At 37.5% G+C, this 72089-nt stretch overlaps 2 protein-coding genes and 1 pseudogene across 6 annotated transcripts; 1 reads left to right on the top strand and 2 right to left on the bottom strand.

Annotated features, from left to right (window-relative positions):
* Nucleotides 1-12644, bottom strand: part of LOC126603040 (uncharacterized) — a 16043-nt pseudogene extending 3399 nt beyond the window's left edge.
* Nucleotides 12645-17894: 5250 nt separating this feature from the next.
* Nucleotides 17895-40701, top strand: LOC126601284 (protein SABRE-like). 3 transcript variants are annotated; one of them, XM_050267970.1, is made up of 23 exons: nucleotides 17896-18246; nucleotides 18860-18959; nucleotides 19702-19971; nucleotides 21080-21345; nucleotides 21566-21788; nucleotides 22920-23090; nucleotides 23197-23274; nucleotides 23791-24045; nucleotides 26182-28275; nucleotides 29808-31761; nucleotides 32015-32115; nucleotides 32483-32839; nucleotides 33083-33201; nucleotides 33663-33912; nucleotides 35149-35373; nucleotides 37091-37230; nucleotides 37940-38012; nucleotides 38112-38213; nucleotides 38329-38505; nucleotides 38795-39109; nucleotides 39188-39355; nucleotides 39565-39937; nucleotides 40164-40701. In XM_050267970.1, exons 1-23 carry the CDS (start codon nucleotides 18176-18178, stop codon nucleotides 40301-40303), a joined length of 8022 nt encoding a protein of 2673 aa, XP_050123927.1. In that variant the 5' UTR covers nucleotides 17896-18175; the 3' UTR covers nucleotides 40304-40701. The 3 variants fall into 3 exon arrangements, with proteins under 3 accessions (XP_050123928.1, XP_050123927.1, XP_050123929.1); XM_050267971.1 differs by lacking the exon at nucleotides 38112-38213 and having other exon boundaries at nucleotides 17895-18246; XM_050267972.1 differs by lacking the exons at nucleotides 17896-18246; nucleotides 18860-18959; nucleotides 19702-19971 and having other exon boundaries at nucleotides 21201-21345; nucleotides 21571-21788.
* Nucleotides 40702-43484: 2783 nt separating this feature from the next.
* Nucleotides 43485-47910, bottom strand: LOC126601287 (uncharacterized). 3 transcript variants are annotated; one of them, XM_050267977.1, is made up of 8 exons: nucleotides 47773-47910; nucleotides 47410-47440; nucleotides 46089-46322; nucleotides 45440-45538; nucleotides 44742-44983; nucleotides 44573-44655; nucleotides 44378-44489; nucleotides 43485-43808 (listed from the first exon to the last, which is right to left on the bottom strand). In XM_050267977.1, exons 3-8 carry the CDS (start codon nucleotides 46099-46101, stop codon nucleotides 43695-43697), a joined length of 663 nt encoding a protein of 220 aa, XP_050123934.1. In that variant the 5' UTR covers nucleotides 46102-46322; nucleotides 47410-47440; nucleotides 47773-47910; the 3' UTR covers nucleotides 43485-43694. The 3 variants fall into 3 exon arrangements, with proteins under 3 accessions (XP_050123934.1, XP_050123935.1, XP_050123936.1); XM_050267979.1 differs by lacking the exon at nucleotides 43485-43808 and adding an exon at nucleotides 43969-44096 and having other exon boundaries at nucleotides 47773-47908; XM_050267978.1 differs by lacking the exons at nucleotides 47410-47440; nucleotides 47773-47910 and adding an exon at nucleotides 43888-43962 and having other exon boundaries at nucleotides 43678-43808.
* Nucleotides 47911-72089: the final 24179 nt, after the last annotated feature.

Here is a 72089-nt window from a genome sequence, read left to right as displayed (position 1 = left end):
ATATCTATACGATGCCATCCTGGTCATTCACCAATTTTAAATTTTTTTGTTTTAAATTATTTTATTTTGAAAATTTTCAAGTCAAGTTTGCACAACGTCGTTTTTCCTGTTCTAAACCCAAATGAAAAATAAAATAACTGAAGCATAAAAACACAAAAGCATGGCATCTCAAATGACGTAAAACATCGGTTTCAATTGATGATGAAGAATATGTCCCAAATGAAAAAGTAAAGGGACCATGAGTTGAGTTTATAGTTTAGTTTAGTTCAGTTACTCATTTGTTTTTAATAGATTGCCAAGTTGAGAATTATAGTTTTTCTTCAATTCAATCATGATCGTTCATTTTCTGTACTACTGAGTAAACTGAATTATCGTAGAAAAATCGGAATACAAACACGTGAAGTTACTATTCTTATAAGACTAACTTACATTCTCAAAAACCAATTTACATGACACTTAAACACTGCCACCACAACATCTTGTGTCGATAACGCAACAACGTTACAATGTTACCACCATATAACTTCTTCTCGTATTCCTTAGTCCTATACCCATAAAATTTTGTCCGTGCAATCCTACCCATAAATTAAAGGATGAAGTGGATGTAACCAAATGATTTTAGACTTTTTATATTACATTGTTAAGGAATTCCTAGAAATTTCAACACTGATTTATACCAAAAATTTAGCTGTACTTTCTAACGATACTACTTATTCAGAAATAAAATTGCTACCGTTTCTGCATAATATTAGTTGTAATAAATTTTTTTAATGAAATCCTCATTTTATTATTATTTTTGCTAGTTTTTCTCAACTAATTTGGGATGCTATCCTAGCAGTATGTTGATATCATGAAAGTCTTTTTGGTAATAACAAGAAGAGTGTCAATATCATTAAAGTATTTCTCATAATAATTGACTGCTATCTAGCACCATCCAAAAACACTCTTGCCCTCTAAAAACTCAAAAGAAAGTAAAGCCATGGTTGCCGATGGCAACCCCCTCACTTTTCTCCTACTACTCATTGTTTTCTTCCATTCTTCACTTTTCTTAGTTTTCCTCTGTACTTTTCTCATATTTTCTTAGGCTTGATCCCAATTTCCTTGAGCTTGTCTTAGATCTGGGTTTCATGTCCGTTCCTTGGCTTCCTTGGCATTTTTCGTTATTTTCCCCTTTTTCTCCCACCCGATTTTCTCTCCCATGCTTTCCCACATCCCACTTCTCACCCAGCCATAAGCTTGTTCTTGAAGTGCTTGACTTGATTGGTTCCATGGATCCACACCTCACAGCCCCTTGCCTTGCCGGCATGCCAAAATTTTTGGACAAAGTGTAGAACGGTTTGTGTCGTAACAAGAGTTTTGTTTTTTTGTTTATTTTAGGACAATTGTGTTTTTCCGGATTGTAATCTCTAATAAAAAATATAGCTCCATGAGCAAAAGCCCTTGTCATGATGAATCATGCGATGTATTGGTGATGAGTATATAATGCAACTTGAGTAGTAAAGTGTTTGTGCTATGAATGCATAAGTAGGTAAAAAGTACATGTGTTGAGCGACTCCATAGAAGTTCATTATGAATCTTTGGGTACCGATCATGAGATTTATGGGCACTATATAATAGTAAGAAGTATAAAAAAAGAAATTATTTGTATATACGTTCGAACCACAGTTGGTCATATTTCTCAAGATGAATATGTCAATTTATTTATATATTTATTGTATTTTATTAATTAATATATTTCTTAAAACATATACTTATAGACTCCCTATCCCTATTAAGTATATATATATATACTCACTTAGGTATACTTATACATGAATTATAAGATATCTTTATAACAATATAAGGATAAGGTTAAAATATAAAACAATAAATAACATGTACAAATATTAAATCAAGGTACCCATTCTATGATAACTCTCAACAGTCTCCCCTCCATTTTTGTGCCTTAATGGGCTTAGTATTTCTGGCAATTGGCTTCTTTATCTCTTTATGTTCAAAAAACAAGATTTTTTTAGATACAACAAGGACAAATCTTTTATATATATATATATATATATATATATATATATTACGACTTACTTGGATCATAACACGGAAATCTATTTAGTAAAATATGGCATAATATGTTGCTTCCTTCGAGCATAAGCTCTTATGTATGTATAAACATGATAAATGAATTATAACTATTTTCAAATAGATCGGGATTGGGGAGAATTTCTGAAATGTAAAGTCAATATATATATGTATTAGGAAATCATATGAAAGGGATGTTATTATTTTAGTTTGGATCTAAGAAATTCAATGAATTATCCCTAAAGGTTCACATCATAATAGTGTTGGTTGATAAGAGTTACTTCGAAAACAAAAAAAAGTAAAGAAAATAAATCATTTTTGTTATTCTCCCAATTCCAATAAAATGCAACTAGGTCTAGTTAGAGTATGAGTTGGTGATCAAAACGTATATGGGTAGAACTTATAGCGGGGTCTCGAAAAACAAGTAATTTCTATTGGGCCTTTATTCTTTTTTTTTTTAGGTTCATTAGGGTTTTTATTGGTTGGAACGTCTAGTTATTTTGATAGGAATTTTATATCTTTATTTCCTTCTCAGCAAATAATTTTTTTTTTCCACAAAGTATCGTGATGTCTTTCTATGGGATCACAGGTCCTTTTATTAGCTCCTATTTATGGTGCACAAATTCGTGGAATGTAGGTAGTGGTTATGATTGATTCGATATAAAAAAGGGCATAGTGTGTATTTTTCGTTGGGGATTTCCTGGAAAAAATCGTCGCATGTTCCTCTGATTCCTGATGAGAGACATTCAGTCCATCAGAATAGAAATTAAAGAGGGTATTTATGCTCGTCGTGTCCTTTATATGGAGATAGAAGGATGAGCCATTCCCTTGACTCTTACTGATGATAATTTTACTCCACGAGAGATTGAGCAAAAAGCTGCTGAATTGACCTATTTCTTGCGTGTACCAATTGAAGTATTTTGAAAAAAAGAACTGAAGAATGCATGAATGAGTCAAATGCTTCTTTTATTATTTTCCTTGGCGTAGCTAGGCCATCCTGGACTTGAACCAGAGACCTTACCCATGAAGTAAATCATCGCACCTACGGTCCAACCAATTGGGAGAGAATCAATAGGGAGCTTGATTGTAAGACCCACCTGTTAAGCAAGGACGAAAGTCGGGCTTAGTGATCCGATAGTGTCAAGTGGAAAAGTCATCGCTCAACGGATAAAAGTTACTCTAGGGATAACATGCTGATCTTCCCTAAGAGCTTTCACATCGACATGAAGGTTTGGCACCTTGATTAGCCAAGGCTTAGCTCAGGACCCCATTACTCGTCATATTTGGTTTGGTACTGCTACCGTACATGACTTCGAGAGTCATGATGATATTACTGAGGAATGTTTTTATCAAAATATTTTTGCTTCTCATTTTGGGCAATTGGCAATAATTTTTCTGTGGACTTCCGGAAATCTATTTCATGTAGCTTGGCAAGGAAGTTTTGAGGCATGGATACATGATCCTTTACATGTAATACCTATTGCTCATGCAATTTGGGATCCTCATTTTGGTCAATCGGCTATAGAAGCCTTTACTTGTGGGAGTGCTCTTGGCCCAGTGAATATCGCTTATTCTGGTGTTTATCAATGGTGATATACAATCAGTTTACGTACTACTAAGGATCTTTATACTGGAGCTTTTTTTCTATTATTTCTTAAGGATCTTTATACTTGAGCTTTTCTTCTATTATTTCTTTCTACCATATCCTTAATAGCGGGTTGATGTAGTTTTTTGTTTGCTTGTTGCCAAAGTGCCAAGGACATTTGCATTTTGATTTAATATTTGAAAATGATTTGTTTTGTTTGTAACTTTGTTTAGCCATTGAAGAAGACATATTGGAATACATGCATGCAAAAAAGCAAAAAACAAGTAAACTTTGACTACCATTTTAATTGGTATTCAAATGATTTAGTATTCGGAACTGTAAACTGGCATTAACCGAAGTATACAATTTTAATAACAAATTCAAGCGGAACTGCACCGAACCAAACTGTTAATATTTTCTAGTTCCGGTTTAAGGTGGAATTGGGTGTGCCAACCTGTCACATCCACATTCCGGGCTTTACTCCACCGTAGCACGATATTGTTTGCTTTGAGCCTCGACCACACCCTCACGGTTTTGTTTCTGGGAACTCACACGAGAACTTCTCAGTGGGTCACCCATCCTGGAATTGCCCTCACACAAACTCGCGCAAACTTCGGAGTTTTGATGAACTCCAAAGCCAGTGAGCTCCCAAAAAGCCTCGTGCTAGGTAGAGATGAGAATATACATATAAGGCTTATATGATCCACTTCTCTGGGCAATGTGGGATGTTACACAACCCCTAATGAAAGTTTCATCTCATAATAATGACTTTTATTATAGGACAATTGACAGAAATTACCAATTTTGTTATTTTGGACCAAAATAGGACAAATCGATCATGCATACTCCATGTACACCATGTACAAAGGTAAAATGATGAAAATACCCACATATAAATTGTAGAAATACACAGTTGATTGAGTCATTTGTTTGATTTCAAATAGAAGGATGTCGAAAGAGAGCTTTTAGTTGAGTTCAGATCTGTAAGCATATCTTATGCATGTCAGGGGCCTGTCGTGTACATCAATGGATATGGTGCTTATTTACAAATTCATCAAACAAACAAACCCATCAGTTTTTGCTAATTTTTGAATCGAAAACTAATAAAAAACTGAAAATTTTATTGAAATAGTCTAACCTAAACAAAAAACAGGACTTTTGAAAAAACAAATCAAAACCAATGGATGAGGAATTTTCCGTGTGCCAATTTCTAATCCAATATCTCCTCACAGAGCTTTAGATCTTGCTGTTCCAATTCCCAATCTAATCCAATCAACCTCTAATCTAATATCTCCATGATTTCATTCCTGACCTTGCTAGTCATGTTCACCTTCGTCTTCCTGTTGGTTCCCAGCGACTCCTCCGACAACTCACCCAAAGCCAACGATCTCAGCTCGATCATAAGACAGAGCATCGATAAGTGAGCGACGAGTCGCAGGTTTGGAAAGGAAATGGGGTCACACTAAAGTCTGGGAATAGAAGAAACGATGTTGAGGTCAATATTTGTGAAGCAAAGAGGAAATGAGGTTTGCGCAGGGCATAGGTTGTAGATCCGATCTTCTTCTTACTCTTGCACCGTTGGGGGTTAGGGTTTGTGGAACAGGGGTCCCAAGAGAGGTTTTCGGCCAAGGAAATGGAAAATGATGAATGGATCTTCACAATAACTCATTTATAACAGTGTTTTAAAAATTGGCATAGACACTAGACGGTGGTCAACCGTCGTGATTAACCTATAGTCGGGAGGAAAATCAGGGAAGGGATTAGGCGGGCGCCGAGACGGTCTAGGCGGTCTTGGCGTTTCACTGCCTTTTTATGTTGTCAAAATGAGGAAGGAGGAATGCAGAGCATAGCTACACAGTCTATTCTAGGTTTTGAATTCCAGCGAGGAAGACGAGAGGAAGAAGAAGAAGAGGAGAGAAAATTAAGTCTCTCTCTTCGATGCTCAACCACGTGACCGGTCTCCTTTCTTCATATTTAATATATTGTAAACTATTGTCCAACTAAAATGGGACACCTAGCATCCTAATTGCTTGAATTCATATATAAAGGAGGGTACAACTATAAAAAAATATAAAAAATTGAGGGTACAAGCTTACAGCTAGCACAATGGTGCCCCACCTCCCTCCCTTCTATGCATCTTGGTTTCCCACCCTCCATTTTTTATGTAATTATTTTAATTGTTGATTAAATACTTTCTTTTTTTGTCAAATACTTTGTTTTCATAGATTAAATGATTTCTAAACATATATTTGGCGCCTTTATTCTTCTTTAAATACACTACAAATTCATATCATCTTTGAAAAAATTTCAGATTTGTATCATTTGAACTTGTATCTTATTCCATCAAATTCAAGTACTAATGATATAATTTGTGTATTCTTCTACTTTTATTTTTGCATTTTATCATTCTTTTATTATCCATACAAGTATATTTTTTTAGGTGTAAATATGCACTTATTTACAAGATATATAATAAATTTACATAAATCCGCCTAGGCCGCCTAAGCGCTAGGCCCCTGCCCGTCGCCCGACTAGCGCCTAGCGATTTTTAGAATCTTGATTTATATAGAGGCAATTTGGTCATTTCAAGTTTTAGAAAAATCATATTTCTATCATATTGTTATGCATGACTTATGCATGGTCTGTGCATATCCCAAAAATTCTATTTTAGTCTTAACAATAAGAAAATAGGTCATTTCTCCCAATTTCACTTTATTATATGCCCAAGTCTTCAAAATTGCAAGTTTGATTTTAATAAATTTGAACATTGTAAATTTCTTAGACCATCTCCAATATTTGGGTTAAAATCTAAAATTTTTAACTCAGAAAATTTAGGGCCTGTTTGGTACTCTACTTCAATCCAACTTTTTAAACTCAAAAATAATTTTCAAGTTTTAGGCTTAAAAACTTGTTTGGTAGGACTATTTTCAAAAACTGAACTCAAGACTAACTTAAAAATATAGTCTATTCTCTAAAAACATAAAAAAAATGAGTTTTTAAACTTAAACTCACTCATTTCTTTTTTATCTCTCTTTGCCTCTTACTCCAAATCTCTCTCTCTCTCTTTTCTTCTTTCTTATCTCTTTTTTTTTTATGTTTTTTATTTTTTTATCTTTTTCGTTTCTGCTTCAATTTGCTATCTTGATTCTCTCGGTTATTTCTCTCACTCTTCTTCCTCTCTATCTCGTCTGATCCTTTCTCTTCTTTCTCTTTCCTTCAATCATCTCTGACCTTCTTTCTTCCTCTCTCTCTTTCTCTCTCGCCTGCGACCCCCTCTTTGTAGATCTCTGTCTGGTTTAAGTCGTAAGATTTAAAAATTTTAAATCGCAAACCAATCAAGTTTTTGAATCTTAAATAAAATAGTTTTCAAGAAATGTTCTTAATAAATGTTTTGAGAAATGATAAAAAAATTTCAAATGGGATACCAAACAGACCCTTAGGTTTTAACCTAGAAACAACATTTTTGCTCCAACCCTTTTGGGTTAAATTTTTAGCCCCAAAGTATTCAAGAATGAATTTAGGTTAATTTTAAAAAAAAAATATGTAGACTATCCTAAATTAATTTTATAAACATTTTAACCTAAAAATATTTAAATTCCGATAAATATTGAAAAATATCTAAACTGACACATGAAGCTCATGAAACACTATAGAAGAATACGAAACACATGTTAGAGATGTATAAACACAAAACACATGAAACATACAAAACACACAAGACACATATGAAACACATGAAACACATGAAACACATACAAAACACATGATATAGATATATAACACACCAAATACATGAAACACACGAAACACATACTAAAGGGGTGTGCTATCCACACACCCCTTTTTACTTATCACACACTCTTGTTAATTTCTGTTATTTGATCTTCTTCAATTCATTAGATTTGACGGCTGAAAATTAGAAGGCTGTGTGAAAATTAAAAAGGGGTGTGTAGATATCACACACCTATACTAAATACATATGAAACACATGAAACACAAACATAGACACATGAAACACAAACCTTAAATCATCATATATATAAGCATATGTTGAATATCTAACCATCACACAACATATTCACCAATCATCCAACTTTCATAGTGTTTTTGTTTTCTTAAAATCATCAATTTCTTTTCAATGGGTGATAGAAGAAGGCGTAGCTTGACAATGCAGATGGCACACCAAGCAAGCCTTGCAATTGGGGATGCAGAAATGAACAACGAAGAAGTTGAATTTACAAACTCACTTATGCAATATGAGCACCATACTACATCTAGCTATCATGGTTCTGTCACGGGGCATTTATTTGTGCAGTGTGATAGAGAAGAGTGTCATGACTGGATAATGAAAGACTATTTCATTGAACGTTCAAGATATCCTCCTTATGATTTTCAAAGGCGGTATTGGATGATGAGAGACCTTTTTGAAAGCATCTTGAGCGCAGTTGCTCATCATGACCACTACTTTGCAAGGAAGATAGACGTCATAGGCCGACAAAGTTTATCACTTCATTAGAAGCTCACATTTGCATTTCATATGCTAGCCAATAGGTGCCCTGCAAACTCAATTGACGAATATTATCGACTTACAGAGAGCACTGCTATTGAAAACCTCAAGCGTTTCTGTAAGACAATTGAAGCCATATATAGAGCCACTTAGCTCTGAAAGCCAAGTTGTGAAGACTTGATGATGCTTTTATGCAAGGCAAACAAAATAGGCTTCTCTGGTATGATATAAAGTCTCGATTGTATACATTAGGAGTAGAAGAATTGTCCTATTGCCTGGGCTGGCTAATTCAAGGGCTGTCACAACAAGCCAACCATCGTACTCGAGGCTGTGGTATCTTACGACTCTTGGATTTGGCATGCATTCTTCGACACTCCTAGATCAAACAACGATACCAACGTTCTTTGGTCTTCTTCTCTGTTCGATAATGTTGTAAATGAATGGCACCAGAATAAAGATACAAGTTAAATGGTAATAGACATGAGCTAGGTTACTGCTTAACTGATGGTATTTATCTTAGTTGGGCTACCTTTGTGAAAAAAATTTCTCATCCCGGTGGTGTGAAGAAGAAATTATTTTCGCAGAAACAAGTGTCTTGCAGGAAAGATGTGGTGAGAGCGTTCTAGATCCTACAAGCTCGAAGGGCCATTATTTGAGGGGCTGCACAATTATGGAATTTGGAAGACTTCCATTCAATCATGATGACGTGCATAATTTTGCACAACATGATTGTTGAAGAAAAGTACATAGAAATTGAGGAAGATTCTGATGAAGATGTGGATAGAGACCAACCAACATATGCGAGAGCTATGGTAAGAGATGGTGAATATCTTGCCGCAAACACATACAAAAGTCGACATGATAGTGTCACACTGGGTACATGAAACGTTTAAATAGAATTCAAGCTCTTCAAGGTCATGACACACTCCGAAAGAATTTGGTTGATCATATATGGCGTCAAGAAGGAGAACGGTAATGATGGATAGTTTTAAGTGTGCTAGTATGGTTGTTTTCTTCTCATAAATTTAAGTGTGACAATGTGGTTGTATTATGTAACAATTTTAAGTGCACTAGTATATTGGTATTTTTCTTGAATAAATTGAAATGTTTTCTTGTGGCAAGTCTTTTGTCTAATACGTGGGTAATAATTATTGAAAGCCCTTTGAATTATTAAAGTAATCTATTATACACCAATGTGTGCAACAATATGTACAATAATTATTGAAGGTGTTGATGCACAAAACCGGAGGGGTCTTGGAACAACGTAAATCCGACCGTGAATCTGCAAGAAAGTAAATAACACAAGATGTACCGTGGTTCACCCCAATGTTTGGGCTACGTCCACACTGATATTGTATTTATCTGAGAGGATTATGAGGGAGAAAGCCTTTGTAATGTGAGAGTAAGGCTTTGAGAGGGTGAAGGGCAGGCCTAAGAATTGGCCTACCCCAATGAGGAGAGTGATGAGTCCTTTTGTAGAATAAGGGCTCCTCACTTATTACATATTTGCCCATTCCTTTATTACATAATTACATTTGAGTCCCTCGAGTATTTATACGAGATCTAAATACGGATGCCCAAAGTATGGTACTAACAGTAGTCCCGCAAGTCTTTAGTCAAGAGAGTCTTTTGGCTGGAGACTTGAAATTCAGTCCATGTGTGGGCCGAAGTAACTAGATGTCGTCTTGAACTGATACTTGATATGAGGCGGTGCTCAAAGTGAAATGATGCTCAATTAAAAGTAGCACATGTTGCGAGGTTGCTTGACTTGTGGCTTATGTTGCCTTGGTTGGCTCGGCATGTGGCGTTGAAGGTGAGGTAATCCCTTTTTATAGAATAAGGGCTCGCTCTTCAATACATAAATAATGGGCTAGAGTTGATGCTCGCGGTGAGGCGGTTGCTCAGTAGGCGGCGATGATCTCTAATGATGGTGAGGGAGTCCCTTTTATAGAATAAGGGTTTGCTCCTCAATACATAAATGATGGGTTATGAGTGATGCCCGCGGCAATGAGGTTGCTCAGTTGGCGGCGATGCTCTCTAATGATGGTGAGAGAGTCCCTTTTATAGAATAAGGGCTCGCTCCTCAATACATAAGTGATTGGTTGCTCTCTAATGAAAGTAAGGGAGTCCCTTTTATAGAATAAAGGCTCGCTCCTCACTACATAAAGAATGAGTGTTCTCCAATGAAAGTGAGGGAATCCCTTTTATAGAATAAGGGCTCACTTCTCAGTATATAAATAATAGGCTAAATCCCCCAAGTATTTTTCATGAGGCCTAGTTGAAGCCCAATATATGGTACATAATGTAGTCCTCCAAGTCTTCGGTCAATAAAGCCTATTAGCTAGAGACTTCAAATTGAATCCATGTATGGGCCGAAGTGACGGTTGTTTGGAGGTGGTATTTGTATACCTTGCACTGAAGCTTTGTAGGTAAAGCTTTGCAAGTGAAGCTTTTGAAGCTAGAGCTTTGTAAATGAAGCTTTTAAAGCTGGAGCTCTCGAAGCTGGAGCTCTGTAAATGAAGCTTTCGAAGCTGATTGACATGAGTGATGCTCATGAATGTTTATGTTGATTGACATGAGTGATGCTCATGGATGTTGACATGAGTGATGCTTATGAATGTTGACATGAATGATGGTCATGAGTGATGCTTATGAATGTTTATGTATGATTGACATGAGTGATGCTCATGTATAATTTTGGAGTACTGGACGTACTTTTGATCACCTGGTTGGTGATAATAGCTGCAGGGTGCCGAATAATTTTAGAGTACTGGGCATACTTGTGATCACCTGGTTGGTGATAATAGCGACAGGCTGCCGAATAATTTTGGAGTATTGGGCGTACTTTTGATCACCTGGTTTGTGATAATAACGGCAGGGTGCCGAATAAATTTGGAGTACTGGGCGTACTTTTGATCACCTGGTTGGTGATAATAGCGGCAGGCTGCTGAATAATTTTGGAGTCGTAGGGCTTGGCTCTTTTGAGCATATGGGCCTTGGCCTTCCACACAACATTCCATCCCATTATTTTGGGCTTGCCGTTTTTTTATTTTTTATTACCCTCTGATAGGGTTATACAGATATCTACGAAAGATAAGAAAAATAAATTACATCATTAAAAAATAAATCCGACCCATTGCTCAATGGGTCACACCCATAATTCTCTTTTCTGCATGTCATTATCACCGCAATTATGTCTGCTTCTTTTTATCTTCTTTTGCTTTCTGTTTTTTTTCTGCTTTTCTACTTTTGTTTCCCACTCTTCCTCTTTCTTTTTTTCTGAAACATTCTCTCAACATCATGATTTTTTTTCTTTTCTTTTTCTTTTCCCTTTTGCAGATGGCAGACAATGAATGATTAATATAATTAATAATAAGAAAAGAATCTTATCTCTGCTTTTGCTTTTCCTGTGGTATTCTCAGGAGATGGGATATTTGTAACAAAAACTAACCAAAAGTAGCAGCACCATGACTTGTTGACGTACTGTTTTTGCTGAGGCAACTGCTCGAGAAGTCGCTTGAACTCGGTGGAGGATTCGGTTTCCAACAACCTCTCCAAAACACGTCTCGGTATGAGGTTGGATTCCTTGTTCTCGGTGACGGCCCGTTACACCACCAACCAATCGTTTTTCATTGTCTTCAGTATACAAAGAGAGAGTGAAATAGTACCCAAAGGAAGAATTTGATGATTCAGAAAGGAACAGAGAATCAAGAGGCTCAGAACTCCTCTGGTTCTGAAGCAAAACACTGAGGACGGACGGTTATGTGGGATCGAAGCTATGTCGCTGTTGACGAATGCAAAGCCTTCCACGTAGTTGAACAAGTCGCCGTCGTCATCCTGCCGAGTCACCAGCAACTCGGCGTCCCGAGTGAAGTCGTCAAACTCGAAGTACACCAGCCTTATCCATCTCACCATGTCCGAGGCGGGTTGCAGAAGAACCCTAGCTTTGGTGATGATATCGAACTGACCGAGTCCGCCAAGTGTGCCGAAAAACAGCTCCGAGTTTTCCTTTTTGGAGTAGTTAAAAATTTCTCCCTTCCCCGTAACGACTTCTAACTCTGTAACGTTTGACGTTTGTGGACCATAAGGAAAGCCTGATTGCTGATGCCCGTGTTGGATAACGTCCCGCCCACCGTCAAGCTCAAGTAATCAATCCACGACCACAGATCTACAGCTTGAAGTATCTTCTGAAGTTTTTTGGAGATAACGTAAATGTGCAACCTGAGTGATATCTTCGGCAATGTTGAGACCTTCAACGATGGTTTGCGGCTTCACACACACAACTTTGCACACCATAGATGAAGACCAACACTTGCCTTTTAGCCTCAAACCATTGATCTTGGTTATACTGGTGGACCTTAGGCCGGTAGTTGTGGTGGGGTAAGCCGGTCGGAACTGTATGGGAACAGTGAGCTCCGAGGGGTCGGAGAGGAATGATGATGTCAGCGGATTGGTCAGAAAAGCAGAAGAAGAACCCATCTTTCGTTGCTTTCGCTTGAGAGATTCTCTGCGTGAACGTCAACTTGTTGAGTGGTGTCGTACGGTCCGTGTGAGTAGAGAGCAAGGCTTGACTTCTCTTGCCCCTACATAAGAAGGCTGTCGAGTTCAACCCGTTGAGCACCGCACCGGTGGTTGCCGCCATCTCTTTCTCTCCCCTTCTCTCTCTAGGACTAAGCAAAAACAGAGACTCAAAGAGTTTTTCTGGTGGCAATGAGTGTTTGAGAGTTGTTTGGGTGGTGGTGTTTTATCACTGTGAGTTTTAGAGAGAGAGTTTATGGTGTTTTATTTGAAGAGGTGAAAGAGATCAGAAGCAATAGAGAGACAGAGAGTTTTGGTTGTCTCTTGGGTTTTGCAGATCCACGGTGGACAGTGGTGAGGTTGTGAAGGCTTCACGGTGGTCAGATGAAAAATTGAGAGAGAACCGACATAGCTTTTTGTGTCGATTCCCACAGACGGTGCCAAATGTTGATGCACAAAACCGGAGGAGTCTTGGAACAACGTAAATCCGACCGTGAATTTGCAAGAAAGTAAATAACACAAGATGTATCGTGGTTCACCCCAATGTTTGGGCTACGTCCACACTGATATTGTATTTCTCTGAGAGGATTATAAGGGAGAGAGCCTCTGTAATGTGATAGTGAGGCTTTGAGAGGGTGAGGGGCATGCCTAAGAATTGGCCTCCCCCAATGAAGAAAGTGAGGAGTCCTTTTATAGAATAAGGGCTCCTCACTTATTACATATTTGCCCATTCCTTTATTACATAATTACATTTGAGTCCTCCGAGTATTTATACGAGATCTAAATACGGAGGCCCTAAATATGGTACAAACAGAAGACCTTTTGAATTATTGAAGGCCCTTTAAATTATTAAAGACATCTTGAATAAGCCATAAAACAACAATTAATTATTGTTCTATTAACAAGCCATAATTATTGCGGTATTTTCGTGTATTAATCAAGGTTATAAAATGTCACATCCTGGGCTCGACTTCGCCGTAGCACGATATTGTCCACTTTGGGTCCTGACCACGCACTCACAGTTTTGTTTCTGGGAACTCACACGAGAACTTCCCTGTGGGTCACCCATCATGGAATTTCTCTTGCACGAACTCACTTAACCTCAGAGTTCCTATGGAACTCGAAGCCAGTGAGCTCCCAAAAAGCCTCGTGCTAGGTAGAGATGAGAATATACATATAAGGTTTACAGAATCCACTATCTTGGGCGATATGGGATGCTACAATCCACCCCTTAGACATTCTCGTTGGCACACTTCTGGCCAGGGATTGGGTTTGATACCAAATTGTCACATCCCGACCCGGGCCCCTACCACATCCCGGGCTCAACTCCACCGTAGCACGATATTGTCCGCTTTGGACCCAGACCACACCCTCATGGTTTTGTTTCTAGGAACTCACACGAGAACTTCCCAGTGGGTCACCCATCCTGGGATTGCTCTCGCGCGAACTCGCTTAACTTCGGAGTTCCGATGGAATCCGAAGCTAGTGAGCTTCCAAAAAGCCTCGTGCTAGGTAGAGATGAGAATATACATATAAGGCTTACAGGATCCACTTCCTTGGACGATGTGAGATGTTACAATCCACCCCCCTTAGGGGTCCAACGTCTTCGTCGGCACACTTCCAGCCAGAGATTGGCTTTGATACCAAATTGTCATATCCCGGCCCAGGCCCCCACCACATCCCGGGCTCGACTCCGTTGTAACACGATATTGTCCGCTTTAGGCCCCGACCACACCCTCACGATTTTGTTTCTGGGAACTCACACGAGTTCCTAATGGGTCACCCATCCTGGGATTGCTGTCGCGTGAACTCGCTTAAGTTTAGAGTTCATACGAAACCCGAAACCAGTGAGCTCCTAAAAGGCCTCGTGCTAGGTAGAGATAGGAATATACATATAAGGCTTACAAGATCCACTCCTCTGGACGATGTGGGATGTTACATAAAAGATGTTAGGCGCTAGCCGGACGGTTGGTTGAGGCCTAGTGACTAGGCATCTAGGCGGAGCCTAGGAGGATTTAATAGGAGGATTTAAGTAAATTTATTATATTATTAGAAAGTACTTATATAATATACAAATAAAAATTAAATAATATGTTACTTTTCAAAAAAAGAGTATGTATGTAAGATGAGAGTTATAGATTAATTCGCATGTGTGAGGTTAAAGTAAATATTTTAATACGATACATACTATGGTGTAGCTTTAAACTGAAAAAAAAAAAGAAGAAGAATTATAAAATATGGTGGGCCTTAAATACGTGGGCACAAATAAATAGTTAAAAATTTATAAAATAATAGCCAAAATCTGCAAAAGAGGAGGATGTGAAGAGAAAATATAAAAATAAAAAAAGCAAAAGGAGACGAAATGATAACAAAACAAGAAATGGTGGGTCCGGTTAGAGAGAGAAAAAGGCTAAACAATTGAAAAAGTGGTAAGAAGTTCCATCAAAACCTAAACAACACCGTGTAAGTATCAAACCGACTTCATCTTTTTTCGAGAATCTTCAGCGCCCTGCAACTTTTTTTTCTTTCTAGATTCCATTCTCCACACAAGCTAGTTACCTCCACCTAGCCCTGTCCAGCTCCGCCTAACTCTGCCTGGCCCTGCCTAATTCCGTTTAAATCCCCCCCCCAGAAGCCACCTAATAAGTTGTATGACTTTCCTTGATGATTTGGACTAAATCCAGGCGACACTCCACTGCCTAGGCCGATTTTTAGAACACTGATATTAATTATCTCCATAAATCGGATCATTAATAAATCATGATTAATATAAACAATAATTAATAAGCCATAAACTTAATACAAACGATAATTAATAAGCCATAAACTTAATATAAACAAAAAATGAATAAACTACATAAACTTAATACAACGATAATAATTAATAAACTACATAAACTTAATACAAACGATAATTATAATTAAACTTAATACAAATGATAATTAATAATAATATTCACCACCTTGACTTGGTGGTGGACTTGGGATATAGGCTTGAGATGAATTATCATCTTCAAATACACTCCTTGTGGCATGCTTTCGCATAATTTCCTCTTGCTTATCACGGAAGAACTTCTTCCTATTTGGAGTGTATTTATTGAGGTTCTCCCTCATCAAATCACATTCAAACCTTTCATGCTCCCTTTCCGCTTCCTTCACAAAGGCCAAGCGCAGTTGGGCCATTTTTTTCCTCCCGAGAGCTATGGCTTCCAGCCAATTTTGCAAATCCAATAGAAATTGTTGTACTAATCGGATCTTGCATTTCCCTTTTCTCTTTATTTCCTTTTGCTTATCTCTTCTCGAGGGCCTTGCAAAAGAAGAAGTTGGAGTCATTGAATCGACATATTCATTGACATCATTTATGCTTACGACTTCACTACCAAATAATTTTCCCTATTGTTGGTCCGTATCAGTTCCCCACCTCAGACAATCCTTGAGGATGTCCCAAGCATGATGCAACTTAAAAGCTTGATTGTTTGGCATAGTTCTTGTCTTGTAAATTGCCATTGCTTTGTTCCCTTATGCAAGGAATACATAAATACAATTAGTTGCAAAATAAGATTATGTACATGACAAATAAAATATCAACAGAGAAACTCACCACTTCTATGACACTCATTCCACTAGCAATGTTAATCACGACTCTCTCTAAGCTTCCATTTCATAAAGTGCACGCTTTATTGATAACCTTCCACCGATCGTAAATACTACCAACTTTAACTTCCTTTTGGTTGGCGTTAGAGTTTTCATTGAACTTATCAACGATTTTAGCCCACAAAACCTTTTATTTTGATTCGTGCCAATGGTACCATATTTGCTAATAGAAACTCATGCCAAACACAAAAGCAACATCTTCCTTAAAAGACCAATTACGACCTCTAATATGATCTTTTACCATCTTGAAAAATTTGGAAATAGGAAGAAATGGTTTGGAAGATGGTAAAAAAAAAAATTGGAAGAATTGTAGGAGAAAAGTGAGTTTTGTGTGGATGTTTGAACAAATACTTAGGTACTTATAGAGTTTATGAGTGAATTTTGAGTTAAATATTTTTTTATAATTATTTTAGCGGTTGAATTTACATGTGGGTTGTTAAATTTCTTTTACCGTTGAATTTGATTAAATTTGATCTCAACATTTGGATCAATAAATATATAAACATAAAAAAAAGAAAAAGAAAATTGAACCTGTACCATTGAATCAACCAATTGCCCATTTAAATTATGGCCATATGATCTAAAAAAAGCCGTTAGGCTTATTATTGCTTTTGGACAAGTGGGTGACAAGCCCACATGGGTGGGGTCGGGGCGCTTGCTGTGCTTGGCGAGTACCGAGCGTGCACGCGTCCTTGCCCGGCGTTTGGGCTTCAACTCTTTTTTCTTACTCTCACATGTGGGGCACACCACTAACCTTGGCCTAAATCTTGGCTGGAATTTACCCACTTTTTGAGTTTTAACACATAACCCTATTTTGGCACAAGGGTTGGAATGAAATTGGGGGGGGGGGGAGGGAATAGAAGGTAAATTTGAAGACTGGCTGTAATTTACCCACTTTTTGAGTTTTAACACATAACCCCATTTTGGCACAAGGGTTGGAATGAATTTTTTTTGAGTTTTAACACATAACCCCATTTTGGCACAAGGGTTGGAATGAAATTGGGGGGAGGGGGGAGGGAATAGAAGGTAAATTTGAAGACTTACTTCAAGGGTTGGAGTTGGTCTAAGAGAGTGTTTAAAATGCATTTTTTTGGAGCTAATGCATGAAGGAGTCAAATAATTTTTCTATTGTTTTTCTTGGCATAGTGGGCCATCCAGGACTGGAACAAGAGACGTCGCATCGCATGTGAAGTATATCATTGCACATACGGTCCAATCAATTGGGAGGCTCTGCTTTTGCATACAATTTGATCCCAAAAGGACACTATCCTCTCATGTGTAACGGGAGCTGCATGTTTAGTTTGTCACCGACGTTTGGTGGAGTCCTTCCTATATTTATTAAAAAAAAAAAAAGTTCAATACTTGAGGAAAAGTGCATCCGTAAGTTAAGGTTAAGCAACCCCCAATATTTTAGAGGGAAGTTCAAAGCATTCCGTCGCGGGTAATTCAATGACGTCAAAACTGTGCGTTGACTTGTTTCAACCGTCCCATACTCCCCCATACTCCAAAGGACACGTTCGTCATTTTCCCCTTAAAACAACAATACTCGCGCGCGCACCCGATCCCGCCCTTTCCCACGCTCTCTCTCCCCCACTGTCTGCCTCGCGGATCGGATCTGCTCTGCCTCTGATGTTTCTCTCCCGTACAAAAGTTACAAAGCGATCGCGACGGAAGGGAAGAAGGAAGACTGAGTCAGTCGCTGCGTTCCCCTTTAATTTTCCATTAGGGTTTTGATCACATGATCAAGTTATGAGCGCAGAATGCTTTCCCCCTTTCGATTCTCTGCAGCAGTTTCCTGAAATTCATTGCATCATCAATCTCGAAGGCGGTAGACGACAATGGCAGCTTCGCCTGTCAATTTCCTCTTCTCTTTCTTGGTTATTTGCATCACATTATGGCTCCTCTTCATGTACGTCCCTCGTTTTCCCATCTCCACAACCCTTTCATATAACATGTATATATGTATGTATGTATGGCATGTGAATGCATCGAACTCGGGTTTTTGTTTGTTTTTTTTTATATTAATTTTGTTGGGTGCAATTCAGTTTTGATGCCAATTGCACTGCCTGCAGAATTAGAAATGGGATAAATTTAAGAATTTTGGTAGTTTTGGAAACGAAATTTGTCATCCGGGCGTGCCTGAGATATCGAATTTGCAATATTGGGACAATTTTAGCAGCCTTGGAAACCAGTGAAGACAATGTGGGTGTGATTATGGTGGGTGTCTGCGTATATGTAGTGTAGGTGTATTAGTTGGAAGTTTTGAACGGTATACAGAAAGGCACCAATGTAGAACTTACTTGAAATTTGAAATAAAGAACAAAGGACTGACCGGGGCGATGATAATTGCATCAGTTATTAAATTGAGTTATTTTATGGGTTCAAATAGAAGGACTCTTTCATTATTACTAGTGCATGGGGATTGGATAAACTTTTTCATTCTTTCTCTGGGCTTGAAATGATTTAGTAGGCTTCTGTTGCCAAGCTTTTGCACTAAGCATCTTTTGCTGATTTGCTTCAAGGTTGCTGGCTTGGATTTTGAGCCACGTGGTGGGAGCATCTATCAGGTTCCGGTTTGGCGGATGGAAGTGTATAAGGGATCTCGTGGTGGAGTTCAAAAAGGTTTTCACTTTTTCTTCAGTGGCTCAGTTTATTTATCCTGACTTGGCTGAGTAAGGGGGTTTTTCTTGTTCCTTATTTTAAGTTGAAAATTAATGAAAGTACTGTGAGACCTATCATAGCGTGACTTCACAATAATTACTAATGAAAAAATGATTGCATGTTTTAATTAGTAATTCCATAAAAATAGATTGCCTGTTTTAATTAGTAGTTCCATATACTAAATACAACTTATCGTATTAAATCTAGTAATTCCATATAATCACAACTGTTCATGAGGCATGCGGTTCCTTGAGTGCTTCATACTTTATTCATTTCAAATGGAGTTTCTATGTCCAAATGGGAAGTTCTTTGTGATATTTTCTCTTATCAGGATGGTTTTGAGGTTTTTAAACAGAGCTAAGCAGCTGTTTACAAAGCAAGTGTGTGTGCGTGTGCTTGCGTGTGGTGTTTGTATATGTGTTTAATTGGGGTTTTGTGATATATCTGTCTGGCGTAGGTGCTCCGGATGGTAGATCTAGTCCTTAGTTAGGTATACAACTTTGATTACTACACTCATCTGGAGTGGATCATAGTCTACCTAAAAGAAAATGAAGGGATTACTCTTACCCTGCCTTGGCCCTCCATATACTATTTGGAATTTTGTGTGGATGATTGGGAAAGCTTAGGATTTTTTTGTTTGGTCGGCAGATTAGTCCTTTTAGATGTTGACATTCTTCTTTTTACGACTATGGTAATTTTGCAGGGCACTGTTGAATCTGTTTCTGTCGGTGAAATTAAACTCAGTTTACGTCAGTCCTTGGTCAAACTTTTTGGTTTTATTTCTAAAGACCCTAAGCTGCAAGTGTTAATATGTGACTTAGAAGTTGTGATGAGGCCTTCGAGTAGAAGTACAGCAAAGGCTAAACCTCGAAGACCTCGTACGACAAAGGCAAATTCAGGCCGGGGAAAGTGGATGGTTGTGGCTAATATTGCAAGATATTTGTCGGTTTCCATCACAGATTTGGTTTTGAAGGTATGCAGCATCGTACTAATATTTTTATCCCTTTTTATCTGTAAAATACCTTCTGTTTGCTTTACTAGTTCTTGGTGCATAGAAGTTTGTTCATGAAATAACTTTTTGAACGATATTTGTAGTTGCCATTTGAAGAATAAAACTGGTTCAAGGTTAACTCATCTGAAATAAGTGGAAAGAATATGCAACACCATTTCTTTTAAAATAAGAAAATATATTAAACTACATACCTCCCTCCCCCTCAAACTATAGTGTTGATTTCAAGTTGGTACAGGATCACAATCTGGTAAGTAAGAAAATATAGTCAACCAGTCCCTCAGTATGAATGTGGGTCTCATTTTTAATGATTATCTGGAGTGTGCCATGTGTATTTACTATTTACTATTTACTGATGTGATGTGGAAAAAAAAAGGTAGAAAACAAAACAAAAAATAAAAAGGAAGAACAAACCTCCCTCTCTTGAACACTTTCTGCCCTTGCTTTCTCCCTCTCACCACCTGCAGCTGTTAGAGAGAGAGATGGTAGAGAGGGAGGGGGAGAGAATTTTAAAGAGGAGGTTTAGTTCTTCTTTCTAGATTTTTGATTTTTTATGTTATTTTTTAATTTAATTTTCATCTTTTGCTTTTCAAATTTTTTTACCATTTTTCTTTTGTTTTGTGTTTCATGTGCCATTTTATATGCATGGCACACTATCGGAGTCCGATTAATATAGAACATAGGACAGGTTTGCTACATAAGAATTTAACGGACCCACTTGGTCTGACGGACTTGTTGATGGAGGGTTCACTATATATGTGCTATTAAGTTTGTTTACCAGTTTGTCCTCTGGAGATCAGGTACCAACTTGAAATAGGCCCTATAGTTGTGAGATTTTGTGTAGGCGATCCAGAGTTTATTCCAATAAGTTGGACAACCTTTATTTTGTGTCATTGACAAGAAAAAAGGGTGAATCTGATAGTGTATAAATGTTAGGTTGGAAAATAATCAAGTTCAAGAGGCTGTACTTTTTAAATTTTTCGTTAACTAGTAATATTTTCATTTCATTTTTCAATTGTGTCTTTTGTGCAATGGACTTTATCTTTTCGTTACATTTTTTGAAATGTTACAGATGCCCAAAGCATCCATAGAAGTGAAGGAACTGAAAGTGGACATATCTAAAGATGGTGCATCCAAGCAAAATCTTATTGTTAAGCTACAGATATCGCCTATTGTTGTTCTGGGGAGTGACCCACGGGTTAGTTATGACCAGTTATCCAATTTTTCCACTGGAGGGTCCATTTCTGCAAGCCAATCATCATCTTCCATGATGGAAAGGGCATCTGCTCTTTTTATTTGTGAAGATTTCATCCTCTCTTGTGAATTTGGTCATGATAGGTATTTGCTTTGGAGAAATATGATTTTCTGTAGATGCAAAAGCATAGTTAATTGCTTTTAAATGTGGCTTCAATTTGATTTCTTTAGAATGAGACTTTCATTATTATATAACTTTTTGTTGTCTCTTCTATCATTAGATTTTTTTATTTATTTTTTATTTTCCAATGATAAGGCAAAGTAAACCAACTAATATCTTTTTATTCACTTGATTTGGACGTAGGGAAGTTGGTGTAATGATAAAGAGTGTGGACATTGCCTGTGGAGAGATTACTGTGAACCTAAATGAGGAGATGCTTTCAAAAAGCAAAAGTTCATCACAAACTTCTTCTCAACCTGATAACGTTCTAGGGTCCACTACTGACTCTGTTGCTTCTAAAAAGCCACACAAAAAACAACAAATGATTGTTGCACTCTCAAAGTACACCTCTCTATTTCCAGAAAAGGTTTGTCGATTAATATGGCTTTCAACATGATCTCCCCAACACCCCCCTTTCTCAGTTTGTCATACTTTTACCATGCCATTTTCTTTTTGTTGAGCATCAAGCTGTCTTATCAGATTTTCGAAGAATTAGTTGTTGGACTATCTTTAAATTGGTGCCAAAAGTTTGAGGATATCCTTCCCTGTCCAGAAGAATCATAAGGGTAGAGGAGTCATGAATTTTTAATGCGTATTTTGAAGTAGATTGAGTGGGGTATAGATTATTTGAAAACTCTGACGAACCTATATTTTATGTGCTGTTTTGCTGGGCACTTGATTCTATGGTGCCATTGATTTTCATATGGTTTCTATCTGACAGCTTCTCTTGCATCTTTCTACCCTATATCTATTATTCAGGGTTGTTGTACTGAATGTGATGATATTAGCAGTTCATTTTCCGAGTCAACCTCTTAAATCATATTAAGTATCATGCAATTGTTTACGATTGACATGTTGTAATGCATCTGATGTAGGACAGAGTAGGTTAGCGGAATATGGATTGTTTAGCTGAAGTGAAATCATAGAAAACTTAAAAAAAAAAAAAAAAATTAGCAGAGAAAACTTAAATTAAAACAAGAAGAAAGGATAACTGAAATCACTACAGGGGCATCACACCCGTTGTTGGCCTCTCACCAAGAATTTTGGCATCTCACCAAAATATTCCCATTGCAGGACTAGAATTTCAATCTCTGGAAGACACAGATTTTCTGTTCATCAACTCTTCATTGTTTGTTAAACTGAATTACAAGGGATATTTATAAAGTCTTAAACCTAAAGGAAATAGAAAAGTAAACTTGTTCTAGGAAAGAAATCCTAATTCAGAATAGAATAAGAAAGTAATTCTAATCAAACTGGAAATAATCCCAATCCTTATAAAAGTAGGAAATCAGAAGACTAAAACCCTTGATATTAGAGTAATAAACCCTAGAGACTAAAAGACTAAAACACCCTTTGATTTAGGGCAGCGTCGCATTAGCATTTTTCCTTGTTCTTGTTTATGTGCTTTCTTCATGCAACGTCTGATATCCACTTGGGTAACTTCTCTTTTATTAAAATTTATGTTCCTTGTAAGATTAATGTTTTACTTCTTTGCTAGGTTTCCTTCAGTTTACCAAAACTTGACATGAGATTTGTGCATCGGGAATATGATTTTTCTATTGAGAATAACATCATGGGCATCCAATTAAAAAGCATCAAATCACAATCTAGTGAAGATGTGGGGGAGACTACACGCCTTGATGTTCAATTGGATTTCAGTGAGATTCATGTATGAATTTAACTTCGACGCTGTTAAAATGATTTTAATGTTTTACTTTTCACATTCGTTGTCTATTGGCCTCTTCTCGATGATGATTTTCAACACTATGTTTCAGTTGCTTAGAGAAGCTGGCACTTCTGTTTTGGAGATACTGAAAGTTGATGTTGTATCATTCTTTTACATTCCAGTACAGGTGATTTTTTTTTCAGTTTAAGTAGTTGTGCAACCTTTTTACTTAAAAGTTAATACTCTTCCTTCTGCATATGTTTTATACTTCTTGCATGCATTGGATAAATATTGTCCAATTAAACATATAATCATGTATATGTAATTTTGATACTGAATATATTGATGGATCATTGATTTAGCACTATACAAGGATTATTTGACCCTGGTTTTTCACTGAAGGTTTGCGGTTTATATGTACTAGTAATCCTTTGTATGTTTAACATGGAATGTATTTATATGATGAAAATAAGGAAAGAAACTGAGATTATAGTCTCTAAATAAAAAAAAACAATGTTTTACAAAGCAAGACATGATAAGATCCATGGGTCACTGCTACAGTCCATTCCAACAAATCTGGAATTTCCCATGCAATAATTTTTTTTGAAAAGAAACAAATCTGAAATTTCCCAGGTAATATTTCATTAGAAACAGGCACTGCATTTTTGATCATTTTATTGACTTGGAACTCTTTACTTTTCAGCTGACCTCGCCTGTTAGAGCTGAAGTGGATGTAAAGCTAGGAGGTACACAATGCAATGTTATAACAAATAGATTAAAGCCATGGTTGCGCCTCCACTTCTCAAAAAAGAAACGAATGGTGCTTCGGGAGGAAACTTCCACTGTTGACAAGCCACCACCAACCGATGTTAACAATGCCATCATGTGGACATGTACTGTTTCAGCCCCTGAGATGACTATTGTGGTTTATAGTATCAGTGGGTTGCCATTGTATCATGTAAGTGATATGACCATCTATTAGCACTATCATATTGTTTTAGGTTACACTGAACAAACTGATCGTTTTATGTGTTTTTTTTATTACCCATATATGCAAGCCATATAGAGAACGAAATCAGTGATTATAAAAATCAGGAAAAGTATAAAGAGTAAGATATTCTGTTCTGTGCATCTAAGAAACTTTGTACACGTGAAATTTTCTTGTGCTATATCAGTTTTTTTCTCTGTTACATCATTATCTAATGTGAAATTTATAGAGCCAACTGGGAACAACGAACTCTGAAAAGCATTTATGTTTGCCAAATTGAGTTATTTAGATTATCAAGCATTTTATGCAAATTTTACCATAAGAAAGACAATATAAAAGGGGGAATGTATCAAACCATAAGAAAGTTCAGGGTAGCAAATTAGCAATCCTGGTACACTTTCCCACATCTCCATTCCTCATAGGTTCATATTATGTGATTAGGGTATGTGTGTGATGCGCAATGGTTTCTTTCCCAGTTATGATGACTGCGTAAGGATTTGGTGGGAGAGATGCTTAAACAGCACTCCCATAAGTATGAGTGATTTTATTAGACATTTTGCGGAAAATCTGTGGGGCACCAAACAGATGATTAAGGTGACAGTGAATTCATGTAAGTGCATTCTAGATTTTACCTTTCCTAAATTATCATTTACGATAAAGTCTATTAATATTTCCCTATTTGTTCACATACCTCTCAGTTATTAGTTTCCACTCTGTAAAAGGATCATGGAGGGGTGTTTAAATAACTGTTAATCCATTAAATCACACACCCTCTATGTTTTCCAACATAAATCATAGCAGGAAAAGGCCAAAAAAAAAACCATCAAGCAATGGAAAGTATGAAAATAGTTACAGAAATAACAAAAGAGCTTAGATTTAAGTTCATCCTAGATCTTCTCTGAAGATGAAATTCAAAAAGGTGCTTCCAAAAGCTTAGATGTGTGGTTATGTGGAAGTGGGTGAGCAGGTCTCATGACACTATGGGTTAGCCGCTTCAAGTCCAATGACCATGTAGACCTTAGCAGCAGTTGCTTTCATGTTTTCATAGTAAAGAGTTTTGAGAGTTATGAGGGATATAATGAGTAAAAAGTATAAATAGGTTGGTTTAGTGAGTAAAAGGGTGTTGTAGCTATTTGTGTGACAAGAATCCAAATGTTTTTATTGAAGAGGCAAAGGAGAAATACAAAATAAGATGAAAAGACTTATGGAAACAAATGCTTAAGAAGCAGTGGTTTTTCGAACATCCTAAAACACCACACCGGACTTGGAGAAAATGACCCACTTAGACTAAAATGTCAGACCAATACGCATGGATCAAACTAAAAGAAACATCCCTTACGTGCTTTGACAAGGAAGCACAAAGGGAAGCCAGAAATTTAGCCCTAGGGGCATGATCTAATCCAAAAGGATCAGTTATTTTATTTCCTTTAAATTGGGGGCAGTTGGGATTAGGTTGGTATATCGAGCAAATCTTTAATTTATTAAAGGAGATGAGAGGTGTAAGTAAGCAAATGGGGTATTAATAGGATTTCCTGATATTTGCAGAGTTTTTAAGGCTCTTCTTGTCCTTGCTTGAATATCATTTTCTGCACATGGCAAACTCATAGGTGGAAGGATATGAAACTATCCATTTGCCATTGGAAAAATCCAGTGTAGTTTTTGTTCTAGTTCTTTTAAAATGAGTAAAAGTGAGGTGTATATTAAAACTCCTCAGCAGGTCATACATAGTAGGATCTTTTGTTTGATTAAGAAAAAATTGTATTAAGATCAAAGAAAACAACATTGTAGCACCATTCTCTCCCAAATGCACTGCTAAGTTCTTAAGCAGATCATATTTAGTCATATATCACACTGCAAAACATTTGTGCGCGCACACACACACACACACACACACAAATATATATATATAGGTGATAGAGCTCTGTTTTTGATGATTGACAATCTAATTTTCACTTTCCGGTGAAGTAGTCATTGTCTCTCTTGCTCTTCTCTAGCTTCAGCTTCTTTATCTGTCATTAATCATGTATTCCTATTCTCGTTAATCTTTTTTTAGTTCAAAAATAAAATTATGAATTGCAAGTCATAAAGTTTGAATTTCTGGTGTAGGGTTGCTCTCAATCATCGCACGTATTCGCGAATAACATATCAAATACAGGAACCACTGTACATATGGAACTTGGCGAGCTAAATTTGCACATGGCAGATGAATACCAAGAATGTTTGAAAGACAACCGTTTTGGCGTAGAATCAAATTCGGGTTCTATGATTAATGTTGCAAAGGTTAGTCTGGACTGGGGCAAGAAGGACATGGAACCATCTGAAGATGGTCCCAAATATAAATTGGTTTTATCTGTTGATGTGACTGGTATGGGTGTGTTTTTTACATTCAAGCGTGTCGAGTCGCTTATATCAACTGCAATGTCTTTTCAATCACTTTTGAAAACTTTGTCTTCTTCTGAAAGAAGAGCATCACATAGCCGAGGGCGTCCGTCCAAATCATCAGGGAAAGGGACTCGGCTATTGAAGTTAAATCTTGAAAGATGTTCTGTGAAATTTTGTGGTGAGGCAGGCTTAGAAAATACTGTTGTTGCAGATCCTAAGCGTGTAAACTATGGATCACAAGGTGGTCGAGTTGTAATAAGTACTTCAGATGATGGCACACCCCGGGTTGCAGACGTAATGTCCACAACATCTGATGAACGCAAGAAATTGAGGTATTCCATTTCTCTTGACATCTTCCATTTAAGTTTGTGCGTGAATAAGGACAAACAATCCACACAGATTGAACTTGAAAGAGCCAGATCTATATATCAGGACCACTTGGAGGAAGATAAGCCGAAAACGAAAGTGGCTTTGTTTGACATCCAAAATGCCAAATTTGTACGGCGTTCTGGTGGTCTGAAAGAGGTTGCTGTGTGCTCTCTTTTCAGTGCTACTGATATTACAGTTAGGTGGGAACCTGATGTACAAATTTCACTAGTTGAACTTGGACTACAGTTGAAGTTACTTGTACATAATCAGAAGCTTCAGGGACATGTTAATGAAGATTCCCCTGGCATGAGAGGTTCTGAACAGAAAAAAGAAGTCATTCCAGAACCAGTGAATTTAGACAAGCCCAAGACGAGGGAATCTATTTTTGCTGTCGATGTGGAAATGCTGTCCATATTTGCTGAGGCTGGTGATGGGGTTGATGCAATGGTTCAGGTACAATCAATTTTTTCTGAGAATGCACGTATAGGTGTACTTCTTGAAGGGCTTATGCTTAGTTTTAATGGGTCCAGAGTATTAAAAAGTAGCCGGATGCAAATTTCACATATTCCTAGTGCTTCAAGCCCTTCTGACGCAAAAACACCTGTAGCTACAACATGGGATTGGGTAATTCAAGGCCTTGATGTTCATATTAGCTTGCCATATAGGTTACAATTGCGTGCCATTGATGATTCTATTGAAGAAATGTTGCGCGCTTTGAAGCTTGTAAGTGCTGCTAGAACTAGTCTCATCTTTCCCATGAAGAAAGATACCTCAAAACCTAAGAAGCCTAGTTCAATGAAATTTGGCTGTTTAAAGTTCGGCATACGAAAGTTAACTGCTGATATTGAAGAAGAACCGCTGCAAGGTTGGCTTGATGAACACTATCGGCTGATGAAGAATGAGGCATCTGAGTTAGCTGTGAGGTTGAAGTTTCTTGATGAATTTGTTTCCAAAGCCAACCAGATTCCTAAAACCACTGAAACAGTCGATTCTACTCAAGCAAGAAAAACTTGCTTTAATGGAGTTGAGATTGATTTACAAGATCCATCAGTAGTTAGCAAGATGCAAGGAGAAATGTATAAGCAATCATTCAAATCGTATTACAAGGCATGCAAAAATCTAGCACCTTCTGAAGGTTCAGGTGCCTGTAGGGAAGGGTTTCAGGCTGGTTTTAAGCCAAGTACTGCCAGGACTTCTCTTCTTTCCATAACAGCAAGAGACTTGGATGTAACCTTGACAATGATTGATGGTGGAGATGATGGGATGATAGAGGTCGTAAAGATGCTAGATCCAGTTTGTCGTGAAAATGATATACCATTTTCTCGACTATATGGGGGTAATATTCTCTTGCAAGCAGGTTCTGTTGTCGTTCAGCTACGTGATTATACATCTCCTCTTTTGTGTGGTACTTCGGGTAAATGTGAAGGTCGTCTTGTGCTTGCACAGCAGGTAAGTTGCAAAGTGACATATTCCGTTTGTTACCATTCTTTTGATTTCTTAGGTTTAGCATGTAAATTTGCTTTGTCAGATACTATTTTTGAGGGGAAAAATATTAAAAGGAAGAAAATCCTTAGACACCTCTTGAATACAGGAACATTGTTTTTTCCAATTATTTTCTGTTGGCCAGGCCTACCATGATAAAAAGATAACCATAACTGGAAATGCAAGTGTTGAACGTCTGTGCTGCGAAACTTGACATTTTGTCAGATAGTTTGACATAGTAGCAGAAGGATTACTCATGTCCTCCAGCTGAATTTTCTCCTCTTTATTTTATTTTATTTTTTTATTTTCTTACCGTCTCCTTATGAATAAAAGTAAAAATTTACTAATCTTCAACAACTAAACTAATCTACCATGCGGACTGGTCAAATCCTTTGGGTTAAAACATGCCAGATACACACCCACACAAACACATATAAAGTGGTTTTCTAGTTCAAACATCAAGTCATAAATTGTGATTGCTGATTAGTGATTATATGGTTCAAAAAAGTTAAATAGCTAGCTAATGTGCAAACATGTCATCTTCATCTTGGTCAACTTGAAGTAGTCAGTAATATTGTCCCCACTCTTTGGACAAGTACCAGTGTAAATTTTCTTGTTGTACGTCATTCAATTAAATCTTGTAAAATGTCAAATGCAGAGATATTACCCAGCTTTTTTCAATGCATCTCCTTCTAGTCATGAGCTAAGAATATTGTTTGTGAAGTGGATTTGTAAGTTTATTTGATTTCATACCATCCATCTTCTTGGATAATTAAGGACTAAATACGTGCCCCTATTGCTACGTGCATGAATGCTGACATAAAAGTCTCATAGGACATTGTGGGGTTTAGATGACCAGGTCCTTCCTGTTCTTTCAGTAGCATATTTCTTTTTCCTTTTTTTTTCCTCTGAGCTGGCATTGTCGTACAATTATGTTATGCTTTCATTAGTTTTGGGGCCTGTGTATTATTGTCTTTGGAGAATCATTTATGGATACAAATGTTTTAATGGACCCAAATGTTTTAAGAGGGATGCCATATGATCTGTCTTAATTCTAGGTTTAAATACTTGCTTTGGATTTGCTCACATAAGCTGCCTTAATATCTTTTGTAGACTGCTTGTACGCATTGCTTGTATTTCACTTTTATGATGGGGTCCAGTGGAGGCCCAAGGCCGAGAAAAAAAAAAGAGAGTGAAAACTAACGACAAATAATTGCCTAGAGACCCTAGCAATATCATCCATCAAGAGGTGCTGAATATCTTTCACCTTTTCTTTTCCTGGATAGAATGACTCCTAGGTTCTTCTTATCAAAATGAAAAACCATTCTTCTGTCTTTTGTGATCAGACCCTGTATTCATAGTTGAAAGCGTATCGAACCTCCCTTTGTATGTATATCATGATTGATTATTTGGGTCTTGATGTATTTTTTTTTTCATGTCCTAGCATGCGAAGCTTGTGTGCTAATGCTGTATAATTGGAAATTATTTCTTTGGATCAGGCAACAAGTTTTCAGCCTCAAGTATACAAAGAAGTCTATATTGGGAGATGGAGAAAGGTGAACATGCTTCGTTCGGCTAGTGGCACAACTCCACCTATGAAAACATTTACAGATTTGTCCTTACATTTTCAGAAAGCCGAAGTGTCCTTTGGGGTAGGTTATGAACCTGCTTTTGCTGATGTCAGTTATGCTTTTACTGTGGCCCTTCGCAGGGCTAATCTATGTGTTAGGAACCCTAATCCACCTCCTATTCCTCCCAAAAAGGAAAAGAGCTTACCATGGTGGGATGATATGAGAAATTATATTCATGGAAATATCACCGTATTATTTTCAGAAGCCATAATTAATATACTTGCAACTACCGATCCTTATGAAAAGCTTGACAAACTTCAAACAGTAACTGGTTCTGTGGAGATTCAGCAGTCAGATGGCCGTATTTATGTATCAGCAAATGCTTTCAAGATTTTCTTAAGTAGTTTGGAGAGTTTGGCAAATAATCGTGGTTTAAAACTTCCTATTGGTGTATCTGGTCCATTGCTAGAGGCTCCAGCCTTTACAGTTGAAGTTACATTAAGTTGGGAATGTGAATCTGGAAATCCCATGAATCATTATTTGTTTGCACTTCCTGCTGAAGGAAGACCTCGTGATAAGATTTTTGATCCATACAGATCCACCTCTCTATCCCTTCGCTGGACATTTACGCTTAGGCCCTCTCCACATGAAAAGCAAGGCCCTTTTTCTACTGAGGCGGGTAATGGGGATGTAGAGGGAAATGTTTATGGTCCTCCTCATAAAAATGACAATGTTTCCATTCTTTCACCGACAATAAATGTTGGAGCTCATGATCTAGCATGGTTGATGAAGTTTGGGAACATGACTTATCTACCTCCTCACAAATTGCGGTCCTTTGCTCGTTGGCCTCGTTTTGGAGTTCCACGAATTCCTAGATCTGGTAACTTGTCATTGGACAGAGTGATGACAGAATTTATGCTCCGCGTTGATGCTGCACCTACTTGTATAAAACATATGCCGCTAGATGATGATGATCCAGCGAAAGGATTGACATTCAGTATGACTAAGCTCAAATGTGAAATGTGTTATAGTCGTGGTAAGCAAAAGTTTACTTTCGAATGCAAGCGTGACCCTCTTGATCTTGTTTACCAGGGTTTTGACCTTCATATGCCAAAGGCATTTTTAAATAAAGAAGAAAGCACTAGTGTTGCAAAAGTGGTTCAAATGACAATAAAAAATTCACAATCTGCATCTATGGATAGAGTTCCCAATGAGAAAGGTAACTATGTGAGTAGTTGCACAGAGAAGCATCGTGATGATGGATTTCTATTGTCGTCTGATTATTTCACAATCAGAAGGCAGGCCCCAAAAGCTGATCCAGCGAGGTTATTAGCTTGGCAAGAGGCTGGAAAAAAAAATCTTGAGATGATGTATGTGAGGTCTGAGTATGAAAATGGGAGTGAGAGTGATGAGCATGCACGGTCTGATCATAGTGATGATGATGGATACAATGTGGTAATAGCTGACAATTGTCAGCGCATATTTGTTTATGGGCTCAAGCTTCTGTGGAATATTGAGAATAGAGATGCTGTTTGGTCATTTGGTGGTGGTTTATCCAAAGCATTTCAGCCACCCAAACCTTCTCCTTCTAGGCAGTATGCACAAAGGAAACTACACGAGGAGAACCAGGCACATACTGATGGTGAGATGCAACAGGATGGTAGCTCAAAACCCTCTACTGCCAGCCATGGTGTTACTTCCTCTTCCATTGAGCATGCAGAGACCTCTGTTTCACTTTCATCCCCAGCACTTCCCGTTAAATTTGAAAACTCATCATCAGCCACCGAGAACTCATCATCTGCTGCAGTTGGGAACTCATCATCTGTGACATCTGGTAACTCTCCATCTGTTGCAGTTGGGAACTCGTCATCTGCTATAGTTGGTAAGTTGGGCACCCCATGAAATCTGAATTATTTGTATTTTTAAGTCCAATATGGGAATGTGTTAAACTAGTATTTAGAAGTCTAGTTTTGGATTTGCTGGGTTTTTCTTTTTCTTTTTACAGGGAAAAGAAAAACAAAAGGAAAACTTCAAAAAGAAATATTGTTACCTATATTGTGATGAATGTCATGGACATTAACTTGTTTTATAGACCAAAATATCTGCTAAGTGGCATTTGTTTCCTACGATTTCAGCAAATAGTAGAGGCACAAATGATTCTGAGGAGGACGGGACTCGTCATTTCATGGTGAATGTTATAGAGCCCCAATTTAATCTTCACTCAGAAGATGCAAATGTAAGTTTAGAATTTTCGTCGCTTATGATTTGATTGTTCTTATTACTATCTATATTTATCCAATAATGTTTTAAATCAGAAAAATCTTGCTATCTATAAAATTTAATAAGAACATTAAAATGGACAGAACATGTTATGCTCTTGTCATAATTTATATTTTCTATTCAAAGAATTTTTTTTTAAAATTTAAGCATGATAATTTCTTGAAAATTACTTAATGAGATCATATATAGATAAGATCCCCGATTAGATAATTTGGGAGGTATATGTGCTCATGCATTATGCACTCTTCAATTGTTTGAAGTATGAAAGAACGGAAAAGAAAATGTAATTTCATCTTAGGGTTACTGTCCTTTTTGCTAAACAGGGAAGATTTCTGCTTGCTGCTGTTAGTGGCCGTGTCTTGGCTAGGTCTTTTCATTCCGTCCTTCAGGTTGGCTCTGAGATGCTCGAGCAAGCACTTGGTACTGGGAATGTAAATATTCCTGAATGTGAACCTGAAATGACATGGAAACGCATGGAGTTTTCTGTTATGTTGGAACATGTTCAAGCTCATGTTGCTCCAACAGATGTTGATCCAGGTGCTGGAGTGCAGTGGCTTCCAAAGATTCGTAGGAGTTCTCCCAAAGTGAAGCGTACTGGTGCATTACTTGAGAGAGTTTTTATGCCCTGTGATATGTACTTCCGGTACACAAGGCACAAAGGTGGAACTCCAGAGTTAAAGGTGATTTGCCCCTTCATTATGGGCATATGTTGGTCGCTGGATGGTTTAGATATATCGGAGATATATATATATTATGCTTGAATGCATATTTATATGCATAAACTGATGTGTGTATGTACAATATAAACATACATAGCGTATCTAAGTGATCATCTTTATATATTCAGGCTGTTATCCCAGCCTGGTGTGGGAATGTTCACATTTATTAAGCATTTCCCTTGCATTTGAATCTTTTTCTTGTAGGTGAAGCCCTTGAAAGAGCTGACTTTCAATTCCCATAATATTACGGCAACTATGACTTCTCGCCAGTTTCAGGTTATGCTGGATGTGTTAACAAATCTTCTCTTTGCACGGCCTCCCAAGTGAGGATTTGCATCCTATTTCTTTCTAATTTGATTTATCTCCTTTAGGAATTGTGCCATATTATGTATATATATTTTTGGGATAAGAAACAATAGACATAAAAGTTTAAAAAACTAGGTAAGTAAAGATGGACAATAATTTTAGAAAATTGCATAGGATTTCTTCATTTGATTTCATGAGTTTAAGTTAGGGAGTTCTTGTACTTTGGCCCTCACATTTTGATTTTCATTGTTTTCTTTGCGGTTGACTGCTTTATGGTTTCATCGTTGGTTAGCAATTAAGATGTTGGTTGAATTTTTAATAAGTATGATTTAGTTTCAGTAGTGGTACTTTGTTAGTCAGCTGCAATGGCCTTTTCCCAATAAAGTTCTCAAATTAAATGTGAAACTTCCGGTGAAAAGGTTGTTGTTCATGTGATTTTATAGAAGTATTCGATGATTTGATGATGCGTTCGATTCAGGCCTAGAAAAAGCAGTCTGTCTCTTCCTGGTGAAGATGATGAAGATGTGGAGGAGGAGGCAGATGAGGTTGTTCCTGATGGTGTTGAAGAGGTAGAGCTTGCAAAAGTGGACCTTGAGCAGAAAGAGCGGGAGCGGAAATTGATTCTTGGTGACATAAGGAAACTGTCTCTTTGGTGTGATACTAATGGGGACCTATATCCAGAAAAGGAAGGTGACTTGTGGATGGTAAATTGTACAAGATCCACTCTGGTGAGAAACAAACTTTGTTGAATTTTGTGGTAGTCAGTGAAAGCATTGCATTGTGTGGTTTTCATTGTTATGTTACCTGAAACTCAAAATAAAGAAGGGGATGGAATATACTATACAACTAGTTCTAGACAAAATACGGTACCTGTTATCATAGGTTTTCTTCAGGGGTCTAGCAGTGCTGATTTTAATCTTGTATCTGCTAATTAGGTCGCAGTTATAGTATTAAATTGTGGTGAAGTTCTTTCCAAGGTGTATAACTTGGTAAGAGTTGTCAAAGCTAGTCTTTTTGCTTGTGTAGCCATACATTTAACTGTTTAAACTCTAAAGTTAATGGAAAATCTAATTGTTTATACTTTTTTTATAGTTACTTGGCATGGAATAGTATTTATTTATTTCTGTGCTTGGTATGGAATACTATTTTCTTTTTGAAAAATAAGAAAAGCGCTTCTGCATTTCAGTTTTACTAAAATGTACTTACTATTTGTTAAAATAATTTTTTAAGCGACCAGCATTTAGGAATCCTTAGCCTTTTTGATCCCATATTTTCTTCTGCATGTGGTTAATGGTTCCACCATTTCAGGGATTCTTTTTTGTCCAATATGATTTTCAGTTTGTAGGTATTATGGCATCAGCCACCCTACAATCATGTGTGTTAGACTTGAATGATATTGTAGCCTGAATTTTCATACAAATACTTGGCATCTGCCATCCTTTGCTAAAATTTTGTTTTCTATTCTTCTAGTTCTAACACACCACGCATTTTAATTGCTTTGGTTCTGACTTGTTTAGATATAGATCCTAGGCTTGAGTTTCATGTGAATGGTAAAGTCTCCTCTAAACATCTCCACCTGATTGGAGTGCCCCTTTCTTTCTCCCCCTTGACTCGTAATTTATAATAAGTAATACTTTCTTGCACTTGATGCTAGTCTAAAGAAAAATTTCCCCAGTTTCTTACTATTAAACATCAAATATGAGTTTCCGACTCAAAAATTTCAGTTCTAGGGTTTATAAGGATTAGTGTAGTCTCAAACACTAGAATAATTATGGTTGTTTTGCACAGAAGCTTGCTACTCAAGTGATTTTCTTTCAACACTAGAATATGATCATTTTGTGCAAATAAATCTTTCTTAACACCTCGTTTATATTGATTATGATTTATACGTGTATGGCTGTTTTAGTTTTTGGTTCTTCAGTACATAATGAGAGATTTTGAAAACCATAACTTTCTCCTTCCAGTTGCAAGGACTTAAAAGAGAGCTTGTGAATTCCAAAAAGTCAAGGAAAGCATCATATGCATCATTAAGAATGGCTCTACATAAGGCTGCCCAGCTACGACTGATGGAAAAGGAGAAGAACAAAAGTCCTTCCTATGCTATGCGCATTTCTATGCAAATTAACAAAGTGGTTTGGAACATGCTTGTTGATGGTAAATCTTTTGCCGAGGCTGAGATCAATGACATGGTGAGCACTGAGCATCTTCATATTCTATGAATTGAAATCTATTTGTCTTTTAGTGAAAGATTGAGCGGTGACTCCTTAAACTTGCTTAACATGACTTTCTTCCTTGGAATAAAGATTCAATAAAGAATAAACATTATCAAAATGTGTTTAATGTTTGTAGTGGGGTTTCTTATCAATAAAGAAAAAGCTTGTACTACAGTTGACCTATCAATTAACAAGCTGAGGCATATCTCTTATATTGACATGTCTTTTCTAGGGAGCATCCCCTACGGTTTGTGTACTTCTCTTGGATTTTGTGAATTTCAAAAGGTCATCTTTTCCCCGTCTTTGCTAATATACTTAATAGGGTTTCTAAGCAAAAAACAAAAAGCTTGTAATAGGGTTGAGCTATCTAGTATATGTCGAGAATGAATCCCACATTGATGAGAGGAGGGACCTTGCATGGGCTTACAAGTTGGGCTACTCCCTATGTCGCCATTTGGTTTTATGGTGAAACCTCAACTTTCTTCATGGGAGTGAATCCCACTTTGAAGAGAGGAGGGACCTTGCATGTGCTAATAAGAGGTTGGGCTACTCCCCATTTTTGCCAATTGGTTTTATGGTGGAACCTCAACTTTCTTCAGTACAAGCTGAGGTATGTGCTCCTTATATTGTTGTTTGGTATGTCTTTTGTAGGCAGTATCCCCTCCAGTTTGTGTACTTCTGTTGGCTATTCTGAATTTCAAAACGTAATTAATTTTTCCATTTTGGGTATGGGGAGAAAGTTTTTGCATGCTTTCTTATGTTTTTACCTTTCCTGATCTATTAATTTCATACACAGAGAGAGATGGTTTTAGAAACATAGAGAGCCTATAATTGTTTTTGTGTTCTGGTTTAGGAACATTTATTAAAATAACATTAATACACAAGGAGCAGAAAGAAAAATAATGTTAGTACAGAGAGCTACTAGGTATGCAAGTCATGACAAAAATTATTTTGGTATTGGGGTTGAGGGGTGGTAAGCTTGCCTTGTTTTTGTCGGTGTTGAACAGTTTCTCACTTTATTGTTTGAACCTTGTAGTATAGTGCGGTGTTTATGAAAGATGCTAGGCTAGGACACAAACCCAGTTCGTTCTGTCCTTCTTCCGTTATTTGGTGTACTTGTTTGAGGATGATCATCCCACTGATTACTTGATCATGTTGCTCTTATTTTCTTTGTGGTTTTTATTATTCAAAGAGTCTTGATGGAGTTGCTAGTTGTTCAGTGAAACTCTTGTTGTGGGAGGGGTAAAGAAGGCTGTTTTGTCGTACAGGAGGACTTTTGACAATTCTTAAGGGGGTGGGGGTAGAAGTAGTTTGGGAGTGGTGAGGTTTTTGTGCTCTCTAGGCTTCAGTTTCATCAGAGTTTAGGGATCTAATATTCTCTTCTGGTTTGCTCATTGGAAGGCTGCTATAGGATAACTTTGGTGGCTGTAATTTTTCATCGTAGTTCTCTTGTAATCTGTTGGTCCTTGTTTTCTTTGTATTCCTTAAGAACTTATTGTTTCTTTAAGAAAATAAGTAAAGATGCTCTTTGCCCACATCGTTTTCATCTGAAGTCGTACTTCTTTCTCTTTTGTTGCTTGTTCACTTCAGTTAACTTTCATAAATACGCTTTGTATGATGTTTTTATTGTGGTTTTCCAAGCATTATTTTTTCAAGGAAAAGGCTGATATGATATTCTTTTTTCTCCTCGTAGATTTATGACTTTGACCGGGATTACAAGGATGTTGGTGTTGCTCAGTTTACGACAAAGAATTTTGTTGTCAGAAACTGCCTGCCAAATGCCAAGTCAGATATGCTTTTATCAGCATGGAATCCTCCTCCTGAATGGGGAAAGTATGCACCTTTTCCTGCGTGAAGCATAGCTTATTCTATTAATCTACTCTGCTTTTATCACCCTTATTCTTTCTACACAATAACACCTGCTTGCTTTTCTTTGTGTAGGGTGAACCACCATATAATATTCATGTGTTCCTTCTTTCACCGACATTTGAATAAAATGTTTCAGAAGTTGTTACTCAGATTAGATCATGCAAATAAATTTTAGTAATATAATTTTGTTTTTTTTTTGTTTTCGTTGGTCAGCATACCCTTAGGCACCGTCTTTGGTTTTCGTTCTGGAATTTTTTGCGTGTCTCCGTCTTTAAATTCGTTCTGTTTGGTTCAGTTGAATAAATTCGCCCGAATATTTAGTTCATAGTTGTGACATTGTTTACATGTTTAGTTCATAGTTGTGACATTGTTTATATGCTTATTACATGTTTATGTTTCCCGATGAAAAATATGTGTAGTTCGTAATACATGCAGCCATTCTCACGTAACAATAGCAATGGACTGATATGCTTAGTAAGAAACTAGTTATCTATATGCTGTATGATAACATGATTGTATATAACTTGTTGGGTGAAATTTTACTTAGTAATGCAGTGTATTAAAAGTATATATCCGTCTAACCTCTGAGGCACATTTTTAAATATTAAGAATTTGGCAGTTCCTTCAGTGTTTTCTGTTATCGTTTACAAAAAGATATACACTTTGGTAACAGGAAAGTTCTGCTTCGTGTGGATGCAAAGCAGGGAGCTCCCAAGGACGGAAATTCTACTCTTGAACAGTTTCAGGTAATAGGTTCTCTGTCTGGTAATAAACAGGCTTGAGTTTGTTTATCTTGCCTCGGTGAACCAGTATTTCCTAGCTAAACATTTTTTTTAATACTGTAGGTAGAGATCTATCCTCTCAAGATCCATTTAACCGAGACAATGTACAGAATGATGTGGGGATATTTATTCCCAGAAGAAGAGCAAGATTCACAAAGACGGCAGGTCCATTGGAAATGTTACTGATTTCAAGATTGTGACTGCTTCTAGAAATAGTCAGAGGTATAAGGAGTTTGTCATGAATGCTAAAAATAAATGGTTGTTCAATTGTCACATGCAGGAAGTTTGGAAGGTTTCAACAACTGCTGGTGCAAAACGTGTGAAGAAAGGCTCATTAATCCCTGATATTTCTGTATTAAGCAGTCTGACAAATAAAGAGTCTGAGGCCTCATCCAAATCAAGTGCTGCTGCCCCCGCTTCCAGTCAATCCTCCTCTGTTCATGCAGATCCTGTGCAAGTGAGATTCCTTCTTAACTTGTTTTGGGAAATTTTTTTATTGAAACAATATGATCACTAGATCTTTTGTTATTTGTATATGCAGCTTTCTATTTTCTAGATTATCTTTATAACAGATAAATGGATGTATATTTTTTTTATTGCGGGTACTTTAAATCAACATTTGATTTTATACTAGAATGGTTATTAGAGATTTTTGTTTTCTTTTTGTTTTTTTTTTATTCCATGTGATCTTAAAGCTAAATTACACTTTCCATGATCCTTTGCTTTGACCTGATTCATCTGTGCAGGAATCAAAATTGAAAAACCTAAAGACAACAGTTGTCGGTAGTCCAACTCGAGAGTTGAGAAGAACATCTTCCTTTGACAGATCATGGGAAGACACTGTGGCAGAATCAGTTGCTACAGAACTTGTCTTACAAAGCATTACTGGGCCACTTGGTTCCATTGAAGCAGATGAATCCTTGAAGAATAAATTGAAAGACCCCAAAGCGATCAAATCTGGCAGGTCATCCCATGAAGAAAAGAAGGTAACAAAGTCACAAGAAGAGAAAAGATCTAGGCCTCGAAAGATGATGGAGTTTCACAATATCAAGATAAGCCAGGTTCAATTTCATCATCTGTCATTTCGTAGTGCACTAATTTTCCTTTTTTGTCGAATGCCTAATTTTGTATTTTCACAGGTTGAGCTGTGTGTTACTTACGAAGGATCTAGATTTGTTGTAAATGATCTTAAGTTGCTGATGGATACGTTTCACCGTGTTGAGTTCACTGGTACTTGGCGGAGACTCTTTTCGCGGGTGAAGAAGCATATCATTTGGGGAGTCTTGAAGTCGGTGACAGGAATGCAGGTCTGTATTTATACCTTTTGATATTTACCCCTACTGATTATGCATACAAAATCAATGAACTGGGACTTCTTCCCTCTACAATTGTAATTTAACAGCTGGAAAATTGTTACAAAAACTTGACCTATAATTTAACATGATGAGGGATAAAGAAAACATCATCAGTTAAGGATCTCTAACCTGCTTTAAATTCTTCCAATCAATTTTTTCAGGGTAAGAAGTTCAAGGACAAGGCTAATAGTCAGAGGGAACCCAGTGGATCGGTTGTCCCCGACAGTGACCTTAATTTCAGCGATAATGAAGGTCAGCCAGGACAGCCTGACCAGAATCCAATAACCTTTCTCAAGCGTCCAACTGATGGAGCAGGTGATGGATTTGTCACTTCCGTTAGAGGCCTTTTCAATACTCAACGTCGCAAGGCCAAGGCATTCGTACTGCGAACCATGAGGGGTGAAGCAGAGAATGATTTCCAAGGAGATTGGAGTGAAAGTGATGTTGAGTTTTCTCCATTTGCTAGGCAGCTCACTATAACTAAAGCTAAGAGACTTATCAGGCGGCACACGAAAAAATATCGTTCAAGAAAAGGTTCGTCAAATTGTTCACTTTTGTAAAATGATCAATCACCTCATCACCTTTTTTTTTTTTTTTTTTTCCACTTGTCCTTTTTCTTCTTCCCCAATGACGTAGAAAATAACATAGCGCTTTGGCCTGTTCACTCTCAGGGATGTCCAACTTCTCGTTTTCTGGCATTGTTGGATGACTTTTTAACATTGAAACTGAACCTTGTTTTCCTTTTTCTTGTCTTTGTAAGGTTCATCCTCACAACAGATAGATTCTCTCCCATCCTCGCCAAGGGAGGCCACTGCATTCGAGAGTGATTCTTCTAGTGGATCCTCACCCTTCGAAGATTTTAATGAGGGAAACATTGTGTCCTCCAAAGAGGTTCCTTGAAGCCGGCTTTGGGAGAGTACAGGATGGGTCTCATTTCGTCCCCAGTTGAGACGGGGAGCACAAATGAGACAAATAGTTTCTTTTACTCGGGTGGCAACTCACGGTATAGAAAGAAGGATTTCAGGTACTATGTTCATCGTCCAAGGACACAGGTGGAAGATTGATGTGTCCCTTAGAATCACTTTTAGACCATGCATTTGTGCATCCGGAGATGATTAACTTCGAGCAATGCGGGCTGAAGCCATCTCTCACACCTCAAATTTGTTGGCCTCAGGATGTAATTCCTTTTGCCTCAACCGGCTGGTTGTATAGTTTTGTAACTTGAGTTGAAAAAAACACAAGGCTCCTAAATTTTAAAGAGCTCTAGGTTTATTTCCTTAAATATGTTTTGAAATAAATGAATGCACAATCTCTCTCTCTCGTGTGCGTGTGTAAAGTTAGACGCAAAGAATGAATTGCGTCGCAAAAACACAAGTGTTATAGTTCTTGCAAAGCGTTTCAGGGTTATTATAATGTCGCCTTACATGGTGATCCAGAGCTCTCTTCTTCACCTCGCGTTTTTCCCCTTGTACTGTACTGTGTCTGCACATGGTATAGCTTGCGGGAATGATTCCGGTGTTGTATAAATGACATCCACGCAGCACTTGTCATGCGGATTATAATACGTTATTAGTATGATACCATTTAACACTCAATTCGGGTATAATTTTATCTCATACCAATCATCATCAGTTGGCTGTAAGTTCATCTGATGATCTAAACAAACCTAAATAAATTACAAATAATATTAGATAATGCTTGACACTCTCAACCACATCTCTCCCTCCTAACAACTCTTGTACAGAAGATAAAATGTAAACATCAAGTCGTCAACCATCATATGGATTATAATTAAAGACTTGTTTGGGTGTAGCAGAAAAATATCGCTCGTAAACTATTATTTCAATTATTGGAATTGTACGAGGACTTAAATGATTAAAATAGGAAAATGCATGCTAAAATGTATCTGTAACGGTATTTAATTGTTTGAAAACGAAAATTATGACAATTTTCTTTTGTAATTTTCAAGTTGTTAAAAAAAAACATGTAGACGGGTGAAAATGGGGTAAATGGGTAAAAAAAGGATAAACGGGTTCAAAAACAGGTAAATGTTTATGGTTAAATGAGTAAACGGTTATGGTTAAATGGGTACACGGTTATGGGTATGGTAACCGTTTATAAACAGTTATGGATATGGGTATTGATAGGATTTTTAGTACCTGCGCAAATAGGGTTAAAATCACTGAAAATACTTGCAAGAGAACAAGGTTGTCGTAGTATAGCAGCTCAAGTAAGGTCGTTTCCACAAAGGGTTGAATGAATAATTTGTATTTATACTAATCCTTAGCTAATTATTTAGAACAAAGTTGTGAAAAGGATGATTTTGGAATTTAATATAATAAAAACGAATTTTAAAATAAAACAATTAAAGAAATTAACTAGAGAACAATTCAAAAGAAAATCAATTTGTAAAAGCCTAGGGTTCCGCCGTCCTCTTAACAATCCTACGCAATTTTACCAATTACTTATAAATTTCCACACACATGCTTTGAAGGTTAGGTTTTCCTAATACATACTTTCCTTGTGATGTTCAAGCGAAAACGTATATCTAACATGCAACCCATCTGTGATGTTTAGATCAAATATATACATGTAAGACTCATTAGGCTTTGTAAAAACCCTTTGAAAAAAACATACTAATCACAAGAAGCCCTCCTCAATTTTAGGGTGATGTTCCAACAAAAATTGCATCAAATTACTTGTCTAAAAATCCTATTGGTCGCGAATCACTAAGACAATTAGATAGTTTTAATTGCGGTGATTAATAATTTAAAGCAAGCATGCATCCATTCATAAGCAAATTGATAAAATCACATATTCATGCTAAGACTCATGGCTTCGCTTTAGCAAAAGAACTTAGTTACGAATAATCATAAAACAAAATATTATTGAGAATAAAGATAGAAAACACCTAGAAAATAAACTTGAAAAACTCTCTAAAGTGTGTGTGCGTTTCCTCCTCTCCTTCCCCTCTTTCTTTTGTTCTAACGCTAAAAAGTCTTATTTATACTACTACAAAATAAAACCCTAAAAGGTCTTAGAATAAAACTAGGAAACATAATAAAATAATAAAACAGAAAATAAAAGGTTTCCTATTTGAATTAAAATTCAGACTTAGAAAATTAGACTTTTGACCAACCAAATCAACTCTGATTTGGTCCCAAAATGTCTCTTTTGAAAGCTCAGGTCGTCCCCTACAAATCTTAAGAAGGAATCTTCCTCAAAATATTCCATCTTGACCTTCAAATGCCCAAAATGTCCAGAAACGTCAATCTGGGAAAACTGCGCGTTGGACCTTTATTTCATCGCCACAGTCAAACGGTTTGGTAGAAAAATTTGAAACGACACAATCATCTTGAAAGACTCACGAACCCCCTCCAATTAGAATCACTCCAAAATTCATCTGTTTGATCACTTTTTGCTCCAGAGGAAATCGAATGTCCTACATTGAAAATACATAACAAAATATTAAAATTCTACTAAAATAACTAACAAATTAATGCTAAGATTAGGGTAAAATATATAGTATAATATCGACTCATCAGGTATAACCATTTATGCAATTACCCAACGGGTAAACAGTTATGCGGATATGAACATAAATGGTTATGGGTAAATAACCGCGGTTACCCACCCACCATAACCGTTGCCCATCCCTAGTCGCCCCACCCCTACCCCCAACCATCCCAACCCACACTTGACCGACTCCCTCCCAACCATACCGCACCAGATGTGGTTCTGAATCGAACAAAACCCATTTCAATTTGAAATTTTAATTTTAGAGGAATAAAATATGCTTGGATCATGTCAAAGGTTTATGCAACTGAATGATTGCTTGGGTGCTCCTTGCACGTGCCTTTAGTTAGGCTTTCTTAGTTTTTAGTTTTTAGTTTTCTTTCCCGTGTTTATCATTAAATAAAGTTATAGGATGGTTTTTTTTTTATTAGAACTCAAAATTTTGAAGTCATTTTCTTTAGTTTTCCTTATTTTAGTATGTCCATGCAATTACTTTGATACTAGGAGCCTTGCTAGGGACCATATATATGAGAACTGAGCGGTGAAGTGCAGATTATATGGCATATTATTTTGATAAATGTAGATTATATTGTTTAGATGGTTGAAATCACAAGTTGATGGAATGCTCATGGGGTTCGTACAATTACTAATAAGTTCGGCTCGGGGGAATATCAGCCACCTATGAATACAATACAACCAAAACAAATCTCAAAACTTGCATTACTCACTCATGTCCTCAATTCCTTCAAAATCACTAACACCATCAAGGGCGCCATTAGTTTCCTCTTCCTTCAGTTTCCATGCCTTCCTCAGATCCCTCGTCATCACTTGTATCGGACTCATAAATAAATGGAGTGATTGTCTCGTTCTCGTCAACATCATCAATTACCTGTTCAAAAAGCTTGCATTAACTAGGTATTGAAGAATATTTCCCTTGCCATAAATTTCACTAACACCGGCACCCTTACCCCTGTATAATGCACGTCTAAGACACTCGATAGCAAAAGAGCTTACTGAAAAGTTGAAACTCTGGACTCAATGAGCTGCATAGTCGTACCCAATGCACAAGGCTCCCGCTTTACGCAGGGTCTGGGAGAGGTGAATGTCGGCTAGCCTTACCCCCATTTATGGAGAGGCTGCTCCCAAGTCTCGAACCCGAGACCTACCGCTCAATGAGCTGCATAGTCAATAAAAAAAATTCAATGAAAGGAAAAGAACTAACAGGATTTCTTACGACAAAAAGATAAAACACTCCATACTTGCAACTATCTCTTAAACAAATGAGGAAATGAAAATTCCAAAAACTAACTAGTGATACAAGTAGCACATGAACATGTTGCTCCCGCAGGTTTAAATTTTATATTCTACGGAGTAATTCAAAAATTCTAAATGGCTCTTTGTTGAACGAAACTTTTACTTTGGGATACAGGATATCATCTTATATTAAAAGTTTATTACCTGATATAAGGAGTTCAAGGCACTCAAAGAAGATTCTTGGGATATTATACCACTTGCGTGTTGAAGAAGTAAACTTCTAAGCCATGGGAGTGCACATGCCAAAATTGCACCTCTGGAGTAAAAATAAAACATACAAATCCATTAGGTATACCACGAGAGCATCCTGCACATAAAGCATACCTCTAGATATCTTACCTCGATTGAATGATAGAAATGAGAGATTGTAAGAGCTTCAAAAGACCAGATGGATTCAACTGTGAGATGAACTTTGCAATGACCTAATTCCCAAGTTGTATCATCCACAGTAACACTTATCTTCATGCATAAGTATTATAATATCAATACGAACTACGAGAGCTACTACCTTCTCATCTTGGGTGTATAAGCAATCTAATAAAAAGGCACGGTCATCGGCATGTAGTGCTTGCTTGAGTAAAATATGAACTGAGTCTGCACTTGGAGGCTTTGGATCGAGAGAAGATTCTTCTTTATCATGGCTTTCTGGTCTATCATTGTCTAATAAATTTAAACTTCCAAGTTCTTCTCCCATGGTTGGTTCATTCAAGTCATCATCAACAAGAACTCCATCTGCAGCCTCCCCATGACCTAGATGAATTAGGGTACACGTATCAACATAACAAATGCTCAAGACTTGTATTTTATTCACAAACCACTATTTTTCTAACTAAATTAAATAATTTGAAATAACTATGAAAGCATGTAATCAAATAATCATGCTATTGTAATTTGAATTTGAATAGTACAAAAATAGGAGTATCCTTTCGTATTTCTACTTTGTTTTATGGGAGTTTTAACGAAAAGCCCGCGGTATTGTTCACTTTAACGAAAAACCACATTTTTACACTAAAAAGTCAAATATGGTACTATTCATTTTACCTTTTATTTTGTCATTGTCATTAAAACTGAAAGTTTTCAAGCCATTTTCATTAGTTTTTCTTTGTTTTATCCCCATCTCGAACGGGATGCGGTTGAGGACAGAAATAGTATTTCCAAATCTCAAAGTGTGCTTCTTGTTCTGTCTCAATCATAGGAAAGTCTTACCAATTTCAAGGATGTCTTTGACAGTTGGAGGATTTGAATCCGGTGCTGCAGCACGCTTCTTACTGCCCTTTTTAGACTTGATTGGCAGATCTTCTGGTTCTAATTTCAAATCACGAACATCAGTGAGAAATCATACAAAGTTTGAGTTAGGATGCACCCTACGTACTAAACATTCAATCAAATAACCCTTTAATAACAAGTACATTAACCGATACACGGGAAAAAGAAACACTTGTTCAGCTACTTAAAAAAGAGCGGTTCCAATGAAAAAGTCGGGATTTTTTACGCCACCCAATTACGCACATCTCTGAAGCTTACTTATACATTCAGTTATAAGTGATGGTATAAATTTCACAAAACTAAACAAGAAACATGAATTAATAATTTGAGTTTAGACTTTTACGGTTGGTTCATGCATTCAAAACACCGTTAACAAAGGCATCATTTGCAGCCTCCCTAGAAACTAGATGGATTAGGGTACATGTATCCACAAACCAAATGCTCAAATATCTCAGATGGAGTTCCTAGTTCTGTGTCATGTGCAAGAACATTACCAGTTTCAACCATACCATTGTCTTTAACTGAAAACAACCAGTTCCTAGTTCTGTGTCTTGTTTAGAATCTCAAAACACACAATTATTCAACATACCAGTTTCAACCATACCATTGTCTTTAACTGTGGTGGCGTGGCGGTGGCCTTGTCGGACAGTGGCGTGCTGTTGGTGGGCTAAACAAGAAAACAACGATGTTGATGGTGTGTTGTTGGTTCAGTGAACGGAGAATTCAAGAGAGAGTGAGTGAAAGTCGATGGGGAGAGAGAGGCGGAGATAAATATACCCAAACCCTAAAACCCTTAATCACTCATTCAGTGTAACAGGGTCTACTGCAAGATGATAGAACCCACCTCATCACCAATTAAAATGACACATAAGCCAAAAAATAAAAAATAAATATTATATAATAAACCAGTTCGGATTTCACCTGGAGAATGAGAACCTCCTCAAAATGAATTTTAAATATTTTTAATTTTCTCCAATATCGTAACACAACTATTTCACCAAACAATATTGCTTGCAACAAAGTTGAATGGTTAGAGATCATATATTACACTTCCTATCCTTCCTTGTTTTGTAATGAACAATATATCAAAAAGTCACACAATCTTTTTAGCAAAAAAAAAACAGTCACATAGCTGTTGCTTACCTTCATACAATTCACATGCCAAAATCACTTACATTAATCAAATCAACACTTACATGAACAACAACATGCCAACAAAAATTGACTTGGAAAAACCTGTTGTCATGTTTTATTATTTTGCTAATGTGACGTATGGGTGGGCACGGGCTGGGTCCAAATTTGGAGGAACCTGGCCCTACACGTTCTAAAATGTAACGGGGCGGGACGGGCCAGGTAGCGGCATTTTGAGTTTTGGAACCAGTCCTAACCCGACCCGATTGAAACGGGCCAGTTCGGGACGGGTCTACGGGTCCAACTTTTTTTTTTTTTTTTCAAAAATAACATTTTTCAAAGCTGCACTGCAGTGCACAGCGGCAAAGACATTTTTTCTTTAAATTACAAGAGCTGTTTCACATCACAGACAAATTCCAGTAGCTTCCATGAAAACCTGGGCATAGAGAGGTAAACTGTTACAAAACTTTGGGAAAAAAAAAATCTCTTACAAAACTATTAAACTGAACGATTAAGAAAGACTTTTATGTACATGGGCATGAAAAACCAGAAAATGGTTTTACATTTTTCACTAAATTGCAAACTTGTCTATGAAATAATACTGTTGAAGTTGATGCCCCAAGGCATCATCAACCAAGACTCATAAACTACCAGAAAAAAGGACGAAAAGAAACAGCACAGTTGACACTTTAAACTTCTTGCACTCTCCACCCTAGACACATGAAACTAATACAAAGACATTTCTAACAAGAAGTTGAATAACAATGGTAACAACTTACATTTCTAACAAGAAGTCCACATATCCATATTCTGCATGAACAAATACAGGTTTAATTCAATTGATTTTAAAACAAAATTTGATAAAGCAGAGAAGAAAATGGGGATTTGGTTTTTATCTGTGAGACTGAGTATCAGATTCAGATCCTTAAAATGCTAACACTAATCACATAAAATTGACCTAATCTGGTAATTAGTTAGCACAATAAAGTTAATAAACACAACAAGTGATTCAAATTACAATGAAATGCCGAAAAAACAATTAAATCAAACTTGACCCACATAATATTTGGGAATTTAACACCCGAAATAAAGCAAAGAACTCGAAATGCAGATCAATTATATACAAAGAGGTTGGTTTTTACCTGTGAGACTGAGAGAGAGGTGACAAATTGAGAAAATGGGTGGTGGGGTGACTGGGTTCTGTAAGTCTGGGATGTCGTCGAAGTTGCTGGGCCGTCGTGATGTCGGGGTGGTGGAGAGGAGGGGACGACGCACTCGAGACGACGATAGAGAGGTGACAAATCGAGAAGATGGGTGTTGGGGTGACTGGGTTCTGAAAGTTTGGGATGTCAAATCGAGACGGCGAGAGAGATGTGAGAAAGAGGTGACAAATCGAGAAGATGGTGGTCGCCAAGGCCGTCGTGATGTCGGGTGGTGGAGGGAAATGGACGACGCACTCGAGACGGCGAGAGAGACTCGAGTGATAGAGTCGAATTCGATAGGTAGAGGACGAGGAAACCCAAAACCAACGATTAAGATTGGATGGAGAGACGATCTCTTCAATCTCGTCTGTCCATTCTAATTACAAACGGGCCGGTCCAGGTACCCGTAGTTCCTGTACTTCAGGAACCAGCTTGAACCTAAAATTTCAAACGCTTGCCCTGTCTCACCCCCCCTCATTTTTGTTTTTACAAAATTAGGAACTGACATGTACTCACCCTGAACCTTGATTACCCGCCTAACCCATAATTCCTATACCCGTTTGTCCACCCCTAATGTGACGTGCTTAAAAGAAATGGTTAGTTTGGCCCAAGTGTTACATTTTTCATGTATAAATTGATAATGTTCGTGGCGGTGTCATCATCTCTTCTTGTATATACCAAACAAGCAAACAAATTAACAAAAACCCAGAAAAGCAGCTCACAAATGTAATTATATGAATGCAAGAGGACTCGGCATCTTACTTGATAATATCAGCCTCGTGTATATGATCATGATGAACTCTTTAGGATACAAAAAATACTCTTTTCTTTATATACAACTTAGGTCATCCAAGAAACACTAAAACACAACCCCTAAATCTAACTGAATCAGAGTAAAACAAATTCGAATATAATTTTCTAAATTTAGATTAAAAATAATCTATTTGTTTTTTTGTTAACTAAAGAATCTATTTGTTTGGAGCAGATGAAATTGCAGTCACCAGTAGCACATATTCATAAATGCGAAATTTCTAATCGTTAAATTGAATTAGACAAAATCATGAAAGTTTTTCTAAAGCCCAATTATATTAAATCACAAATTTGAAGCAGATTTTGACATGCAATATGTCAACAAGTTAGGAATCGTTCAGACTAACCTTGATGGCGGGCATAAGAGGAATCGTCCAAATACAATTAAAAAGCTTGAATCCGAACAAAGCTCCTAGGTTATAGGGAGATGCTGTTGATGTGAAATTCAACGTGCAAAGGGTGAAGGAGAGGAATTTCAATTTGAAAGATGGCAGAGTGTTTGCTCTACTTGGTGAGGAGAAGTCGACGAGTCGCAGAAGATTTTCTAGGTCCTTAAACAAAATCCGAAACCTACCGGGCCTGTTTCGGTGCACTTCTGTTTTCAGTTCAGATTTTTGGGTTTTGGAAACTGCGATTTAAAGCCTAGATTTGGGCTTCTCTTTTTTTACCTTGGCCAGCAACCCAACCTCTACAGAGGTTGCCCACATTCAACCCACACTTAATTTTGGGCCTGCTTTTATTTACTAGTATGTAGTCAACATTAAATCACAAATGGGCCTAGAAGAAAAAAATTGTTTTACTTCTATTGCTGACCCTTGATCGGGCTTGGTCTATTGAATTAACTTATTGACTTGTAGTCCACTTTTTATAAATTATGACCCAAAATTTTAGGGTAAATTATACTTTACTACCTCAGGTTTGAGGTCTATTGCAACCTCATACAACATCTTCAAAACATTTCATTTTCATACCTCAAGTAATATTTTATTTCAATATAATACATTTGTTACATTTTCCATCCATTGATCAATTAAAAGCTGACGTATCTGCTACATTTGTGCCACATGGCTGCCAAATTTATGCCATGTGGCAAAAAAATATTCTTTTATTTAATTTAAAAAAAACCTGAAATCCTAGAACCCCACCCCAACTCCCTGCAACCCCCCCACCTCTTTTTTTCTGCATCACCACCAACCACCCATACAACCAACCATCCCTTCTTTTTGCATCACCATCATCAAAGTTGAAATTTACACAACCAATTTGAATCCAAATATGATTCCCAAATCTTGACACACGACATGGCATGGATTGACACATTCAACAACAGCAGCTGACCATCCTTGCCACCCAGCCCCTGCAATAGCAAGTCCAGGTCCGAATGCCCTTCGTTCACCATCACATGTTGATGAGGACAATTTCTTCCCGTGAGTTTTGTCTTTCAAGATTTTCTCCATCTGGGTCTTCCGGTCATGTTACGGCGGAGGTGACTACACCTAAGACTAAGGGCATGAGCATAGAGAGCTCTTGATCTCGAACCTTCCTCAAGAGCCAGTTGAAAAAGGAAGCCAATTTAGACGCAAACTCAGCTTCTAGTCCAGGAAATTTTCAGGGGTTTTTTTTTTTTGGATTGAGAGCAAAAACTGAGGAAATATGTTAGGAGATTTGGGGAAGATGAAGAATCAGAAGAAATTTAGAAAATTTGGGAATGGGGTTTAGGGATTGGGAGGGGGAGGATTGACATGGAGGTTGTATGGTAGACCTGTAAACGGGTTGGGTTTACTGGGTTTGGGTTGGGTTCAACTCGACCCGTTAATTTAACGGGTCACCCGAACCCAACCTGTTAAGCTAATGGGTCATCCGTTTCACCCGTTAACATTTGTTTTATTTAACATTTCATCTAAATTTCGTTATCCTGTACTGCAATAGTGCAGTACTGCAGTATTGTGCACAACGTCGAGTTGAAACTTCCAATGCACTTTAATAAATGGTGGTTGTTTCTATGTCCAAAGTTACCAACTTACCTAAGTCATTGTCAGCGTCAATGTTTGGTCTCTGATCATAGGAAATTTTGGTACACACCCATTCAAATCATCTACTTTTGAATTAAAGTACACTACGTAATCTAGATGATAAGTACGTTGGCATATTTATAATCGTAAAAAGTTAAACATTTTGACGCTCCACAATTACAAATGGGATAACCAAATAAAATGTTTTAAGAGCAAGTTTGGAAAGTAAGAACGATTTTATCAACTAACTATACTCTTGTACGATAAATCTAGAACGTGCTTTATAAAACAAAACCATCGAATTTCGAACTAATCCGGTGGCCGAGAACGACGCCGTGAAACGGATGCCCACGTCCACAAAACACACAGCTAGACACATAGCATAAGACACGACTGTTATGCTTCAACATGCAACAGTTTAGTAATGCCAAGTCTATGGATTGTCTTATTGAGACTTAAACCCATGTGGCATCTTTGTAACTTGTCATTAATTAGTAATTTTTCAAAATTTGAATTACCTTTTCGTACATCATGTGAATGATATAAACTGATGACACATAATAATGGTTGAAGTCATTCTTGCCCTTGGCTATTGTTGACTTCAAGTAGAGTTTGCTGGGGTTATGAGTATGATTCCCATCATTGAACTTTGGTCTTCCATTCACTTAGTCAACCATTTATTTTCTCTATTTGAACTTCTATGAGTTCATTGTTGATCCTTCAGTTTCAGCCTTTTGCATAACAGAAGTGGAGCACAACCTTTGCCTTTGAATGGTTCGTCAAAACATCATTTCTCAGTGACTCATCCATGCTTGGCAGCTTCAATGTAAATAGCCTACAGCGTGCCAACTGTTATGCGACATTGATGACTTGAAACTTGGCTCCAACAATAGTTGAAGATGACTATTTGAGTGCAATGCAAGGTAAGAAATTAAGCAAAGTTCCAGGCACTCAGTTCCAAATCAGAAGTTTGATTTCAAGTTCTGACCGATTGCATTATTTCTCCTTGTCTTGCAGGCAAGAGCAAGGGCAAGGAAAAAACATGATATGAGATACTTTTGCTCTCGACCCTGATGATAGGAGATCTTTTGCTCTTGAAGAAAAACAATAGAAGGATTTGATGTTGATGTAAAACTTCTTGTTCAAAAATATTTTCTTGCTGAGAAAATGAGTTTGGCATTTTGAGGGACTTGTTTGAAGATGTACTTTCAAAGAGGGGGAAAGCTGAGTATTTTGAGAGGCTTTGTTAAAGATGCATTCTTGGCAAGGAAGAAGAGTTAGACATTTTTGGAACTCTGCTTTATCATGAAGGAAGAAGGTCGACATATAGAGGGATTTCCCAATAACAAGTAGTGGTGTTGTTGGGACCATCTCCTTCACGCTTGTCGACAATAGTAGTGTAATCGGAACAGTAAAATTCACGCGTTCCAACTTTGCCAGAGATATTTTGATAGAGTTGTTCTTAATATCTAGAAAGCTGAGATTTCGTCTGAGAAGTGCCAATGAACTTTATTCAGGAAAATCCAGCTTTTGAAATTCGGAGAGCGGTGTCTCTTTATTTTTGAACAAATGGATGTGTTGCTCCTCCTTTTATAGAGGTAGGAAAGTTGCCCACTTTATCTGATCTCTTTTTCATTCATCATTTCTAAAAATGGCTTGCCCATCTGACCCTTGTTTTTGTTTAAATGTTGTGGAAGATGTAGACGTGCCTCTTTAGGACAATATATGGCGCTCATCCTTCTTATCCTATAATGGTCCTCTTACGGTTGGAGACTTTGTGATGAAGAATGATATTACTACTACAGTAGCTAAGAACCTTCTCACACCTAAAAACAAAAGAATACTTTGAAAAAGGTCTGATGAATTGGTTGTTCTAGACTTTTTGGCTTTCAGTATTCAGTGTGCGTTCTGTATCCAACATGGGCCAACGTCTACTTGCTCGAACTTGCCAAGTTGAATCACTAATGGCTGAAGTGGCAAGCCTTTGACAAGAAATTAGAGGGCTCAAGCACGAGAATAGAGAGTTACACATTTGCAAATAATTACTCGATGAGGATGAAGAGAAAGCTTGACCAGCTGCAAGAATCCGAAAGTCGAATTCAAAGTGACCTTCAGATGTTTGTGGCTTTATTTCGAATCCATTGCCTCCACCATCTAGAGTTCTACTGAGTACCAAGGTTTCAAATGATCAACCTCTGGTGCCTTTTCCTTATGGAGTTTCGCCAAGTACTGAGGCTTCACATGATCAATCTCTAGTGTCTCCCCCTTCTAGGGTTTTGCCAAGTACTGAGGCTTCACATAAGCAACCTTTGTGAAAGCTTATTTTTTTATTGTTGTAGTTGTAATTCATGTGTATGCACGCGTATGTATAGAAAAACTTCATCTCTTCGGGTTTTAGACATTTATGAAACTTCTGGTTCAGTTTGTTAGATATAGGAAACTATGGAAACTTTTGGTTCCATTAATATGAATCAATGAAGAAACGATGGAAACTTCTGGTTCCATGAATATGATTCAATGAGCTTTTAAACAAAGACTTTTTTTCTAATATCATATGCTTCACATGAATTCTCGGGCATTATAAATTCATGAAACCGCTTGTATAAAATGTTGATGGTAACGAAATGGAGCTTTGATAAGTTCACCATTTTCTTATTCCCAAAAGGAAAAAATTCAGGCATGACGGAACTTGCAATAATTAACTCATACCATATAAACACATGTCCAAACAAAAGTGTTAGAACTTCAAGTTCTTAACTTTATTTATATTTTGAACTTCAAGTCAAAACATTACACATATGTACTCGAAATTTATTCTCGAGATCGAAATCAGTAGACCTTTCAAATTCATATTTTTTGAAATTCATGCCTGTACTTAATGGATTAAGGAACTTGTGCTCCACATTTACATGAATCAAGGAACTTCTAGCCCTGATTTAATAGTATGTGGATTGAGGTGCTTATGGCCGTCACTTTAATTTAGTTGAGGATCAAGGAACTTCAGAGCCGATCTTATTATGTGATGGAACTTCAGGTCTAATCATTTAATATGATGAAACTTCAGGTCCAATCATTTTATATGATTAGGATCAAAAAACTTTAGGTTCTAATTTGATCAAGGAACTTTGAGTCCTGCATATACTCATCATAACAAAAGGTAGTACAATAAGTAAATTAAAGTATAGGGTGGTAATTCCAGCCACGACAAATAAATTGCTTTAAATAAGTAATTATTGTGACAAGGGCTTTAAGTTAGAACCATTCATATAAATATCAAAACTTAAAGATAATAATTGTTATTATAAGAAGGACGACAGTGCCATGCCATTCACTTATATAGTAATGAATGAGGGCGATTATTCCACACCAATCACATTAATAACAAGATTAATAATGATAAGGAAAAAGTATATATTAACTTACTATGCTTCCATTTCTTCCTCTCATGTCAACACTTTAGTATGTCCAATTTTTCTTTTCTTTTTCCTCATATTCAATGCACCATGATTTCCACCTTTTGAATTTTGAATAAATGAGAGCTGGTGAGATTTTTGTACAAGCCTTAAGCCACTAACTTTTGTGCAGACCTGCTCCACCTAACTTTGAATCAATTATTTTCTTTTCACATGCCAATCATTGCCAATAATAATAGTTATATAATCAGATGTATGTTTACTTTAAGAAAATTAGTCATACATGAGTATGAAGATAAAGTAAAATGATCTTCTTATCAGTGAGATTCTAGCCAACAGAGGTGAGAGATAGGTATTGCTTCACTGGGTTTATGACATTGTGCTGTCCACTGACATGAGAGCTTTTCGTGTTAATAACGTGTTGTAAAATTGAGGATATGTGTGCAGTGGAACATAAAGTAAATAAGACACAATATTTACGAGGTTCGGCAAGTGTGTCTACGTGCTCGAGGCAACAATAGTACTTTATTTCATTATCTGAAATAATAGGAGTACAATGATAACTCTCACTATTTTCTCTCTCTGGCCCAGCTCACTGGTAATTTCTTTCAATCTCTCTTCTTTCCTCTTCTTTTCTCTCTTTCTTTGATGTTGAATTTTTTGTTTACAATGAACGAATGAACCTCCTTTTATAGAGTTTTTCATCCGATAGAATAATGTAGCAACACTATTCACTTTACAAAATTTCTTCAAATAAATAGTACATAAATAGTAATCCATTTGATTTTTCTTCAGATGAATAGTAAAGAACTATTCATATGGGCCATCAACATATTACATTACAACATAACAGAAGTTGGCAAAAAACGAGTGAAGGGGGACGGGGAAGTGAGAGAGGAATGTGGGGCCCACAATTTTTTAGGTATCCCACTACGATTTTTAATTCTTTATGTGCAAGTAAATGCAGTAAAGTCATGAGTTGAACACATTTTATTTCTTTTTTATTCTCATTATTGATAAGGAAACGAGTCATGAACCCTGAGTCGTGGAGTAATCAAGGCCCAAATTATGGTAGATTTTTGGGTGAAAAATGTCATTGTAGCAAAAGCTAGTATGATGGCATGGGCAAAGCCACATACGCTCTGTCAGATCCCGGACCCAGTTCGCATATTAAGATATTATCTGCTTTGGGCCACGCCCTCACAGATTTATTCTTGGGCTTCCACCCAAAACGCGTCTCACTATAGGGAGGTGGTCATGTACATATAAGGCACATCACCTCTTCTCCTCTGGGCGATGTGGGATCTTACATGCTTACAGTGGTAAATCGACCCTTGTGGGCTTCTTGTGTGTTTTTCATTAGTTTATGTTATATTTCATAAAAATTTATTAATTATGCATAATATGCTTGACCATCTCCAACTCTTGAGTTAAAACCTAAAATTTTTTACCCAAAAAATTTAAGTTTTAACCCAGAAATAGTTTTTTTGCTCCAACCCTTCTGGTTAAATTTTTAGCACGAGATTACTAGAGAATGAATTTAGGATAATTTTTTTCTTAAAGTAACTTTTTTTTTAAAATAAAAATTATGTAGACTATTCTAATTTTATGAACATTTTAACCTAAACATATTTAGATTATGATAAATATTGAAAAATCACTAAAGCGACACTAAAAAAATCGTGGAACACTACGAAAGAATATGAAGCACATGAACAAATTTTTTTCAATTATTTTAGCCGTTGGATTTAAATTTGGGCCGTTAGATTTTTTTTTGTAACCTTTGGATTTGATTATATTAGATCTTAGCCTTTGGATTCAATGAATTTATAAATACAAAACTAAAAAAAATACACATATATGGTGGGCTAACCTACTAACTTGGGTGGAATCATGGCCTCAATTTGCCCCATAAATGTGTTTTGAGTTAAAACTCATATTTAGCCCAAGGGTTGGAGTAAGGTGGGATGAGTTTAGAACTTAAATTTGAGCTTTACTCTAAGGATTGGAGTAGGTCCTATGACACTAAAAATTCCTAAACCCTACTTTATATTCAGATTGTTCCCAGTTTGCCCACTGTTTTTGACGTGTCCAAGACAACAAGGCTCCCTCTTTTTAATTCTTCTTTTGAATCAAATGAATGATGTAATTAAATAATCACTTAACTCTAACTTTGCAAATTTCTTTGGATAAAATACAATGAATTAGCTTATATCATATTTCTGTTTTCTGTTTATATTTTCTTTAGTGGGGTGAGATGTTTAATGTTGAAGGATTTATATTTTTATACGAGTTTTTATTATTATAGTCTATCCTTATACTTATTTAAGATTCATCCTCTTTGAAATAATTTCCTGCTCTGTCACTGTGTTTATTTACAATGAATTTAGCTATGGTGTTGCTACCAAATAGCTACTTACAAACAAATATTTCAACAATTTTTTAATAAGATTGTGATATAGTGATGGTGGCCCATATCACTTTTTAATAAAATGATCGCATTTCCTTTTTAACCTCACACACACATGTTTATTTTAGACTGATGTTTTTGTTTAATTTATTCAATTTAATGACAAAAATAATAAGAAGCATGTAAGAGACTATAAGAAATGTGCGAAAATTATCTCCCTTCTGTGAGTTTTTAATTACTATAACGAATCTAAAATTTGCAAAAGAAAAGAAATTTGACTTATCCCCAAACCAAACCGGCCCAAATTAGATTGGTTTGATTTCTTTAATGACTTTTGTTAAAATTAAATTGAATAAACTTTTAATTGTTCTTTGGATTTATTTTTTTCTTTTTTTTTTTCTTTCAAACAAATGATATTATCCTCACTAAAGGATGGGGAAGTGGGCTAAAACCTCACAATGAATTATCAACAATGTGTTTTAAATTTGACTTTAACTAGTCTCGAACCTAAAACTCTCGCTTACAAGTAAAGAAAAATATCACTAGACTGTAATCCTAAGTGTCTTACTATTCCTTCAAGTGTCATTCTTTGAATTGAATTAGAACAAAAGAGACAACGTGAAGTGTGTTACTATTCCTTCTAGCGTCTTTCTACTCTCCATTTATTTAATATTCCCTCACCATGACCTCTCCTGCATCCTTATCAGTCGGAAGGCAAGTAGAGATAGCCCACAACCAAGGGCGCAATTCCGTTGAGAATACTTAAGGCCGTCACATGCACAAGCTGAAACTTATCCCTCACTGAGACTCTCCCTTCTCTCTATATTCTTACTGAATTGCATTTTCGTCATAACTTAAAACCGTGTACCCATTTAATCGTAACCGTTTACCCATTTAACCATAACCATTTACCTGTTTTTAAACCCGTTTATCCTTTTTTTTACCCATTTACCCATTTTTCACCCATCTACATGTTTTTTTTTTTTTTTTAACAACTTGAAAATTACAAAAGAAAGTTTTGTCATAATTTTCATTATCTGACAATTAAATACCGTTATAGGTACATTTTAGAATGCATTTCCCTATTTTAATCATTTAAGTCCTCATACAATTCCAATAATTGAAATAATAGTTTATGAACAATATTTTTCTGCTATAGCCAAGCAAGTTTTTAATTATAATCCATATGATGGTTGACGACTTGATGTTTACATTTTATCTTCTGTACAAGAGTTGTTAGGAGAGATGTGGTTGAGAGTGTCAAGCAAAGTGAATAGTGTTGCTACATTATTCTGTCGGATGAAAAATTCTATAAAAGGAGGTTCATTCGTTCATTGTAAACAGAAAATTCAATATCAAAGAAAGAGAGAAGAGAAGAGGAAAGGAAAGAAGAGAGATCGAAAGAAATTACCAGTGAGTTGGGCCAGAGAGAGAAAATAGTGAGAGTTATCATTGTACTCCTATTATTTCATATAATGAAAGAAAGTACTATTGCTGCCTCGAGCACGTAGACACACGTGCTGAACCTCGTAAATATTGTATCTTATTTACTTTATGTTTCACCGCACACATATCCTCAATTTTACAACACATTATTAACACGAAAAACTCTCATGTTAGTGGAAAACACAACACCACAAACCCAGTGAAGCACTTCCTACTTCTCACCTTTGTCTACTAGAATCTCACCGATAAGAAGATCCTTTTACTTTATCTTCATACTTCTGTATGACTAATTTTCTTAAAGTAAACATACATCTGATTATATAACTATTATTATTGGCAATGAATGGCATGTGAAAAGAAAATAATTGATTCAAAGTTAGGTGGCTTAAGGCTTGTACAAAAATCTCACCAGGGTCAGATAGGCAAGCCATTTTTAGAAATGATGAATGAAAAAGAGATCAGATAAAGTGGGCAACTTTCCGAACATGCTTTTAGATACAATTGATGCCTCAATAAAAGAAGGAGCAACACAACCATTTGTTCAAAAATAAAGAGACACCGCTATCCGGATTTCAAAAGTTGGATTTTCCTAAATAAAGTTCATTGACACTTCTCAGACGAAATCTCAGCTTTCTGGATATCAAGAACAACTTTGTCAAAATATCTCTGGTAAAGTTGGAACACGTGAATTTTACTGTTCCAACTACACTACTGTTGCCGACAAGCGTGAAGGAGATGGTCCCAACAACAACACTACTTGTTATTGGGAAATCCCTCTATATGTCGACCTCCTTCCTTCATGATAAGGCAGAGCTCAAAAAATGTCTAACTCTTCTTCCTTGCCAAGAATGCATCTTCAACAAAGCCTCTCAAAATACTCAGTTTTCCCCCTCTTTGAAAGCACATCTTCAAACAAGTCCCTCAAAATGCCAAACTCATTTTCTCAGCAAGAAAATATTTTTGAACGAGAAGTTTTACATCAACATCAAATCCTTATGTTGTTTTTCTTTAAGAGGAAAAGATTTCATATCATTAAGGTCGAGAGCAAAAATATCTCATATCATGCTTTTTCCTTGTCTTTTCCTTTGCCCTTGCTCTTGCCTGCAAGACAAAGAGAAATAATGCAATCAGTCAGAACTTGAAATCAAACTTCCGATTTGGAACTGATTGCCTGGAACTTTGCTTGATTTCTTACCTTGCATTGCCCTCAAATAGTCATCTTCAACTATTGTTGGAGCCAGGTTTCAAGTCATCAATGTCGCATAACAGTTGGCACGATGTAGGCTCTTTACATTGAAGCTGCCAAGCATGGATGAGTCACTGAGAAATGATGTTTTGACGGACCATTCAAAGGCGAAGGTTGCGCTCCACTTTTGTTATGCAGAAGGTTGAAACTGAAGGATCAACAATGAACTCATAGAAGTTCAAATAGAGAAAATGAGTGGCTGACTAAGTGAATGGAAGACCAAAGTTCAATGATGGGAATCATACTCACAATCCCAGCAAACTCTACTTGAAGTCTACACTAGCCAAGGGCAAGAAGGACTTCAACCATTATTCTATGTCATCTGTTTATGTCATTCACATGATGTACGAAAGGTAATTCAAATTTTGAAAAATTACTAATTAATGACAAGTTACAAAGATGCCACATGGGTTTAAGTCTTAATTAGACAATCCATAGACTTGGCATTACTAAACTATTGCATGTCGAAGCATGACAGTCAGGTCTTATGCTGCGCGTATGGCTATGTGTTTTGTGGACGTGGGCGTCCGTTTCACACCGTTGTTCTCAGCCGCCGGATTTGTTCGAAATTCGATGGTTTTGTTTTATAAAGCACGTTCTAGATTTATCGTACAAAAGTATAGTTAGTTGATAAAATTGTTCTTACTTTCCAAACTTGCTCTTAAAATATTTTATTTGGTTATCCCATCTGTAATTGTGGAGTGTCAAAATGTTTAACTTTTTACGATTATAAATATGCTAACGTACTTATCATCTAGATTACGTAGTGTACTTTAATTCAAAAGTAGATGATTTGAATGGGTGTGTACCAAAATTTCCTATGATCGGAGACCAAACATTGACGCTGACAATGACTTAGGTGAGTTGGTAACTTCGGACATAGAAACAACCACCATTTATTAAAGTGAAGTGGAAGTTTCAACTCTGAACTCAACTTTGAAGACGGTCGATCTTTGTCTCCATTACTTGCCAGTAGGTAATATTCTCCATCCATCCAATAAGCATATTCTATCAGCATATCACCTAAGAATCTCTTCACTTCTCCATTAAAATAAAAACTAAAATAAAAAATTCATAGAAATCTTTTCAGCTCACCGTTGTTTCAACCGTTAGATTGTCTGCCGCTTGAAGTTGCAACAAAGAATAATTCATGGGTGGTGTAATTCACTATTTTTTTTATCTCTCACACATTGTCTGTTAATTTATGTCTTTAGTCTTCTTCAATAATATTCGATCTGACAATCAAAAATTAAGAGAAATGTGTGAAAGATAAAGAGAGGTGTGGATAAAATCACTCTAATTCATTGGTTTTCAATCAACAATTGTCTGAAAGATGATAAGTGACGAATCTCCATATACATGAATTTCCATGATTCTATGCTCGCATAGGATAAAGAATTGTTCCAAGCATATAATTGTACCTCTATATCTTATTCTCATCTTACATTTCTTTATTAACACAGTTCTCCTCTAAATCGAGTTAAATATATGCTTTGATATCATACCTTTTCGGTTCTATTGGTTCTGTTCAATTTGGACTCTTAACCCATTTGATTTTTTGATTGGTGTTGCCCCATCATTACTTGAGGCTTAAGCCTAAGAGTGCATGACGACATTGGTGCATATAGAAACTTTGAAAGTGTGAGTGAGGTTAAGAGTGACAATGAGGTTAAAATTTTAGTACTTGTTCGTTGCTAGAATTTCCGTTGGGGATGTTTCCTAGCAGACGAGCACACAGCTCCCCGAGAGGTTGACACCGGTTGATGCTTTCTGTCAGGCTTCTGCTCACTGGGGGGCTTGTCGAGCAAATCTTGTCGGGCAAGGCTGAAAGAGAAGGACATGGTTAACTTTGAAAGGTGCTTTGTAGGGCCTTAGGTGTAGGCCTTGAGGCTCACAATCAAGATTAACTTTTAGGTGTTCAGGCGTGCCACTGCCATCTTTAGCATGGCAGATGTAAAACAGATGTTGAGTTTTAATTGTATATATACCCGAGAGGTTGTTTTAGTTATGAAAAGTGCCTTTGTGGGGCCTTAGGTGTAGGCCTTGAGGCTCTCAATCAATAACTAACCCAGTACTCAAACATATAACGTTTGTTTCGTTGATTGCAGAAGTGTTATGACTATTATACTTCTAATTACCCGAGCTCGAAGAGCAGAATGAATCCAAATAGGTGCCTTTGTAGGGCCTTAGGTGTAGGCCTTGAGGCTTCCCATCAGAATTATTTCTATACTCAAACGTTCTACGATAATCATAATATAACAGAAATAAAACTAGGAAATAGGTCAATTACTTGCGCCCCAAGTAACTTCAGACTTCTTGTTATCAAAGGCTGTCGTGGATGGGTTAAGTCCACATAAGATTCTTTTTTTATGCCTTGAGACCAAGGACTTTTGAATGATCAATCTTACATGCCTGAGGGTTTAGAACTTAGATCTGATTTAAACTGTGACTACATATTCCAATCGGATTCAAGCATTGAGGAGTCTTTTAATCATCAACTTGCTAGAACTAACTTGGATACAAATGGAAGTATACAACATTTTACTAGACTTATGAATGAAAAGACAAAAACAAAGAGGGTTGGGTAAGGTTTCACTTGTCGGGCAAGACTAGTCGTCTTGCAACTTCTTATCTTTGTGATTTATAGATGGGCTTGAGAGCTTAGAAAGAGGGATATGGAGATGAGTTTACAGAAGGAAATTGATACTACAACAAGATTTAGATAAGGTAGCAGAGCTTTTACAAAGGCTTTTGTTGAGGGTTGATCCCGAAAGGGATGAAGGTTTGGGCTGACTACAGCTTTGTTGAAAGCAAATCTGGCTTAAGCAGAGTTTGTGCTTGTATTTGTTTGTTTGTTTAAGTGTCATCATCTCTGATTTCTCTTTCTTCTTTTATATACAGTTTGGCTTGGCCTCCTGTAGCTTTAATCTTGCCCGAATGCAGCTTGAAGGGCAATGACTCATCAGCTTTTTACTTGTACTACCACTGTAAAGTGCTTTTGGGCTGATTAGTTGGCTGGTCTACACCACTTGGTCTCTAGGTAAGTGAACAAGTGGTTCAAATGATCTGCACCTAGTCGGGAAAAGCCATTTTCTGCCTTCTGGGCTTTGGCTGGGCTTCGGGCTCCTTTCCTCCTAGTCATCTTTTTGGGCCACCTCCATTTTGAGCCCAAAGTTCAAGTTTTAACCCAAACAGTACCCCCTTCAATTAATATTCAGGTTGGAATTTCAGGCGCCAATATTGATTGAATAGCCGCATGCCTGTATACATCATCTTTCTCTTGGGATTTGAACTCTTTCTAAAGATAATTATCACTTTCTTGCGATCTTTCCATTAACCCACGAATCCTCTACATACTTAGCACGAAATCCCCTTTCCTTAAAAATTTCTACCTTCCCAGACGTCTTACTTCTCTCAAACTTTCAGACTATTCTTTGTTCTTTGCCCGATATCTTCTACTCTTATCATCTTCTTTATCGTTCCTCTCCTAAACTTTATTAAATGGCTTCAGGATCCAGCCAGGTCCAACTATAATATGAATCCGGCGAAGGCATAGCCACCTTACGCTGCTTACTCAACGGATTGCATCGCCCTCGGGCATGTTTGTATTCTGAACTTTCTTTGAAGCGCATGGGGCACAATCGTTGGGTCCTGCATGGATTTCTCGCATCTCTGCAGTGATAGAGAACAATATGCCTAGGGGTAACTGGTTTTCCCCAAATCCTTTCTTGGCTGAGTCAGGCATTTCTTCAGTTAAATGGTCGTCATATCGTCGAGGCTTTCCTCTAATGAACGATCCGGCTTAGGCTCAGTGGATTGATGAACTAGAGCCAACTTTTAAGAAGAAATGGATGAATAATGGTATCTACGAACTAATAATGCTCTAAAAAACTACCATTATTCCTAAGCCCGAACTGCTTGCTACTTCTCTTCTTTTCTGGAATTCAGGCACAAATACCTTTGACTTTCGCATGGGTCCCATGTTTCCAACTGTTCTCGACATAGCCTAAGTCTTCGGGCTAAGACCATCGAGCAGGATAGTAGATGTTACTCAAAACTGGGTTCCCCCTTCAATTGCTGAAAGCTCAGGTTCCTCCGCCTCTTTCCTTTCACTAGAATATTATTCTGCAACTTTCAAGAGTTACGGAACTTCTTTCAAGGGGTTCATCCCTTTCGTAAAGGAGAATTTTGGAGCAGATTCTTCTCATGTTGATAAGGATCAAGAACACATGTACTTCCTTTTATACTGGCTCAACAAGTATGTCTTCCCCAATAAGTCTAAAGGGGTGAAGGTTGAATGGATTCCCTTAGTAGAAGCTCTCCACAACTTTGATGATGTTGCTACAGGTCCATTCCTTCTTTCTCATCTCTACCACATCCTTTTTGAAATGACTCAAGGCGAGCCATTTGAAACCAATCTGAACAGACCTATATGGATGATCCAAACATGGCTTCAATGGTATTTCCCAGAGTTTCGGGCTGCTAACTTAGAGTTCTCAGAAGGTGTGGCTCCTACCCGAATCTTAGCTGAAGCTGCTCCTACAGATCACTCCACCTTTGCCTGCTTCTTCTTCTTCAAAGTTTGTAGAACCCGATCATACTTAGAATGGGGTGCGTCAGTTTTGATGAGATATCTTTAGTTCTCTGATCAAGCCTTTCAAGACGCTCCCGGGGAAGACTTCTTTTTGCAGGGAGAAATTCATTAGTTGTATTCAACCAAGAGACATGGCCTGGGGAGTTCGGGGCAACCGATATGATCGAGGGTTGGAGGTGTATCACCTTAACTTTTGCAACAGGCAATTAGGCTTTATGCAAGCCATTCCCATTCCGTTCTTTGATTCTGCCCACTGTGGTACTTCCTTTTGATTACCATCCCTTTCAGAGGCGACCTTCCGAGCTGCCCGACGTGGTCTTGAAGTTATGAATCAGGCCACCCGAAAATCCATAGTTCTTAATTTTGAATGTACTCCACTCTTTTCTGCCTGGTGAGAAGATAAATGGACTAAGAAATATGGAGGAGATTTGCGGGAAACTCATGACCGACTCTTCAGTCAACTTTCCTTCAAGTCATACCCTAGTTCGGGCGAACTTGAAAACTAGAAGGAAATGATCCAGCAGAAGAACCGATTACTTTTGATAGGTATTTCTCTTCTTAACTTGACTTTGTCCCTTTTCTGAAGTCTTCTAAATCTTACTTTGCTTGATCCTGCAGCCCAAGTAGATGTTGAAACGGTGCCTAATAAGTCCGATGATGACTCAGCTGATGCGGCAATTCTTCATAGAGCCGCAGTAGAGGCTAAAAGACGAGAAGTTGGAGAAGGCGAAGATGTTTCGGAATCTTTTGGAGATTCAAAGGCTGAAGAAACTCCTGATGCGAACATTAAAGCACCTAAACGAAGGAAAGTAGTTGTGATTGAGACCTCAGAATCTGAACCTGCATCCCCACCCAAACCTAAACGACCAATTCCCACCAGAAAGAGTAAAAGAGCAAGAACCATCCACAATTCCAAGCCTTCAGTCCCGTCTGCTCCAATTTCTGAGGCAGGCAGAAAGAAGCAAAAGTCTTCAAGTAAGTTTCATGTTCTCCTTTATCAAACTGCCATCCTTCTTCCTTATCTAATTGTTCTTGTCTTCTTTGAAATCAGGACCTCAAACATCTAAAAAACCAACTATTGATTCAAGGGAGGATCCACTAGGAGCTGAAATGTATCAAAAGGCTGAGGATTTGCGAAATATCACCCTCAAAGAGCTTGAGGTATTTTGCTTGTATTTTATCTGTATAATCTTCCTTAAACTCTGAACATGATTGCTTGATCTAGGCCGCAACGGAGGAAAAGATCCTTTCGACTGAGGCCTCTTTATCATCTGCCCGAGAAACAAGCATCTCTCCTCCTCGGGTTAATCCTTCAAAGGTGCATTTCCCTCAATCTTGAATCTTGGATAACTTTATAGTTTCTGGAACAAATGCCTGATCATTTCTCTTCTTCTCTCTTCATCCAGGTCGGGGTATCTGCCCATTTGCCTAGTTAAGGATTACCTTCAAAATCTTCAATTTCTGCTTCTGCCCTAGAGGCAACTCCATGTTCTCAATTTGATCCATCCATAGGAGTCATGTTGCACTTTGTGGATGAGGGCAGTAATTCGGTGAGTACTTGTCTTGTCATTGAATTTATGTACTTTGTGTCCATATTAACTTATGTTTATATTTTCTTCAGCCTTCTCCAATATATGGACCACAACAACCGTTAGTGGTAACACGTGACGAACTCGCAGTCCATGAGATTCCTGTAACCTAAAGGGCAGCTATTTTGCAGGTGCTTGCTTGCCCAATAGTTACCACTAATGAGCTTCATTCTTCTCCTCATGGTCGAACTCGGGTATGGAAGTATTTTCTTTCTAGTTTCTTCTTATATCCTGCTTTATTAACAATTGCTGCAATCCCTGGATGCCTCTTAGGGCATTGGTGAAGTTTCGGGCACAGCTTTTTCTTCCCTTGTTAGTGATAGTGGTTCTCCTTCTCAAACATGAGTAGATATTCTTCCTTTTAAAGCCCCAGAGCTTAGTCAGGCATATTTCTTCTTCCCAAAACTTCTCTTTACTTCAAACTACATTTCTTACCTTAATTTGGTATTCTCTGGTTCGTACAGCAAGCCCTAAGAGAAGCTTTGGGCAAATCTCCCTCGCGTTTGGTGCGTAAGACGGAGCTTCCCCGGCCTCCTTCAACTTTTGGAGGTACATGGATTACCCTTCCTAGGCTTGAGAAGACCGGGAAGACCGAAATTGCCCCATCAGCGGTTACTACTCCGTTAGAAGAAACTGGAGTGCGAACCCTTCCCGCTTTTTCTTCATTTTCAATGACTGCCAACTTGCCCAAACTTTTTGAAGAATTCGGGCAACTTGAGACAAGGCTGAAATCTTCAAAGCATTCTTCAGCACCTTCCAGTTTTCAAGAGCAACACCAAGCTTTCCAAGAATGGGCTAGGAAGGACTTCTCAGCTTCATTCAGCCTCAAGGCTCTTCGTGACCTAGAAAAGGTTACGATTGAGCTTTTCAAAGCCGATCAGCTATCCAAAGCCCAACATGATTCCTTTCTCTCTTACTTTGAGAATTTACGGGCTCTTAGGGAGCAGCATCAAAGAGCTGATAGACAAGCCAATCGTGTAAATGCTTTAAGGAGAAGGAATCAAGTACTTCTGCACAGGTCGAGCAATTGATGGATGAGGGCTTGCTGACAAAAGAAAGGATTAGAGTGGTAACTTCTGAAATCCAGAAGCTGGAGGAACAACTTGTTGCTCTTAAAGCTGAGCAAGCAACTCTTTTTGGCACCCTCAAACATCAAATTGAAGAAGTGAAGAAGTCAAACTCGGAGCTAGAGTACACTAGGTCTCAATTTGCCAATAGCAATACTGTTATGGCCGAACCTAGTAGAATTTTTGTAATTATGCAGACTTATCATTCCCGAATAATCACTATGAGTAAAGATATACAATTGTTAGACTAGGATTACTTGTAACCCTTCTTTTAGCATAATGAACATGTGTTTTGCCTCTGTTTGCTTTGCTTATGGCTCTTGTCTGAATTGACTTCGGGCAATTCCCTTCTCTTGTCTGAATTGCTTATGGCTCTAGTCTTCTTTGTAGATTTCCTGTTAAGGTACACAGTCTACTTACTTCCCCCTTAGTTTCTAAAGAGATTCTTTCCATGCTCTTCAACACTTGTATCATAGTAGCCTGCAATTCTTCATTAGTTCCTTTTCCTTTAGTTCTTCCAGATGAAGTTGGGCTTTCCAGGACCACCTGTCCTGATGGAGAAGAAGGATTTCCTAGTTGATATGTCATCTTTAACACAGGTTGAGACGATTCGTATTTTGTCCTCTTTTTGACATACGAGATTAAAACATAGATCCCACCGGGCGTGCCAAAACTATGTTCGTGGCTAGAATTTCCATTAGGGATGTTTCCTAGCAGACGAGCACACAGCTCCCTGAGAGGTTGGCGCCGGTTGATGCTTTCTGTCGAGCTTCTGCTCACTGGCAGGCTTGTCAGGCAAATCTTGTCGGGCAAGGCTGAAAGAGAAGGATAAGGTTAACTTTGAAAGGTGTCTTTGTAGGGCCTTAGGTGTAGGCCTTGAGGCTCACAATCAAGATTAACTTTTAGGTGTTCAGGCGTGCCACTGCCATCTTTAGCATGGCAAATGTAAAACAAATGTTGAGTTTTAATTATATATATACCCGAGAGGCTATTTTAGTTATGAAAGGTGCCTTTGTGGGGCCTTAGGTGTAGGCCTTGAGGCTCTCAATTAATAACTAACCCAGTACTCAAACATATAATGTTTGTTTCATTGATTGCAGAAGTGTTATGACTATTATACTTCTAATTACCCGAGCCTGAAGAGCAGAATGAATCCAAATAGGTGCCTTTGTAGGGCCTTAGGTGTAGGCCTTGAGGCTTCCCATCAGAATTACTTCTATACTCAAACGTTCTATGATAATCATAATATAACAGAAATAAAACTAGGAAATAGGTCGATTACTTGCGCCCCAAGTAACTTCGGACTTCTTGTTATCAAAGACTGTCGTGGATGGGTTAAGTCCACATAAGGTTCTTTTTTATGCCTTGAGACCAAGGACTTTTGAATGATCAATCTTACATGCCCGAGGGTTTAGAACTTAGATCTGATTTAAACTGTGACTACATATTCCAATCGGATTCAAGCACTGAGGAGTCTTTTAATCATCAACTTGCTAGAAATAACTTGGATACAAATGGAAGTATACAACATATTACTAGACTTATGAATGAAAAGACAAAAACAAAGAGGGTCGAGCAAGGTTTCACTTTGTCGGGCAAGGCTGGTCGTCTTGCAACTTCCTATCTTTGTGATTTATAGAGGGGTTTGAGAACTTGAAAAGAGGGATGGGGAGATGAGTTTACAGAAGGAAATCGATACTACAGCAAGATTTAGACAAGGTAGCAGAGCTTTTACAAAGGCTTTTGGTGAGGGTTGATCCTGAAAGGGATGAAGGATTGGGCTGACTACAGCTTCGTTGAAGGCAAATCTGGCTTGAGCAGAGTTTGTGCTTGTATTTGTTTGTTTGTTTGAGTGTCCTCATCTCTGATTTCTCTTTCTTCTTTTATAGACAGTTTGGCTTGGCCTCCTGTAGCTTTAATCTTGCCCGAATGCAGCTTGAAAGGCAATGACTTATCAGCTTTTTACTTGTACTGCCACTGTAAAGTGTTTTTGGGTTGATTAGCTGACTGGTCTACACCACTTGGTCTCTAAGTAGGTGAACAAGTGGTTCAAATGATCTGCACCTAGTCGGGAAAAGCCCTTTTCTGCCTTCTGGGCTTTGGCTGGGCTTCGAGCTCCTTTCCTTCTGGTCATCTTTTTGGGCCAACTCGCTTTTGAGCCCAAAGTTTAAGTTTTAACCCAAACAGTACTAGAAAAAAATTAGTTTAATCATCAATATACGGTTGGCATCACATAATTCATTAAGTTTCATACTTAAATTTACAAAATCAAGAACTAAACCAACACAAGCGAAAACAACTTTTGATATCTCATCAGTCATTGCATATCATTCTCTCATTCTCAATATTTTGCTTCACTATTTACTTCTTCGTTTAGAGAAAGTGAATATACATTTTGATGCTAAAAAAATTGTAATTAATAGTTGAATTTAAAAAGAAAATATGGATTCTTTAGCTAAAAACAAAAAGGCATCCTAAATTATGAGACACACATGTGTGTTGACCTGGCATTTCAAATCCGACCCGTTAATCCGACCCGACCTGACCTATTAAAATAAGTATTTGGGTGAGTGTTTAACAGGTCGGGTGGTTAACGGGTCAACCCGTTAAACACTTGTTAAATAACGGGTCATTTCAGATGAACCCGTGAAACCCGTTATTTGGAGTTTTGTGTAATTTCAATGGTCAATAATGAAACCCTCCCTCTGTCTCGCATTGCACTATTGTAGTACAAGCACACCGTCTCTGAGAAGTTATCCTTCATCTTCTTCCTCATAAATTACCATTCTCTCCAGCGTCTTCTTCCACTTCAGTGTGCCCTCATCTTCTTCCTTCGAGTCCTTCGCGTGCCTCATCTTCTTCCACTCCAGCGTCTTATTCAACTCGACGATGTGCGCAATACTGCACTATTACAGTAGATGATAACAAAATTACTTCTGGTTCTGCTTGCAATACAGGATACTCAACGACTTCTTTTTCTACTCCGGCGTGTCCTCTTCTTTTTCTACTCCTGCGTCTTCTTCAACACAACGGTGTGCACAATACTGCAGTACTGCACTATTGCAGTACAAGATAATGAAATTTGGATGAAATGTTAAAAAACAAAATGTTAACAGGTGAAACAGATGACCTGTTACCTTAACGGGTTGGATTCGGGTGACCTGTTAACTTAACTGGTTGAGTTCGGGTGACCCGTTAAATTAACGGGTCGGGTTCCAGTAAACCCGACCCGTTTACAGGTGTACCATACAACCTTTATGTCAATCCTCCCCCTCCCAATCCCTAAACCTCATTCCCAAATTTTCTAAATTTCTTTTGATTCTTCATCTTCCCCAAATCTCCTAATATATTTCCTCAGTTTTTGCTCTCAATTCGAAAAAATAAAAAAATAAACCCCAGAAAATTTCTTGGACCGGAAGCTGAGGTTGCGTCTAAATTAGCTTCCTTTTTCAACTTGCTCATGAGGAAGGGTCAAGATCAAGAGCTCTATGTGCTCGTGCCCTCGGTCTTAAGTGTAGCCGCCTCCGCCGGAACATGATCAGAAGACCCAAATGGAGAAAATCTGGAAAGAAGAAACCTGCGGGAAGGAATCGTCCTCATCAACACGTGGTGGTGAACGAAGGGCATTCGGACCTGGACTTGTTACTGCAGGGACTGGGTGGTAAGGATGGTCAGCCACTGGTGTTGAAGGTGTCAATCCATGCCATGTCGTGGGTCAAGATTTGGGAATCATATTTAGATTCAAATTGGTTGTGTAAATTTCAACTTTGATGATGGTGATGTAAAAAGAAGGGATGGTTGGCTGTATGGGTGGCTAGTGGTGATGTAGAAAGAAAAGGGGTGGGGGAGGGGTTGCGGGGAGGTGGGGGTGGGGTTCTAAGATTTCAGGTTTTTTTTTTTAAATTTTTTTGCCACGTGGCATAAATTTGGCAGCAACATGGCACAAATGTTGCAGACACGTCAACTCTTAACGAATCAATGGATTGAAAATGTAACGGATGTATTATATTGAAATAAAATAGTACTTAAGATATGAAAATGAAATGTTTTGAAGGTATTGTATGAGGTTGCAATAAACCTCAAACCTGAGGTGGTAAAGTGTAATTTATCCTAAAAATTTGGGTCGTAATTTATAAAAAGTGGACTACAGGTCAATAAGTTAATTCAATAGACCAAGCCCGATCATGGGTCAGCAATAGAAGTAAAATAATTTTTTTTCTTCTAGGCCCATTTGTGATTTAATGTTTGACTGCATACTAGTAAATAAAGCAGGGCCAAAATTAGGTGCGGGTTGAACGTGGGCAACCTTTACAGAGGCTGGGTTGCTAGCCAAGGTAAAAAAAGAGAAGCCCAAATCTAGGCTTTAAGTCGCAGTTTCCAAAACCAAAAAATCTGAACTTAATCTGGCTCAGTAGGTTTCGGTTTTTGTTTAAGGACTTAGAAAATCTTCTGCGACTCGCCGACTTCTCCTCACCAAGCAGAGCTGCCACTCTGCTATCTTTCAAATTGAAATTCCTCTCCTTCACCCTTTGCATGTTGAATTTCACATCAACAACATCTCCCTATAACCTAGGAGCTTTGTTCGGATTCAAGCTTTTTGACTGTATTTGGACGATTCCTCCGACGCCCGCCATCAAGGTTAGTCTGAACAATTCCTAACTTATTGACCTATTGCATGTCAAAATCTGCTTCAAATTTGTGATTTAATATAATTGGGCTTTAGAAATACTTTCATGATTTTGTCTAATCCAATTTAACAATTAGAAATTTTGCATTTACGAGATGTGCTCCTGGTGACTGCAATTTCATCTGCTCCAAACAAATAGATTCTTTAGTTAAAAAAAAAACAAATAGATTCTTTTTAATCTGAATTTAAAAAATTATATTTGAATTTGCTTTACTATGATTCAGTTGGAATTAGGGGTTGTGTTTTAGTGTTTCCTAGATGGCCTGAGTTGTATATAAAGAAAAGAGTGATTTTTTGTAAGAGTTCATCATGATCATATACACGAGTATGATATTATCAAGTAAGATGTCGAGTCCTCTTGCATTCATGTAATTACAATTATGAGCTGCTTTTCTGGGTTTTTGTTAATTTGTTTGCTTGTCTGGTATATACAAGAAAAGCTAATGACACTGCCATGAACATTATCAATTTATACATGAAAAATGTAACACTTGGGCCAAACTAACCATTTATTTTGAGCACGTCACATTAGGGGTGGACAAACGGGTATAGGAACCGCAGGTCGGGTGGGTAATCAAGGTTCATGGTAGTTCCTAATTTTGTAAAAACAAAAACGGGGTGGGGTGGGACAGGGCGGGCCTTTGAAAATTTCGGTTCAGGCCGGTTCCTAAAGTACAGGAACCGCAGGTACCTGGACCGGCCAGTTTGTAATTAAAATGGACGGACGAAATTGAAGAGATCATATCTCCATCCAATCTTAATCGTTGGTTTTAGGTTTCCGCGTCCTCTACCTATCGAATTCGACTTTGTCATTCTCACTCTATCACTCAAGTCTCTCGCTGTCTCGAGTGCGTCCTCCCCTTCCCTCCACCACCCCGACATCACGACGGCCATGATGACCACCGTCTTCTCGATTTGTCACCTCTTTCTCACCTCATTCTCGCCGTCTTGATTTGACATCCCAGACTTTCAGAACCCAGTCA

Source organism: Malus sylvestris, chromosome 15 (assembly GCF_916048215.2).
Source record: "Malus sylvestris chromosome 15, drMalSylv7.2, whole genome shotgun sequence".
Taxonomy (NCBI): Eukaryota; Viridiplantae; Streptophyta; class Magnoliopsida; order Rosales; family Rosaceae; genus Malus; species Malus sylvestris.
Note: the sequence above shows the minus strand (reverse complement) of the source record. Positions and strands in the feature narration are given on the sequence as shown.

Coding starts and splice junctions, on each gene's coding strand:
- LOC126601284 (XM_050267970.1), top strand. CDS start 18,176: ATGGCAGCTTCGCCTGTCAATTTCCTCTTCTCTTTCTTGGTTATTTGC. Junction 31,762..32,014: donor CTCGTCATCTGCTATAGTTG/GTAAGTTGGGCA, acceptor CTACGATTTCAG/CAAATAGTAGAGGCACAAAT. Junction 38,214..38,328: donor AAGATTCACAAAGACGGCAG/GTCCATTGGAAA, acceptor TGTCACATGCAG/GAAGTTTGGAAGGTTTCAAC.
- LOC126601287 (XM_050267977.1), bottom strand. Junction 44,984..45,439: donor CAAAGACATCCTTGAAATTG/GTAAGACTTTCC, acceptor TAATTCATCTAG/GTCATGGGGAGGCTGCAGAT. Junction 44,656..44,741: donor TATACACCCAAGATGAGAAG/GTAGTAGCTCTC, acceptor CTTGGGAATTAG/GTCATTGCAAAGTTCATCTC.